We start from the raw sequence: 72,089 nt of genomic DNA, 5'->3' as shown, positions 1-72,089 counted from the left end.
TACTGCTCAGAGTTACAAGTGTACTCTACAGTATCTACCTTAAATGCCTAAAGTTTTAGAGACAAAATAGAATTGAAGATTTTTTTTTAATTGTACTTTAGGTTCTGGGGTACATGTGCAGATCATGCAGGATTGTTGCATAGGTACATACACGGCAAGGTGGTTTGTTGTCACCATCCCCCCATAACCTATATCTGGTATTTCTCCCCTCTTTATCCCTCCCCACCCTCCCCACCCCTCGCTGCCCCCCACATCTCACAACTGACCACAGTGTGTGATGCTCCCCTCCCTGTGTCCATGTGTTCTAATTATTCAATACCGCCTATGAGTGATAACAAGCAGTGTTTGGTTTTCTGTTCTTCTGTCAGTTTGCTGAGAATGATGGTTTCCAGATTCATCCATGTCCCTATGAAGGACACAAACTTATCATTTTTTTATGGCTGTGTAGTATTCCATGGTACATATGTGTCACATTTTCTTTATCCAGTCTATCGTTAATGGACATTTGGGTTGGTTCCAGGTCTTTGCTATTGTAAACAGTGCCATGATGAACATACGTGTGCATGTGTCTTTATAAAAAACAATTCATAATTCTTTGGGTATATACCCAGTAATGGGATTGATGGGTCAAATGGTATTTCTATTTCTAGGTCCTTGAGGAATTGCCACACTGTCTTCCACAATGGTTGCACTAATTTGCACTCCCACCAACAGTGTAAAAGTGTTCCTATTTCTCCACATCCTCTCCAGCATCTGTTGTCTCCAGATTTTTTAATGATTGCCATTCTGACTTGCATGAGATGGTATCTCAATGAGGTTTTGATTTGCATTTCTCTAATGACCAGTGATGATTTTTTAATCCCTGTGCTGTATATTTGATGATAATCTAATTGGAACGGAGACTGAAACAAGGAGCACAAGATATCAGAAGGCAACACTAATTATCCCATCAAATGTGATTTTCTCTAGTGTTTACACCTTAGTTAGTGACCTCTCTATCCAATGACATTGTTTCTTAGGCCAGAAATTTGTGAATATTCTTCAAATAAAATTTAGCAGGTTTACTGACATATCATTTTGATATGTAAAAATCATATGTTTCAGGGCTACATGATGTTTTGATGTACACATACATTGTAAAACTCTATTCCAGCTAGTGAACTTACCTAGCACTTCTACATAATTACTCTGCGTGTGTGTGTTGAAATTTAAGATCTATTCTCTTCGCATATTTCAAGCATAGTATACATTATTTTTAACTACCTTCTCTATACTGTACGTTAGATCTGTAAAACATGTTCATTTTGCATAATTGAAACTTTTAACACTCAACTCTAACATCACAAATTCCTGTCAAATTTTCAACAAAAATATATCAAATTTTAATAAAGTTCTTTTATAAATAAATTTTTATGATGAGTGCTTCTTGTATCCTGTTTAAGGTATATTTGCTTAATTCCTCTGCTTTTCTCTAAAGCTTTATTGTTTAAACTTTGACATTTTCTATTAGGATAGCAACTTGCTATATTTTGCTTATTGAAATGAAAATTTTTTCTACGCTTAATTGAAAGTGGAAAGTTTGTAATAAGCCAGATGACAGTGAAGGTACAGATATGTGTCCAGGCAATCTTCTCTGGATTGACCGATTTGTCTATTTTTGTGTCATACCACACTGTCTTAATTGCTGTAGCTTAATAATGAAATTTTGGTATCTGTTCGTATAAGTTCTCAGCTTTGTTCTTGGTTTGTCTCAGTTATTCTAAATCTTTTGCATGTCTAAATAGAACAGCTGGTCAATTTCCATTAAAATATGAAATTATAACTTGGATTATATCAAATCTATAGATATGTTTGAGGAGAATTGACAACTAAAGAGTATCAGGTTTTCCAATACATCAGTAGAGCATAGTCTTTCATTTCTTTCAATCTTTCTTAGTTTATTTTGTCAAAAGATCCATTTAAGGATTTTTAATACATATACCTGACAATGGATTGTATCCATATTATGTAAATAACTCCTCAAATCAATAAAAGGGGCAAAAGATTTAAAACTAGTGGAATGAATAAATTTGGCATATTGATACAATGATATACTATGCAGCACTGCAAAAGGATGAACCACTGGTGCATTAAAAAATGTGGCTGACTCTCACATACGTAGCAATGAGCATTAAGCTATACACAAGAGAATATACACTGTATGAATTCATTTATATAAAGCTCAAAGACACAAAACACTAACATATGGCAATAGCTATCAAATAGTCATTCATTTTGTGGGATTATGGAGTGGTAGGAAGCATGAAGAGGTGTGCTGCAGTGCTGAAAATGTTATATTTCTTTATTTGGCTTGTAGAAACATTATTAACTGTACTTCACATTTGGAAAATTATCCTGTTATACACTTGTTTTGTTCTCTTTTCAGTATGCTCATTATATTTCATAAAATAACATATAACATATTATATACGTGTGTATGTAGATATGTATATACACAATATCCACTTTTTACCATTCACAATGCCACTTTAATACTGAAAACTGTGCTATAATAGTCTCTTTCTTCCCTCCCCCATTCCAGTAGCCACAGTGATTATTTTAAGATATAAATTCATTACTTTACCTTTTGTTTAAAGGCCGTCAGTCATTCCCATTGAACTTAAAATAAAATCCAACATTTTAACTTGGCCTACGAAACTTCACCTACCTTGCCACCTGGCACATGATAGCAATAACAATTCCTTATAGGAAGGCCTTTAGTGTACGATTCATGATCTATTTTGATCTTCTTGTATAAAACTCATGGAAACTATAAGGTGTGGTAGATTGAATTATTAACTGTGATTCTTTACCCTTCCCTGTATCCCTGCCCTTTGCCATGAGATTTTAGAGTTCCTTCCACAAAGGTATGACTATCTCTTCCTTATCTTTGGCTTCAGGTATGTGAATCCCTTTATTTAATGAGATATTAGCAGACGTGATGGGGTTCAGAATATGCATGAGCAGTGGGGCTTCCCATCTTGCACTTCTGTGGTCACCATCAGCTTGTTAGTCCCAGAATAAAGATGAGAGTTATCTAGAGAAGATCCTTAGCATAAAGTAAAGCTGCCTCAGTTTATTAATAGATTGTGAGACAGAAATAAATGCTTATTGTTGTATGCCACCAAGATTTTTGTTTGTTAAGTAGAATGATTACAGCATTGACATAAAGGCTAAACTTCACCCAAACTACTTTTATTGCTATTGCCCTTGCTTACCTAGCTATCCTCATTTCAGACAAGTCTTTCCTTGGATCTATGGCCTTGCTTTGGGTCATAAAATTTGCAAAGTTCTATTTAGCCCAAAGTCCTTCAAATATGCTATACCTCTTTTTCAATTGCTTAATGCCAAATATTGATAGAGCAGTACAATTTAAATATTGTCAAATTTTAACAATATACATTAAAATATAGAGATAAAACATACAAAGAAAATTCCTCATATAATTAATTAATTATAACAAAGGTGAGAAATAAAAGATACAAAGTAAAAATAAATAATATGAATAAAAGATACAAAGTAAAAATAAATAATCATAATGAGTAGAAAACAAAAATACAGTAATAGTGTATCAAAAATACCAGGAGTGACAATAAATTTGAATGAGTTATAATCTCCCAATTAAACTCAAACTCTCAAATCTTGTCCTTAAAAAAGTCAGGAATATATCCAGGAAAGGCAATAAAACAAACTAAAATGAAGTTTAAAATAAAGAATGGAACAATGATATAAGTAAATGCTAACAAAGAGAAAATGGAACTGGCAACACTAATGTCTCAAAAATATAATCCAACAGGGAAAAATAGATAAAATAAACCAATTATTTTCTTTTTTTTCAATTTCTTTTTTTTTTAATTTTATTTTACTTTGAGTTCTGGGTGCATATGCAGATCTTGCAGGAATGTTACATAGGTATATACATGCCATGGGGTTTGCTACCTCCATCCCCTCATCACCTACATTAGGTATTTCTTCTAATGTCATCCCTCACCAATCTCCCCACCCCCTGCTATCCCTCCCCTAGACCCTCACCCCTCAACAGACCCCAGTGTGTGATGTTCCCCTCCTTGTGTCCGTGTGTTCTCATTGTTCAACACTCACTTGTGAGTGAGAACATGAGGTGTTTAAACCAATTATTTCCTAAAGGTACAAGTGAACAAGAAGTTATTACTTCCTTGGATTACATAATCGTTGTCTTCTGCCATTTGACTTCAGGTTGGGTTTGGCCAAAGGAAGATAGAGCAGTGGATAGAGAATGGCTGGGGAATAAGCAAGGTATCATAACCCTCAATTTCCCTCTACAGGGTCATAATGGGTTCGCCGTTCCCTCTACCAAAGCCATAGCTGCAGTCTGGCCCTTTTTGCTGAGTCTTCTACAGCTACAGCTACAACTATAAAATCTCCAGTTCATGGAAGTGCCCTTTCACTTTACTTCTTTGTGTCTCAGGGTGGTAATAACTTCCTGAGTTTCTGTGGTTACTAACTCCAAAGTGGTTCACTATCTCTTGGTGGGTTCACTTAATTAAGCCCACACCTGGTAAACAGATCTAGTATCAAAATGTTTTCCTTTACTCTGTTTGACTGTGAGGTTTCCTGATGAGAACCTAGCTCTGCACACACACACATATATATTTGCTTAATATAAGCAAATGTTACTTTGACTTTCCACATTATGTGAGATAAGCTTAAATTTCTAAATCGGTTATTCAACTGTCTATAAATAGTTTTTATTTATAACTAAGTCAAATAGTAAATGACTCTGCGGTTAGCCCTCATATCTTGAGATTAAACCCTAGAATACAAAGTGGACATCATTGTGTTAATCAGAAGCATTCTTCTGAACATTAAAAATGCTCAGGTGCTTAAATATTTATTTTATCTTACTATATAACCATGTGCAGAATATAATTCTGATTTATAGAATTTCTATTTTTTATCAAACTTTTTTTCCCATAAATTAAAAAAACAGAGGTATTGTTGAATTGTATTACCATTGAGAGTGTCTGCAGACCTAAAACCTAGCAGAATAACAGGGAAAGAAAATGACAAGAAAGTAAAGTAAATAGTTGTCATATCCAGGTTCAGGTTTGGCTTTCAGCAACGTTGTGATTTTGACAAGGTCTTCTCAGCTCGAACTTAACCACTCTCTATCACTTACCTACCAGTTTTTCTCTATTTTTTATGAAACCCTGTCTTAAAGCATTTCATTTTCATTCAGATTTTATTAATTGATAAAGCTAGAAATTGCAACTTAATTTATTTCAATACTCTAATGTCTTTGAATCCCCTTTTTGCTGATCCATCAAAGACTTTCAAAGCCAAGAATCTTGTCAATTATCACTAAATCTCCAAAACATAGCACTGTTTTACACTAATAATCTTTATCTATTGAGTACCTACTAAATGCCAGGCCCTGCCTTAAATTATTTATGCATGCTGTCACATTTAATCATCACAATCTCTATGATGCAGGTGCTCACTCTTATTTAACATGAGAGATTGTTCACTTAAGTTCTGGGTTGTCTTGTGGTCATTAGAAGGTGTACAATGCATGTTTGTTTAATACTTAAATTGGAATATCAACTACCAGTTCATCCTAATGAGAAATCAGTGGACATGTTTAGCTAGAGAATACTCTGTTCCAATGGGCCTGGTTATCTCTTTGTCATTCCAGTTGTCTTTGAAAGAAAGAACCAAAGCACCTTGTAAGCCAAATAATAAATTGTGAAATTTTTCTTGATCATTATTTTACTGGCAACACAATTCACATCAAGTAGGTTTGAAAAATAGAAGTGGCTGAATTTTAAATTCTCTGTCTTAATCAAATGTTTCTTTTAAGTATATGCTCTTCTCTTGTATTTAAAGAGCACATATTGCTGTGGTTCTTAAGCTTATCCAAAGGTCACACTAAGATAAATTGTAAGTGGAAAAAGGGAGAAATGGCATGGGAATGGAGTAAAGATTTGTAGCAGGGGGAAACAGCAGGCCCAGCAGGAAGATACTTTGATCAGTTGGGTACAGGCAAGGTTGATGAATGTGAGGAAGAAAGTCATCTAATTTCTATAAATGCCCATATTTGTAAGATTGAGAAAAGCAGAACCAAAGCCCAGTCCCTCCAAAGCAGTCTTTCTTAGAGTGGAGGAAAGGGCCTAAGAACAGTCTGAATCCTCCTCACAAGTCCTCTCACATAGTTGACAAGGTCTTATCTGGAGGGAATTGCATCTTTTCAGGGTGAGGGGATTTGAATAAAGACCACTGAGGCTGGGAAGCTGCAGTCTTGGTGTCAAATTCTTTTCTTTATTTTACCTTTTTTGGCTACCTTTTCTTTTATTTATTTGTTTTTCTGAATCTCCTAGCTCAGAGATTTTGACCAGAACCATGTCAGCTTCTGTACTTGTCCAAAACTCTTTTTGTTTAATAAGTAGCAAGCCTAGAACTCATGATGAAAGTCAATGTATTCCAGTTGATCCTATTTATCAATGTACAGCAATAACCTGAAGATTTCTTTCACTCGCTTAGAAGTTTAAAACTTATTAATGCACCATGTGAACGTTTTTATAACAAGGAGGATCATTTTAACACAATAATATACAATAAAATATTGGTAATAAACAGTACAGATTGAATTTCAATTTTTCTTTCTTCATCACTACTGTTAATTCTGGGCCTAACTCTTTCTAATGTTTCCTCTGCCCTAATTGCCCAGGATTCTTCTCTGTATTTTGTGCAATACTAGTTAACACCCAATACGCAGGCTTTCTTTCTTTCTTAAAATGAGAGAATTTTCATAGTATTTATGGTCACCATGTAAAGATTACTCAGCATCCCTTGAGGATATGTACAGCTTTGTTTAGGTCTGGGTTAATGCAAATGAGCAGAGCAATGTGTTTAATTTCTATATTATGCCTCTTTTCATAGACTGGAATGTGGAAGTTGAGGAGAGCCACCTGCAAACATGCAGATGAGGGCAACACACCCAAGATGGAAGAGCAACAAAATGAGCAGGATTTCGTCTTCAGTTCTGCCAAATAATTCTACCAGCCTTGGACTCCCTTCTAGGAGATGAATAAGACAAACTTTGATCCTATTTAAGTCAAGCAAACCATGATGTTTGGAGGCCTTACTCTTAAAACAAGCAAGCCTGCATCCTAAGTACTGTGTTGTATCCTTGTCCACACCACTTTTCACTGGATTGGCTACTCTATATACTAAGATTCTTTACTACTAATCAGACTCTTGATTTGTAAGTGCCCAAAGTTTGTGCTTTAGAGTTGCCATTAACCATATTTAAACAAGATTTTCTTCATTCCAATGCACCTATTGAAATCTCTTTTATATATTGGGAATAATCTTTCTTTGTTGTTATAGATCTACCAGGAGAGCAGCTTGCAGAGATAAAAGTTCCCTGAATGTTCAAATGGAGATTCTTTGGGAAGTATTTGTCTGTGCAATCTCTTTTCAACTTAATTACCCAGCTTACGTTCTGTGCTCTAGATTGCACCCCCAAAATCAAACCAATACAGAACACGAAATTTGAACAAATTCTCAACACCATTCCCATTTAGCTTTTCTTAACATTTTGTTTGCAGCATATTAGTTTATTTTCCTTCTAAAAATTGCTTTAATTCTCAGTCGAAATCATTTTAAATTGCTAGTAAGCCCAGCACCTGGAGTTAACAATTTTTACTGTTTTGATTTGTGTTTTCTTGCTTTATTTTTAAAAATAAACATTACAATACATACTTTTCACTTTTAAAAACTAACTCAACTCTATATTATGTATAATCAAACGGGAATGCTAACTGTTGTAACAACTCCAGCTTCAGTGCTTAACATAACTAAGATGTATTTCTCATTGAAACCATAGTTGAGAAAATTTAATAGGGATTTTTTGTGTGTGTGCTCAGTCATTCAGAGACCTTCAATCCTTCTAAGTGGCTATGCCATCTTCTGGTACTTCTAAGTCAATTATTGGATTCTCTGGATCTGGCTAACAGATAAGACAAGGTTTAGTATGGAGGCATGAAGAATATCATAGAAGATTTCAGAAGTCATGCTCGAAAGGGATACCTATGACCTCGTTTTCGCACTATTGACCAACATTCAGTCATATGGGGACACCTAAATGCAAGAGGTTGGGAAGTGCAATTTAGCTGTGTGCTCAGCAAGTTGAAATGTGACAGTTTTGAGGAGTGTCTATATTATCTTTACGTCTTCTCATGTCAATAGATATCTTTGAAAATGTAATTTTAAATGATTATAGAGATGATTTTTGCCTACTATAATATTCACATCCCTGGCTCTGATTCCTGACTGTATACCCCAGCAACCATGTCTGTTTTTGGAAGGATCTCATTAAATTTCCATTTGTTTTTCCATTCATATTCATTTCTTGCTTCTGTTCTCTCTTGTTCCTTCATCAGCTCACAATAATGTTAGTGAGGAGTTTTCCACTCTAAACTTGAGCCTTAAAAAACCTAATTATTTCCCAAAAGTGATGTGTATGTGGAATAATAGGTGACAAAAATGACACTTGGAAACTGCCAATCATTCACTTTTAGTTGTCTGTTAATAGCTCCCAATTTTGGAGAGGGAGAGGAATTCATCCCCTCCATTGCTCTCAGATCATGAACTTCAAATGGAACTGACTCCACTCTTAATTCCAGGGATAGGAAATAAACCCCTGCCCAGTTGATTAAAATATCAAATTTCCTTTCCAAGGTTATTTCAAGGAAAGTAGAGTCTCCTTGAGAGTGGCTGAAACTTAGAAGAAAGAAAAGTCAATACATACCTAATTTCAACATTTGAGAGATTAGATACATCTTTTCCTGATATCTGTATACCAATTGATTCTTTTTTCAGTTTTATATAAACAATTACATTCTAATTTAGGTTAGAATTCTTTCTCTTTCACCAAATAGTTCTAACTAGTAATAAGCTTGAAAACGTAGGGAGTGATTCAGGTTTCATCACGTCATTGAAATGTCACCCCAGGGGAAAAAAGTGATATCCAAGAAGTAACAGAACATATTTAAAATAAGAAAAAGGACTCTTAAAGAACAAGTCAGTAAAGTAGAGTAGTACAGCAAAAGAAGAATAAAATAACAAACAGAGTGTCAAAATAAGTCCATTGTAGAAAAGATAAAGTTTGAAAGCTGGTTCAGTAATTAGTTCCAAGAATACTGAGTGTTTGTCATGGTTGTCATGGTATCCCTTTTTTCACACTTCACCAAGTAGGTAAGCTTCACCAATAAAAACAGGAGCATAGCCTAAAGTTTCAAGTTAACGTAGCCCATTTTCGTAAGGAATAAATTTCATATCTCACGTTACAAAAAAAAAAAAAATTTAACACAGTGTTTTAGCTCAACTTGAATAGAGATTGGGTGTAAACTTGGCAAAAATGTCAGCAAACAACTACCCAGAGAAAAGGCAGTGATTCTCTAGAGAAAGATTTGGAAAGGCAAAATGGATTCTCCATTGCTGCAATCTCAGAGGCTAGATGCATTCCTGCATCATGAACTCAAGAAAGATTTTCTTTTTATACAGGTTTCTGGATGAATACATGGTAGCTTACACCTAAAATCTAACCAGTACTACCTCTTAGACCCTTTAAATCTTAATGGCACTGTTAAAATCTTGAAAAATTATTATGACAATTAAATATACCTTTGTGGGATATTCTTGTTTCTTGGTAAATCACACAAATCAGGCATTTACTTGTGCAAGTGTTTTGTGGAGATGATTATCAGAAATGAAGTGTCTCAGAAGATGTGAAATTCAGGTGCTCAACTGCTTGATGTGCTAGTCTGAATGTTTGTTGATGCTGGGCAGAGCCACATATCTGAGTAACGTGTTTCTTCCAGAGAAGGTCTAGTCTAATTTCCAAGTATGGATTTAGAGTGATCTGCCTTCAAAATACCAAGTATCTTGTAAAATTATATGTGCTTCCTTTGAACTACTTTGTCACAAGAGAAATGCCATTTGTCAATGTCGTTGACAATATCCATGTTGTAAAATACAAGTGTTAATTTCTTTCCTGTTTAAAATAAATCTCAGCAGCATTTGACACGGTGGCCACCTTTTTCTTCCTGAATTTTGCATCCATGGGAGGGCCTGGATTGCAAATTACTGAACTTTAGAAAATCTGGCTTAAAAAATAAAGGGATTTTATCAGTTAATTGAAAAAACACAAATATGGAAAGATCAGAAGTAAAGTGGAACACCTTCAGATGGAATTTGTTCTGGGCTCTAGCTTCATTTGTATACTGTCCTTTGAGTTCTGTCCTTCCTCCAAGGGTCAGTTTCATCCATGAGTGTGTTCTTTATAATTTCAAGATAGCTTACAGCCAAATCTAGGGCAAATTGCTTTCTCACCTACATCTGGAAGAAAGGATAGCTTTTCTTTAATTGTGGGAAAGTAAAACCCTGAGTTTTATACTGATTTAAACAGCTTAGAAAAGAATAGTACAGTCAAGATTAATGATGTGCATTATATGAATTAAGCCAGGGCTACCAAAACCAACTACTGATTCAAGGGGATAATATTATCCTGACAGATTCACACTAATTGAGACATTTTTTGGAGATGGGATAGGATCGATCCCATACAAATTCCGCAGATACCACACCAGGAAGAAGAAATGAAAATAGAAGATAGTGAAATATAAGGTGTATTGAAATTTTGGTAAAACCACACATCTCTCTCATAGTGTTCACGACTGGCTCTCCTCCATTGAAGCTGTACATACTGGATGTTCCAGAGCTTGAATCTGGGCCCTCTTCTCTTCTCTATACTTTTCCCTTGATTGATATCACTTTTTCAATGACTTTAAATATTATCAATTGGTAAATGACTCTCAAATTTATGACTGTAGCCCTGACCTGACTCTTGAGCTTTAAACTCATTTATCCAACTTTTTACATAACATTTATATTTGAGTTCTAATAAGCATCTCATATGTAGCATGTCCAAAAAGTATTCATTTCCCCACATTAAGTTTTCTCCTTCCCTTACTTACTCTATTAACCCAAGTTAGCTAATAACACTATCACCTAACAATGCCAAAATTTCTGATGATTATTTCTGATTCCCTTTTCCCCTTACTTCATAAATCAGTTCATCAGGAAATCCTGTCTGCTTCATATTCAAAACATTTTGCAACTCTGATACCTTCTCATCTTTTCTGTGGTTACTTTCCTAGTCCAGTCTCTATTGTCTGTCAACTGAACACTGCAGTAACACAACTGGCGTCCTGCCTCTATTCTTACTTCCCCTATAATAGGTCCCCAACAAGGGAACTTCAAAACTGTTTCTAAAATTTCATGTGTCACCACAGTCTGCTTATACTGGCTTCGCATAACACTGATAAGAAAATCCGTACAAGTCTTAGTTTGCTATCTACTCCTCCAGTTAAATTTTATCTCATGTTCCACATTCCCACTGAGACTCATGAGCGTTAGCCAAGATCATTACTGACAGATAGGAACACTTGCCTTCCCTTATTTTTGAAGCACCTTTTCTCCAGATATTTGCATGGCTGACTCTCACTTTCATGTCTCAGATCAAACATCACCCCCCATAGTGGATATGGTTTCCATCCATTTCCCTTTTGCTCTCTGGTGTTCCCATCTCCTGCTGTTGAGTATATTATTATTAACAGCTCACAGCTGCCACCTCTTTCAAAGAGTTGTCCTCATCCCTCTTACCTAAGAAGTAGTGATCCCCCGACCACGGATGGAATGCAGCCAATAACTGATGTGGACATACAAAAGCCAGCCCTCTTGCCACAGGTGACCAACATGTGGTGCAATTCATGTTCTAGATCTCTTGGTGGGAACAGCCTGAAGGGAACCACAACTAGGACCACATACCTGCTTTTCTTTCTTCTCCTACCCTTTTTTCTCCCTGGTTGCCCTTCTCCTGAGTGTATACCTTCAACAAATCACTCATAGGAATCCCCATCTTGGGCTCTGCTTCTCAGAAACTCAAGATTCCTCCTGTATTAGTCAGGGTTCTCTAGAGGGATAGAACTAATAGGATATATGTATATACGAAGGGGAGCTTATTAGAAGTATTGATTCACTTGATTACAAAGTGAGGTCCCACCATAGGCCTCTGCAGGCTGAGGAGCAAGGAAAGCAGTCTGAATTCCAAAACCTCAAAAGCAAGGAGGCCGACAGTGCAGCCTTCAGTCTAGGGCTGAAGGCCTGAGAGCTTCTGGCAAACTACAGTTGTAAGTCCAAGAATCCAAAAGCTGAAGAACTTGGAGTCTGACATTCGAAGGCAGGAAGCATCCAGCAGAGGAGGAAGATGAAGACTGGAAGACTCAGCAAGTCAGCTCCTTCCAGGTTATTCTGCCTGCTTTTTCTAGCCATGTTGGCAGCTGAGGGAAAGGTGCCTACCCAGGTTAGTCCACTGACTCAGATGTTAATCTCCTTTGGCAACACCTTCAGAGACACACCCAGGAACAATATTTTGCATCCTTCAATCCAATCAAGCTGACATTCAATATTAATTATTATACCTCCTTAGAGAGGCATTATTGACAACCCAATCTAACCTCAACTTACTACCATCCTCTCTATCAAATGATCCTTTTATTATTTCTCAAATATATACCATTTGAGACTTTTTGTTATTTATTTACTTTAAAAAATCTGCCTCCAAGACATGCAATAAACTTTGCATGTCTTGACATACATACATAAGTGACACACACGCATATGCTTAGAATAGTGCCTGTTTATGTGTGGTCACACCATCAATGTCTATTGAATGGATGGAATGCAGGTGTTTAAATATGGATGAAGAGGGAAAGGCTTTCTCTCTCTGGACTTCAATTCCTTCTTCCTGGTCTCTGAGGTAGGTAGATGTTTTTAATATAGCTGCAGGTAAAGAAGAAAAAGGTGATCTCTACTACAGGGACATAAACCAAGAAGAAGGCATGACATCAGCCCTGAACCTTGCGAGGAAATCAGCCTGGCGTATTCTATAAGAGATGTCTGAGGAAGGCCCAAATCATGCACCAGCCCAGAGACTGATTTCAAACCTGAGGGCGAAATTGGCCTGGAGGCATTTAAATAAATGCCAACTTTAAAAAAATGTGAAATGGCATGTAAACATCTAGATTTTTAGCCTCTCTTGAAAATAAGTGGTATCATTCCCACATGGGCAGAATCTGCTGGGACTGAGGTGCTACTACCCCCATTCTGTTGGGTGTGTGTTTTCAATGTTATCATAGCCCTAGCCATTTTTCTTCCTCTTCTTCTTCTTCTTCTTCTTCTTCTTCTTCTTCTTCTTCTTCTTCTTCTTCTTCTTCTTCTTCTTCTTCTTCTTCTTCTTCCTCTTCCTCCTCTTCCTCTTCCTCTTCCTCTTCCTCTTCCTCTTCCTCTTCCTCTTCCTCTTCTTCTTCTTCTTCTTCTTCTTCTTCTTCTTCTTCTTCTTCTTCTTCTTCTTCTTCTTCTTCTTTTCTTCTTCTTCTTTTTCTTCTTCTTCTTCTTTTTTTTTTCTGAGACAGAGTTTTGCTCTTATTGCCCAGGCTGGAGTGCAAGCCATTCTTCTTGTTTTATTGCATAATATACTTGGTCCCTGTAGGCCTCTGAGTTTGTAATCCTCATAGTGACAGTTAAAAATCACTGTATTTAAATCTTCTTCAATCCCATATTCTTTTGGGGAATAACCTATGTTTAAAGCTTAAACTGTACTGTGAGTAACAAAAGGGAAAATTTGAGTGCTAAACAGGAGATTATAGAAGTATGCCATATCTTGGTGTAAGGTGTACCCTGCACAAAGGGACTAGGAGAAGAGGTCTGTTGAGAGTGTCAACTCAGCTGGAATTCCACATGACAAGAAATGTACCCCAACATGAGACAGCCTCAACCAGAAGGAGTTTCATTTCCAAAAATCATCTGCCTCTTTGTAATTCATTGGCCAATCATGAGTCCCGTGTAGCAGGAAAGGACCAAGGACCCCTTAGGACACATAAGGGTAGCAAGAAGTATCCCTGCTGAACTCTTAGTAGTAGTACAAAAAGTGGCCTGTGGCTGGGGATCAGCTCTCAAGCACCTAGCGCAGCAAAGGCCCAGGCAGTGGCTCAGATAAACATGAAAGCCCAAGGGAAGCTTCCCGAGAGGAAAACTGGACATTGAATAGGAGTAGACTTCAGGTTGAACTGTGAAGTAACCACATGAGAAACCAGAAGCAGAATGATTCACGGGGATTCTGTTTTTGCTTTTCAGGAAACTTTTCAGTTTCATATACTCTGTAGATCTCACATTGAGGTATATACAGTGGTTGGTCTTCAAATAAATACATTACCCCCAAATAATAGCTCTGCCTTCCGCATGACTGATGTTGCTATTATACTGAATAGTTTTACTGAATTTTCTGAGTGAAGTAAGTGTAGACTATGATACAAACTGCCAAGTGGAAGAAAGCAGGTTCTCAAGGCATTTGAGATGCCAGTCACACAGCCAAGTACACTTGTTTTATGCCCTTGTCTCCAGTGCTGATTTTATTTATTGCCCTTTGACATAGCACTTCTGCCATTTGATCCTTAGGGAACCAACTGTGTCTTGTCAGACAGACTTCTTGTCAGAAGAGTGGCAGTACAGCGTCTCTATGATGTCTTCCTTACCATCAGGCATTCATGTTAGCTTTTCCATTGCTGACTAGCATTCCACATTCTGCATTCCAGATGGAATTAATGGTGAAATCAGAATGCTCCCACTCATGCATATCTTGGAGACAATGCTGGAAAACCAATGCCCATACTATGCCAACTATAACAGTATTGGTCAAGAATCTTATTACCCATAGTAGAGGACAGAGAAATGGAGAGATTATAAAGAGTAGCTGTTTGTGATCACTAATTGAACAAGATCTTAAAAACTGAGAGTGTGATAGATTCTCCTAAGACCCGGAGGAGGTTTCTATGTGTTGGACTGCATCCCTAAAACCTCATATATTAAGTCTTTACTCTCAGACCTCAGAATGTTACCTTATCTGGAATAAGGTCATTGCAGATGTAATTAGTTAAGATGGGGTCATACTGAAGTAGAGTGGTAACTAATTCAATATGACTGGTATCCTTATGAAAAGAAATTCATGTGAACGAGCAGTCATACACACAGGCAGAACACCACGTCAAGATTAGAGTTATGTTTTCATAAGCCAAGGGACTACCAGAAGCTAGGAGTCAAGTCTGGAACAGATCCTTCCTGCAGCACCTTCAGCAGGAGCACAACCCTGTTGGCATCTTCATTCCAGACTTCTGGCCTCCAGAGCTTTAAGACAGTAAATTTCTGTTGTTCTAGGACATCTAGGCTCTGGTATTTTGTTAAAATAGCTCTAGGAAACTAATAGAGAGGTATTCTGAGTTTGAGGATTTTTGGATTGGACACTATTTTCTTTTACACAATTGTGTATTAATTAAATAGGAGTTACAGTTTTGGGAACCATGGGAAAATTATGAGAAACATAAGACATCGTTCCTACCTTCAATAATTTTTCTGGGGAGCAAAAATCATAAAGCAATAATAAATAAGAGCTATATGGAAATAAAAATAAGAACTTGCTGTCAGTGAATTTAAAAAAAAAAAGCGTGACAGACTAGCCCTCCAGACCCATTCCCCACCTTCTTAGTGTTGCCTTTCTCCCTACCCTACCCAGGGTTTCCATGCAGTCATGTGACTGCTCCTGCCCTCCACAAAGGGTGTTCCTAGGACACCTACTGAGTACTGTGTTGTATTTGAATTAGCACTAGTATTGTTTTCTAGTCCAAAATTGTACAAATCATAGAATCTCCCTGCATCTCGATTTCTTTTTTCATTTGGAAAAGGGAAAATAATGACACTTCTCCATTATATGTCAAGGCATTGGAACAAGGATCAAATAAAAAAGAAAGTCCGAAGGTATTCTGAAAACCTGAAGTCTATTATAGAATATTCATAGTTGCAGTTAGCTTAATATGTTAACATACAATTAAATATTTCTCTCTTTCTGAAAGTCTCTCGGAGACCTATCACCTTCAACAAAATGGAAGAATTTGAAATTTCTGCATTTGTTTGGTTCCTTAAAAAGATTTACAAAGCTTGAAAATCAAATAATCTTATTTAATTTTTACCAGAATTCAGTGAGTTATGCATTGTTACACCTGTTTTGCAGATGAGTGTACTGGATCTCAGAGGTATTATGTAGTTTGTTCATAAGTGCCCAGAGGTTGTGATGTGAAGTCAAATTCAATGCTCTTCATATTGCATTTGGAACTTCTAGTGAGAGGGTATTTTGTATTATCCAATCCTTTCTATGTTTTTTAGAATAAATCCATAATAAAGGCAAGAGTAATGTTCATTATTACAGATGAAGAATAAGATTTTGACTTTGAAAGCCCTCCAATGACATAAAGTTTTTATAGATGTTTTTAGGCACATCATAAAGAACTATGCTGTCAGGAGTAAAGAAAGAAGGAAATTGTTTTGAAAGCACAAAAATAATGGGGATATTGTCAGAAGCTTAAGTTGAATCTAGTATTAAGATGAGTTTATTGTTCCCTGGGTTGAGACATTGTTTTTTATTTTTTTGTGGTTTGTTTTTGGAAAGAGACTAAGCTGGAGATACCACTAGCATAAATATGTCTCTAGGTATGAGACGGAAAACAAAGATGATATTGATACACTTTCTCTTCTCCTTGTGTATAGTTTTAATGTATGAGACCCGATTTCAGAGACGGAGAAAGAGAAAGACAGAGTATTTTCATAACAAATATTGTGTGTGGTTCTCTTTGTCCAGAGTTATGGAAGTCAGGAACAAGTGGATCACTCTGCCTTTGAATCATGATGCAAGATGCAGAAAGCATGAATTATGCCTTTGTCAGTCTATTTCAGTTATCTACATCCTGCTCTGGGATTTTAGTCATAAGTGGGTGGATAAGGAAGGAATAAATATGTCAAGTTTTGTCCTGACATCTGGAAACATGCCAGCATCCCCAGGATACACCATCTTCCCCTTCCATGTCTTCCTTGGCACTGTAATACAGAAGCCACCTCCAGTCTCTCTTCACTTCTGTGTAATGTTCTACGACACATCTGAGCATCTTAGTCCCCACCTAAAATCCCTTCAATTATAAGGTAAAATTTGAACAACTTAGTCTGGCATCTAAAGCACTGTACAAGCAACTTAATAGTCCTATCCAGCCTCGCTTTTGCTCCTAATCATACTTGATTTTCCAACCACACCATCTTCTCACTTATCTCCAAACAGTATGGTTGACACATCTCCACAATTTGTTAATGATGTGGTCTCTAACTTTACGGCTTTCCTCCACTTATAAGATGGACAAACATCTATTTCACTTTCAAAGTCCAATTTAATGTTTCTTTTTTCATAAAAAAAATAATTTAATGAGGAAGATATTATCATTCTCTCTACCTCTATAATTTCCTGGCCAGATGAAATATAACCATGTATTATTTCATTCATAAAGTTTTTGTTGAGCTTCTAATCTATGTTAGGCCCTGTATACATCATTGAGAATAAAAGCTCTGCCATATGAGTTTTACGGGTTAGTAGGAGAAAGATGTTAAATTCCTAAGCAAATACCTAGTTGCAGATTATGATAAAAAGTGTATTAAAATACTCTGAAAACTGTACAGTCATACAGTCATGTAAGAAATTATTTATCTGTTGATGTGAAATTTGCTGCCCTAACAGGAGATGCTGTACAAAAAGTTCTCTTACATTTGTGCTGATGACATTCAATTCCTACCTCTATTTACATTCTTCTTCCCTAAATTATGAGCTTTTCAAGAACAAAAACCATGTTTCATTCATTTTTGTATCCCTGTAGGACAGTAACAGGCCAGCATATAGCTCAATAGATGTTGAATAAAGTAATGAATAGGCAGAGTGTAGCTCTAGAAATAATGTTTTAAGTTCGGTTGTTCGGCATTTCTACCTATTAAATAAATGCTGCTTGCTCTATACACACACTCGCTATCATTTGAGTAGTGCTAACACTAAAATACCAAATACATACCAAACTCTTGACACCTTTGGGTGTTTTTCATATGCCATTTTTTGATTCTGAAGCTCTCTTCCTGTCATGCTATGCCAGGCTAACTTGTATCTGTCTTTGAGGTCTCATGGTAGATGTCACATCCCTGAGGAGATTTTTCTGATAGACTGGATCACGTGTCCTGTTTAACCTTCTTAAAGCATCTAACTTCTCTTTTACAGGATCTACCAGAATTATAATAGATTTTTCTGGTTATTTCTTTATTATCTGTAACCTTCACTGCATCAAGAGTTCTGTGGAGGCAGGGTCCACTTAGTCTTTTCCCTCAAGCATATTACTGGTACCTGTCACATAATACATTCTCAACAAGTATTTGTTGTTTGGCAAACTGATGGACTTACTGAATAAAAAATTGGATTTTAGTTATATCAGAACCACTGTTGTGAATCCTACAATGTAGGTTTGAATTAACCTTCTGTCACTAACTAGCTGGGTGATTTGAACAGTCACTTCACCTTTCTGACTTCAGCCTTTCCATTTATAAAACAAAGGATTTTCATCTTTTTTTTTTTTTTTCTTTGAGAAGAAGTCTCACTGTGCCACCAGGCTGCAGTGCAGTGGCATGATCTCAGCTCACTGCAATCTCAGCTTCCAAGGTTCAAGTGATTCTCCTACCTCAGCCTCCCGAGTAGCTGGGACTACAGGCATGCGCTACCATGCCCAGCTAATTTTTGTATTTTTAGTAGAGACGATGTTTCACCATGTTGGCCAGGATAGTCTCAATATCTTAACCTCTTGATCCATCCACCTCAGCCTCCCGAGGTTCTGGGATTACTGGAATGAGCCACCATGCCCAGCCATTTTTTTTCATTCTTTCCAGCAAGCTAGTGTGCTATATTATATAACACTAAACTAGTAAAAGTTGCGTGTGACCAGTTATTAGAACTTAAGACTCATGATTTTTGCACAAACATTCCAACTCCTGGGAACAGATTTAATTAGTAAAGAGTTTACTGAAATTCTAAAATTCAAAATTCTGTAAAAACATATATGCTATCCCCAGACAAGTCAGGGCATAAGGAGATCACACAAAGAAGCCTGTCAGGTGGAACAAAGCCTCTCCCTCCCATAATGTCTGTCTTATTTGTTATCAAAATGAGTGGCTAATTTTTTTAAGACAGTTAGTAGAAATATAAGCAGAAAGTAAACATTCAGTTTCAGATTTGATGGAATTCTGGGAACAATTTATTATATTTCTTCAAGTTGACCTGAGGAGCTCAGTAATTTGTCAGAGAGATTAAAATCAGAAAATTTTGGAACTGAGATTTTATGAACCATTGAAGCAGATCAATTCCTTATTTTTCGGATGGAGAAGCTGAGGCTCAGAGATCTGGTATGACATGCTTTGTATTTACAGAAGGGAAATGGCAGCTTCAGGTTCAAACCCAAACAGTTCTGTTTCTTCTGCTCTCCCCACTGCAACTGGAATTGAGACAATTAATGCACCTTTAGCCTAACGGTGACGTACTAATTTCCACCTTCCATTCACGGAGAGAAACACATTCTCCCCACCCCCTACTCACAATATGCCTTTTTTAATTTACTCCTCAAGAAGCAGTCCAGTAGACTCTGATGAGATCTGTGAGAAAGATGGCTTTTATCAGTGACATTTATTCTTATGCAGACTTTTGTTGGCCTTGTGCAAAAGAACTTCATGTGGATTCATAAACCTGTTCATAAATGTGTATAATTCCTTTTTTTAACCTTTTGTAAAAAATAAAATGAAAACATTCTGCCAACGCTTTAAAATGTGTGACTTCAGAAAACTGTCAAATATCTTTAAAGATCATGGTAATGTCTTCATTGACAACATAGAGTTAAAAAAAAAAAGACTCAAGAGCAATAAGATTATATCTGGTTAGCTGATTTTTGTATTTTAAATACATAAAAGTAGTATAAAATATAATAAAAATAGATATGTGGATTCCCAGAATGAAGAAATATTGATATTTTATTCTTCAGATTCTCTTTCAAATTGAAAAAAGGCCAAATTTGAAATTTCTTTCATGCTTTCTTTTTTCAGCCACACAAACACAAAATTAATGTAACATTTTATAGTGTTAGTGTAAAATCAGTGTAGTGTTTTATAGTGTCTATTGTTCTATATTTGTTTTATGTCATATAATATTTATAAAATATAAATAGAAAAGCAATTTAGGTAACCAATCTGAGTAACTTCGTAGTGTTAAAAATAAAAATACCTCAAGATAATTTCCAAAATGGTCTGATATTGCAGTCGTACTTAAAGAGTTAATACCTATATTTACTTAGCATCATAAGAAAAGGGTGCAGAGAAATAAATGACATTGGTTAAACATTTACATGTTTATATACATTAAACATTCATTACACTGTATTAATACATAGGGTACTGTGTTAAGCATTTCATTCCTTTTGCTTTAATCACAAGCTGACTACTAATTAGGTATTAAAGTACCATATAATAGCTGAAAAAGCAAGGCTCAGATAAATTAAGGAATTTCTAAAAGGCACACAACTATTCAGAGGCAATGGACTGTAGTGATAAAGAGTTTGGGATATGAGTTAGATGGCTTGGGTTCACATTCCAATTTTACATTTTAGCTCTGTGACTTTGAACAAGTACCTTAACTTCTCTGTGTCTAAGTTCCCTTATTTATAAAATGAAGTTTACACTAATACCTACCACAAAGGGTTTTCGTAAAGAGTAAGGGAGTATATATATGAGTGTGTGTGTGTGTGTGTGTGTGTGTGTGTGTGTGTGTGTGTAACTGAGAACAGTGGCTAGCATTTCAAAAGCCCTATAAAATTATTTCTATTATTATTATTATAATCATTCTTGAATCCCTCATTCACATGGTCTTTTAAAATTAAACCAAAGGTAAATACCACCTAAACAAGCAAACTGTAAAAGACAGAAACCGAATGTAAATGAGGAAGGGCCATAACAAATAATGGCTGAGTCAAAAAGTGTATCTTGGAGCTCCCTAGAGGAGTCAAAGAAGGAAACATGATGGGCTTCATGTCTTTTATGTCTAATTGTTGACAGCACACGAGTGCATCACAGAAAGCATCCCTCAAACTCTTAGAAAAGCAAGGATCTTTATCTAATGCATATTGACCAAAATAATAAAACATGTCCTCAAATGTAGTTTAACAAAACTAGAGAGGTTTCTTTATTTTGCTAGTTCTTGGTGAAAGCTGAGGATTTCATTCAATAATGATGCTGAATATGGGCAGAGGTCAGGATGACATATCCAGATAATGCAATTTGTAGTTGCCTGGCTGTATTTAGGGAAAATTTTGGAGAGGCCTGAACACTTTAAGGGACTGAACAGTGTTAGACAAACCTTTACAAATAAAGTGTTTTTGACAGTAGCTGAATGAAAATTTAGGTTGGAGTTCTGTATGAAGATAGAAAGAGAAAAAAATTAAACCTTACTAATCATATCACTACCAAAAGAATTGAATCTCAGTAATTTCTATTTGTGGTTAAAACTGAGAGCAGATGAAGGAAAAAATGGAAAGGGAAAATTTACAGCTCATGAGGAGCCCAGAAAAGGAACACAACAGAAATAAATTTGAAGGTGAACTGGGAAACGCACTTAAAAGTTTAGGCCATCTCTTCTACAGAGATTCAGGTATTAGAGACATTAGATGCTAATATTTCCCAGGACCTAGACTCCCTGCAGCATGAGGCTTTCTGAGGCTGCGAGAAGCTTCCTCACCTGAAACGACAATCAATCAATCAGTCAGTCAGTTTGATATGGGGAGCAACTTGAAGGCATTTCATCTTCAGGTGTTTGGAAGTTTAAGAAAATTCCTTTATTCAGAGTTGTTACTTAGGAACCTGTGTGCGGAAGCTTCTCTCAGTCTCATTTGTGTGGTCTTGCTGGGCAACTGGGGGCCATGTAAATAAATACCTCAAGGACTGGGTCTATCTTCTCACCTGTGAATCCTCAGAGCCTCACATACTATGAGTGATTAATAAACATTTATTGAGTTGAACAAATGAATTAGTAAATGGACCCCAGAAAATACAATTTGCCAGTAGTATTTCCTGTAGATAAATAAGGAAATAATAAACCATGGTTGGTAACTTGATTATCCATCATAGTTATAGAGGTTGAAGATGTGTATATGTCACTTGCATTTGCCAAAAAGGTTCACCTATTATAAAGATAAAGGGAAAGGGTGCAAAGATGAAAACACAAAGATATTCATAGCATCAATGATTATAGCAGCCAAATATTGGAAAGAACTAAAATGTTCATAAATAAGGTGTGGGATACATAGATGAAATATAGTTCATATTATATAATAGAATATTAGATTATAGAACTTTATTATTCAGGAAAATACACATGCTCTACTGTTAAAGAAGCATTAGGTAGCAATAGTAAATCAAGTATAATTTTGAACCTGTAAATTATTTAATTTATACATAATTAGTTTATACATAATTTATAAATAATTATATATTATTTAATTAATAGAATGTAAGTTTTTGTGGGGTTTTCATAGAAAGGACTCATTTCAAGAGTTGAAATGTTAACCGTGCTTATCCCTGGGTAGAATAATTATTGATTACCTTTATTTTCATTGTTTTCAATTCTGTCCAATACCTAATGAAGCTCCCCTAGTCACCAAGTACTACATTTATAATCAGAAAGATAATAAAATGGTTTAAAAGTGAAAATAAAATGCTCTCTTGCTGTGGCCAGACAGTCTGTATTCTAGTTCTACCTTTGCCTGGGGAATCTTTAGGAAGTTTACTGCAGTCTCGTAGATCTGCTCTCCATACCTGGAAAACAGAAATACCAATAATGATACTTGGCCTTTTAATTTTACAAGGCAGATGTAAAAAAAAAAATGTGGCAATGCATGGGAAAGCATTTTGCAAACTGCAAAAAAGCACACATATGATAATGAGGAGGAAAATGAGAAAAAAAAAAAGGGCAGAGGAAGAGGAGAAGGGGACAATGACTTTTTAGGGTTGAGAGATGAGAAAATGCATGTGGCTAGTGGTAATATTTGGAGACATCATTAGAGCAAGTTATTTTAGAGATGGCAGTCACTCTGATATACAGACTGGAGTGCAGTGGCTGTTCACAGACACAGTGAACTAAAGTCTCCAATTCCTGGGCTCCAGTGATTCTTCTATCTCAGCCTCAGGAGTAGCTGGAACTACAGATATGTTACATCTCTGATAACAGGTAAGAATCGTTTTCTAATGAGAAATGTAAACTTTTTGTTATGGAATTCAAGAAATTATATGCTAAATAATTAAATTCAAGTCACTTTATTCCTGCCATCAAGTTCTGGAGAGAATGACCTGTGAGTCTCCTTTAAAATTAGGCTGGGTCTCTGCCCACTGTTTCTTTATGCAAAAGATTGGAAGATGTGAGTGGTGGACATGAGAGTAGTGGTGGAAGCAATAAATAAATAGTCATTTAATTAACTTGAATAGATACCTGCCTTAAAGAGAAAAATAAAAATAAATGCACAACTAATGATCACAATTTCTCTCCAATTTCATAACAATCTCTGTGTCTCCTTGAACAAGTCTGTTTCCTTTACTGGCCTTCAGTGTTCTCATTCATTAAGCTACAGGTAGCAACTAAATCATCTCCTAAGTCTTCTGAGCAGTAAAGTTCTATGAGTCTTAGACTTTATGGATTTCATACATATATTCTATACATATTTACCCCTATCATCTTCTACTTATCTATAAGATAGAGAAACTGAGCTAAATTATTGTCATTCTAGTGAAAAAGACATTCTTTTGGCTTCCTTGATTAACTTTGCTTACTACTAATTGGTTTGGCTGAAACATTATAATATAATCTCATTATACCATTTTTGCTTGATAAAACTATCCAAACCTGCATTTCTGCTTCTTCATTTGCAAGCTGGGAATAAAAAGAGTACCTACTTTGAATGGTCACTGTGTAGTTACATGAGATACAATACCAAAAAATGACTAAGAAAGTTTCCTAGCACAGGATAAGTATGCAATTAAAATTATGCTGTAATATTGAGGCGACGTGTTTTGAGTTTTTCCTAAATACTTCTTTTAACTTAGCAGCAGGTATGAGAAGACTGGAGGTTGACTTGGAGACCATTTCTTGGTTTAAAACTCTATGGAACCAAATCCTGCGTAATCTAAAGAATATCATGTTCTAACTGGCTCCTGAATGTTGACTGGATAAACAATTAAATGAAGGTAGAAATAAAGATGTTCTTTGAAACAAATGAGAATGAGGACACAACATACCAGGATCTCTTGGACACATTTAAAGCAGTGGTTAGAGGAAAATTTATAGCAATAAATGCCCACATGAGAAAGGAGGAAAGATATAAAATCGACACCCTGTTGTCAAAATTGAAAGAGCTAGAGAAGCAAGATTAAAAAACAAACAAACAAACAAAAACCTCAAAAGCTAGCAGAAGACAAGAAATTACTAAGATCAGAGCAGAACTGAAGGAGAAAGAGACAAAACATCCTTCAAAAAATCAGTAAGACCAGGAGCTGGTTTTTCGAAAAGATCAACAAAATAGACAGACCATTAGCCAGATTAATAAAAAAGAAAAGAGAGAAGAATCAAATAGATGCAATAAAAAGCAATAAACAGAAAAACACCAACAATCCAACAGAAACACAAACTACCATCAGAGATTACTGCAAACAACTCTATGTACAGAAACCAGTATACCTGGAAGAATTGGGTAAATTCACAGACACTTGCACCCTCCCAAAACTAAACCAAGAAGTTGAAACCCTGAATAGACCAATAACAAGGGCTGAAGTTGAAGCAGCAATTAACAGCCTACCAACGAAAAAATGTCCAGGTCCAGAAGGATTCACAGCTGAATTCTATCAGACATACAAAGAGGAGCTGGTACAGATCATTCTGAAACTATTTCAAGCAATACAAAAAGAGAGAATCCTCCCCAACTCATTTTATGAGACCAACATCATCCTGATACCAAAACCCAGAAGATATGCAACAAAAAAAGAAAACTTCAGGCCAATCTCCATGATGAACATAGACACAAAAATCTTCAATAAAATAGTGGCAAATGGTTGCAACAGCACATCAAAAAGCTTATCTATCATGATCAAGTAGGCTTCATCCAGGGGATGCAAGGCAGGTTCAACATTTGCAAGTCCATAAACGTAATCCACCATATAAATAGAAACAAAGACAAAAACCACATGACTTTCTCAATAGATGCAGAGAGGGCCTTTGACAAAATTCAACAGTGCTTTATGCTAAAAACTCTCAATAAACTAGGTATTGATGGAATCTATCACAAAATAATAAAAGCTGTTTATGGCAAACCCACTGCCAATACCATAATGAATAGGCAAAAACTGGAAAGATTCCCTTTGAAATCTGGCACTAGACAAGGATGCACTCTCTCTCCACTCTTACTCAATATAGTATGGGAAGTTTTAGCCAGGGCAATCAGGCAAGAAAAAGAAAGAAAGGGTATTCAATTAGGAAAGGAGGAAGTCAAATTTTGCCTATTTGCAGACGACGTGATTGTATATTTAGAAGACCCATTCGCCTCAGCCCAAACTCTCCTTAAGCTGATAGGCAATTTCAGCAAAGTCTCAGGATACAAAATCAATGTGCAGAAACCACAAGCATTCCTATACACCAAGAACAGACTAACAGAGAGCCAAATCAAGAGTGAACTCCCACTCACAATTGCTACAAGAAGAATAAAATACCTAGAAATACAACTAACAAAGGAGGTAAAGGACCTCTTCAAGGAGAACTAAAAACCACTACTCAAAGAAATAAGAAGACATAAACAGATGGAAAAACATTCCATGCTTATGGTTAGGAAGAATCAATATTGTGAAAATGGCCATACTGCCCAAAGTAATTTATAGATTTAACACTAGCCACATCAAACTACCAATGACCTTTTTCACAGAACTGGAAAAAAATAGTTTAAACTCCATATGGAACCAAAAAAGAGCCTTCATAGCTGAGACAATCCTAAGCAAAAAGAACAAAGCTGGCAGCATCACACTGCCAAACTTCAAGCTATGCTATGAGGCAACAGTAATCAAAACAGCATGGTACTGGTATCAAAACAGAGACATAGACCAATGGAACAGAACAGAGGCCTCCGGAGCAACACCACACATCTACAACCATCTGATCTTCGACAAACCTGACAAAAACAAGCAACGGGGAAAGGATCCCCTGTTTAATAAATGGTGTTGGGAAAACTGGCTAGCAATGTGCAGAAAGCAGAAACTGGACCCCTTCCTGATGCCTTACAATAAAATTAACTCCAGATGGATTAAGGACTTAAACATAAGACCTAACATCATAAAAACTCTAGAAGAAAACCTAGGCAAGACCATTCAGGACATAGGCATAGGCAAGGACTTCATGACTAAGACACCAAAAGCAATGGCAGCAAAAGCCAAAATAGACAAATATGATCTAATTAAACTCCAGAGCTTCTGTACAGCAAAGGAAACAATCATTAGAGCAAACCAGCAACCAACAGAATGGGAAAAAATTTTTGCAATCTACCCATCTGACAAAGGGCTAATATCCGAATCTAAAAAGAACTAAGATAGATTTACAAGAAAAAAAAAAAAAAAACCATCCAAAAGTGGGCCAAGGATCTGAACAGACACTTTTCAAAGAAGACATATATGAAGCCAACAAACATTTGAAAAAATGCTCATCATCACTGGTCATTAGAGAAATGCAAATCAAAACCACATTGAGATACCATCTCACACCAGTTAGAATGGTGATTATTAAAAAATCTGGAGACAACAGATACTAGAGAGGATGTGGAGAAATAGGAACACTTTTACACTGTTGGTGGGAGTGTAAATTAGTGCAACTGTTGTGGAAGACAGTGTGGCGATTCCTCAAAGATCTAGAAACAGAAATTCCATTTGACCCAGCAATCCCATTGCTGTGTATATACCCAAAGGACTATAAATCATTCTATTATAAAGACACATGCACAGGCATGTTCACTGTGGCACTGTTTACAATAGCAAAGACCTGGAACCAACTCAAGTGCCCATCAATAATAGACTGGATAGGGAAAATGTGGTACATATACACCATGGAATACTATGCAGCCATAAACAATGATGAGTTGGTATCCTTTGTAGGGACATGGATGAACCTGGAAACCATCATTCTCAGCAAACTGACACAAGAACAGAAAATCAAACACTGCATGTTCTCACTCATAGGTGGGTGTTGAACAATGAAAACATTTGGATGCAAAGAGGGGAGCATCACACACTGGGCTCCCTTGGGGGTTGCTATGGGAGGGATCATGGGAGGGAGGGTGAGGGAGGGATAATGTGGGGAGAAATATCAGGTATAGGTGATGGGGGGATGGTGGCAACAAACCATCTTGCCATGAATGTACCTATACAACAGTCTTCCATGATCTGCACATGTACCCCAGAATCTAAAGTACAATTAAAAAAATAAAACAATGCCATGTTCTTTCATTAAGTCTCCAGTGGCTAAAAAGTTTGTTGTTCTTGAGCCTAGGTTTGGCTTCATTGGAACCTCCACCAACTAAATTCACATTAAAGCTAAAAATTAAATAAAACAAATCCAAATTAATACATGATTAATGCACTGCTTTTTAGAAAAGGATAAATAGAGCATTTTATTAACACTTTTTTTGCCGCAACAAAATGACAGTCCACAGATTTTCATTCAACACAACAAAAGCTGTGATCACATTACATCACTTTGAGGCACAAAGCAAAGGGTATTTTTATTTTCTTAAGGTAAAGAATAATTTGCATTTTTTAAACAACCTTTATGTTTTATATTCGCAGTAGCAGGGCCTCCAGTCACTAGCACAATACAATGAACAGATCAAGTATCCAGAATAGACAAAATACACCAAGAATATTTTGAGTTGAATTGGGAAATGCATTGTCAAAATTTTAGGACATCATAAAGAGGTCTGATGTTAGCTTTTTAAGAGAAAAAAAAAATCATTCCAACCACCCAAACAGCTACTACAAGCAAAATGAAGGTAATATACAGATAGGAAATTTTATGCATTGCACTTATTGCTTGGTACACAAATGTTGCAATTCTTGTTGAATTATATTAAGAAACAACAAGCAAAATGCCTCTTCCCCATCTAAAATTCTATGACTCTATGAAAGTAGAAATTGCAATTCCCTAACCCAACATTAGGTGTATGCTATTTTTGGTTTTGTATGATTTTTTAATTATGTTTCTGTGTATGGATATGTATAAGATATACAGATATATAGAGAAAGACAATTTTAATATAATTTATTGTCCTATATATTTAAGACAAATATTTCTTAATAGGACTTTAAATAATAAAATTTTCTACTTACAATATCTCTATGAAGTTTATCTTTCCATATTATATATAGCTCTGTGGCACAAGTTTCATATAGTATTTAATTATGAAGGAAGAAGGATATCTAAACCATTTTCTATCTCTTTGTTGTTAATATTGCATTTTAAGGGCTACATCTCCATAGTAAATTTCTTATTAGATTCTTTATGGTGTATATATCTCATTTTTTTCTAAGTTACAACCAGTACAAAGTTGTAATAAAAAATACATTGAAGTTTATTTCTTTTTATATTTTTTGCAAAATAGTTATGTGATACGCTACATGAAAAGTTTGATTTTATTGAAATGCGAAGTTTTTCATACTGTTAGGTAAATGGATGGAAGAACATGAAGCATACCCCTCAATTTACATGTTCTCTTTCACAGAAATAAGTGTTCATGCCCAAGCATTTCATAGAAAACATTGTAAGATATTCCTTTTGAGGGCTAACAAAATATCCCACATTATGCAATTCTAACAATTATTCAGTACAACTGTAGCTGATGGTTCACAATGTACTTCTTTAATTGAGAGATATCCCAACTCCATGATTTTCCTTAATAAATGTTGCTACAACCTGATGCAGCCAACTTGACAGTTTCCCTTTTTTTTTTTTTTAAAAAAAAAAAAAAAAAGCAGGACTTCTTTGTGATATCTTGCAATGCAGTGTAACAAATATATAAGTGCATTTTGCATGATCAAGTAGCTTTGGCTTCCTAACTTTTGTAGGATGAGATGTGCCAACTGTTTTAGTTGTGCTTTATTAAATAGTGATGAGTTTTAGCTCATATGAACCCAATGGGTAACTACTTGTTTCTACAGTTTTGACCAATTAACCTTTAAGTCACAAACGCAAGAATGAATGACTTGAATGGAAATGATGGAACTTCACAATTTTACAGATTGCACTTGATGGTAACCTCATGAGTTTGTTTTCATTTCATTTTTACAGCAAGACTTGCCTGGTTGTTATGTTTACATGTTTACATCATGTGGGTTTTGTGTGTGTGTGTGTGTGTGTGTGCAATCACAATGAATTTAATCACAAACACTAAAAATAAATCCAGTAATTGGCTTTGTTATGAATAATCATCTTGGTCCTTATAGCTATATGAGTCTTGTACTTCTCCTTGTACAAATTCCTCTTTCTTTTCCCAACCATTGGGCCAACCTCCATTGGCCTGTGTTGTGGCACCATAAGACTTGGTGGTACCATAATTTATATAATTTTGAGTAATGTCCCCTGTTTCTTCATCAAGTTCATCTTCATGAATAAATCCACATTTTTCTTCACTTGTTTCCTCAGGGTCTGCCCAGGGTTGTTTCTCTCCTGAGGCAAATATTGCATAAAATATAACTCCACCATAGTGGACTAGGGCAGCGATCAGGAAGACATACTGCCACTCTTCACGTGACTGCAGTGACAAAAAGCAGCACTGTGAGAAGAGACTCTCCACGATTTAAGCACCTAACATCTTTTCTGAATGCACCACTACTTAGTCTTCATAAAACACTATCTTTGGTCCATGTCCTGATGATGTAAAGCAAACACTCGCTATAACACTTCTGTAATACTATTACTTTTATTATTTAATTTTTTACATCTAAAAGTTTAGAAATAAAAGTCCAAATGTATCTACAGCCTGATGATTTTAAAAATATTCATAATCTCTTTTCATGTCCATTGATTTACTTATGTTATTATTTCATTTCTTTTGTTTCTTTACTTCTATTAACCAGATTTTTGAAGCTCTGCATACACATATAAGTACAAACAGCTGATGATAATATTCTTCCTTGGACAACTGCAGGGGAGTCTGAATTGAGGTTTACAAACAAAGCTAAGAAGACATCTGCTTGACTACTTTAAAAAGCCAGAGACAAAAGGGGTTTTTGTCACATCAGGGATATTAGAACTATCAAAAAGTGTTGAGAAACATATTGCTTATAGTTTGGAAAATGGACTTTCTCGGAATTCCCAAAAAGGTATTTTATTCTGAGCCTCATTTATCTTTCCCACTCAGAGATGTGGTGACTGGTCCAGAAAGAGAATGCCAAGGATAATATTTTAACTCTTTTTCCAAAAAAAAAAATTATCATTTGGAGAAACTGTCTTCTGTGACAAAACACCTGTTTTGATCATCTTACCTTATTCTTTGTCATTGCACCAACAATGATAGGACAAACCATTCCTGACAATGTGCCGACACCATTCGAAATGCCCATTAAGATACTGGCATATCTTGGAGCAATATCCAAGTGGTTAACATTGAAACCTGAAATACACACATAAGTTTTGAATCAGGGAATTCTAAACTTCTTAGAAGTAAGAACCTACAGAACCACTGATCATAGCTTCTTTAAAATGTATTGGGTACAGAGGATGTCCTTAATTACTTTGTGATATTTTCTCTTGGGGATATAATGAGAATGGAATGATGTATAAATTCTTATCCAATCCTTAATATGTGATACTAAGTCCACAGAGAGGAGGTAATGTTCTCTTAACAACAACAACAAAAAAGGCAGGTCAGGAGGAAATTGAGTATTAACAAATCTAAATGTTTTCTAAATATTTTATTGTCTTCATTTTCTAGCATAAATATTTGACTATTATTCAGTGTATCAAAGATGAATATGAAGATGTCTATAAAAAGATACATGTATGTATCTGTTATCAGCAGTCAAGATCAGAATGTCACAAGAACAAAGAAAAAAAATTATATCTTACCAGATATAGCAAATCCACTGAACCCCACTGCAAGTACTAAGAATGAGATTGCTACCCCTCTAGTATGAGAATAGCCAACGACCAGAAGCAGTGTGGCTTCCATGCCAAAACCTTCAGAAGCAAACACATAGAAATTATTCAGAAATTTTTGAAATTTTACCAATGAGCCAAAATTGCTAAAAATGTTCCAACTTATTGACCTAGAAATTCCACTTCAGAGAACCTATCTTCAAAAATAATAATAGTAATCATTTATCCTAGAGATTTGTGAAGCTTTCCTCACATTTCAGTTAAAACATCCAAAACAGCTTATAGTTTCAATGATGGGAAGAGGTAAGTTAGTTAGAAAAAATACAAATGGCATTATTAAGCAATTACTTAAAACTAGAAGTTACAAAAAGTTTGAAGATGAAAAAGTTGTTTTAAATGAACAACGAAGGAACAAATGTAACTGCCTCTGAGTAATTTGATATGTGTAGAAAAAGTTATTCACTCACGTAGGTTAAACTGATTGAACTAAAAACGTCCTTAGGGCCACTTACGTACTTACCACCACAATTCATGATCTTTCTCACTGTGGTAGTTGAAAGAATCTGCTTGCTTCTTAGAAAATCTGCAATTTGTCCTCCAATAGGCACAATAATTGTCATTACTAAGTGTGGCACAGCAGATAGCATGCCAACCTGACGAAAAGCAAGAAGGGGGAGAAATAGACATAACCATGAATAATGGGAGCAGTTTAATGGCTTTGGTTTTCTGAATCTGTCATCAAATCTTTACGAAAAAAGGAAGAAAAATACTGTTTCCAAATGACCACTTACTCATTCCTAGAATAAGTAATGCCTTCCACAGAATAAATGAGAAAATCTAAGAGAATTTACTTTGACCCCTTTCAACCTTCTATGAGAAGGTAATTTTTTTTTTTTGCTATGTTATGAGTCAGTAAATTTTGAGTATGAATCAACTCTTCTGATGTCATTGAAAGTGTTGGCACAAATACATCCTTAATGAAAGAAGGAAAGTGGCAATAGCGAGAGAGACAGAGTGAGGAAAAATACATTTGACACATCTCAAAGAGGCTGTATTTAAAATTCATTTTTAATTCATAGGGGACAAATGCATATTTGCATTTTAAATATATATCTCTTATGAGTTTATAGCACAGACATAATTTCTATAGAGTAAGATCCCAGATAATACAAATAAGTTCCTCAGATTTAAGTATTTTCTACATCAAATATCAATACTTGATCACATTTTTATATGAAATTAATGAAAAAAAAGTTTGACCATAAAAAATTGTGATCAAGTATTGATAGTATCACACTCAGTAATTGAATATAGTTTTTTCATTAATTTCATGCTAAATAGCCTAATTTAAAACTTCACCCACCAGGATCAGTTAAACACGTATTTTTAACTATTAATTACACACAAAGCACTGTGTTCTAAGAATTTTGGGGACCAGAAGTATAAATAAAATGCATTTAAATTATGTATTACCACATATGTGGACTTAATAAACTTTGAATGTAAACATATAAGGAACATTTTCTGTTTTTTTGTTTTGTTTATTTTCTTACTAAGTATATATTGAAGAACAATTCCTGGCAGAAAGTGTTTATTATTTATGTTTAAGTATGCCTTTGCAGTTACATTATTGAAGGTTTGAGACAAAGATTCTATTTTATTTTACTGGTGTATAGTATGGTATCACAATCATGGATTTGAGTTGTCATAATAATTACTTGTGAGAGTAAATGATTCCATGATAACTTAACCATTCAGGCTATTTAATGATCTCGTCCATCCCATATGGATGATTTTAATATTCTTCTTCTTAAATAAAGAAATTGAGACTCAGAAGTCTTAAGTGATTGTGAGAGCTAAATATTAAATCAGTTCTGAGTCCAAACACTGGGATCTTAGCCAGTATGTTTAGCACCACTACCGCTAGAAGGAAAAATCAAATACAATCAGACAATATATGTTAATGCACTTAGTCTAGTACAAAACTTGGTATGTAGCAGGGGTTCAACAGTGAGCTAAATAAAGCTGCCAGATAAACTGACATTAGAAAAAAAAATTATTGCTTTGAGACCAGCATCTTGAGAAAAGTACAGGGCTTTTTATTCTTCAGAGGGAGTAGATATATTTCAAGCGGTCAATGTATAGAAAGAAAACTTTGAACAAAAAAAATTCTGGAACACTCTATGTTAGGATTTGTATAGAATTACATGGCATGGTTTGGCATTTATAAAGGCAGGCTAAAAGCTTCGGTGTAACCACATTGCCTAAGTCCACAAAAACAACTTGCATTTTGACACAGTATTTGATACATCTGAAAAGTTTTTTAATTGAAAATCCCCTGTTATTTGCTATCTATTCAAACAATCATTTTGATTACTTTGGATAAGGAAAGAACAAAGCTATGGTTATTTTTTAACACTTTCAGCAAAGGGTGTGCAAAGGTCTATGGAAAATGCAAGGTGTTAACAATCTAGAGGGTTAATGAGACAGAAGTTTTAGACTATTTTGGCATATTATTTAACAGTTGAGGGTATTGAATATCCTAGCTTCTTAAAGAATACGTATATTCTCTGTATTTGATCTCAAAAGGGCCAAAGAGGTTTCAGAAGTTTATGAGTTATTCAGTGATCTTCTTGGCTTTTGGTGACTTATCATGAGTAATAACTTGCCACATGATCAAAATGATCAGAACCTTCCTAAGGATCATTTATGTCAATCACATAAAAGTTTGCTTATTATTTTAAGGTTTTGCAATGTTTTTGAGATTATTACTGCTTTAATCTTCATAGAAACTCCAGGTAACTAGATTTTTGCCCATCTTTCTTTTTGCTTTTCTGGGTCACAGTCTAGATTGTACCTCTTCCTATCTGATTCATGTTCTGTTCAGAAATAGCAGCAAAGCACAGCCAGCCAACAGTATTATTCTTCTCCCCTAAGTAGGAAGCTCAAAAGGAGTGGATATCTATTCTCATTTGGCTTGTCCCCGTAATTTCACCTTTCAAAGTGCTGGTTAAGCCTAGCACTGACCTACTGATATGCCATTTTCGAGGTCCTGAAAATGTTACATATAAGCATAGACTAATATATTAAATTATATATATATATATATATATATATACACACACACTTGACTAAAAATAAATAATATATATATATTTGACATATATTGTATTAGCCTATGCTAATATAAATATATATTACTATATATATATCAGTTAACTAATATAATTAACATATATAGTTAGCTGATATAAAATATACGTTATAATTTTATTTATATATATGGTACTATCATAACTAAGTCAGTATACTCAGAATGAAGATGAAGCCATTGCACTTTTTTTTTTTCTATAGGATACCCAATTTAACTAAAGGTGCAGAGAATGACCTTCCATGTAAATATTTTATTTATTTTACCTAAATTTGGCTGCACTTCTTAACGATGGTATTAATACCATTATTTAGAGATAAGATAATTGAAGCTGATAATTATTCAAAAGTCTGGTCAAGATTATATACCAATACTTTGCTGTAGAGCTTGGATTTGAAACCATGTCAGCCTAGACCCAAAGCAATTTCTCTCTGTTCTCCAGCATCTCCTATGCAAATTTTTCAGCTATGTCAGAATTTTTTAAACCAATCTAATTAGTATCTGAGGACCAATCTGTGGTGTGTGAACTTATCCACAATTTTAGTTAAAAATATAACTAATAAAGAAAATAAATCAATCCATCTGGTTAATTTATAATTAGTTTTTGCAAAATACCATTGCTTTTGCTCAAGCATTCTCAATCATCGGACATACAGGAGCAAAATGATCACAGTTTCATTAACATCAGTTGGTTTCCTCACTATCCCCTCTGAGACCTGGCTTTATTAATAGCCTCTCAGTGTCATATTTGTCCTAGATTATGAAAATGGACTAACACCTCCAGCAGTCTTTGTTGAGATGTATAACACCTCTCAGAGTTCCCAAAGGCTACCCTGGAATATTTGATCAGCTCCAGAGACAAGAGCTCTGTCTAAAGCAGCCATTCTTCTCAGGGATAGAGGAAACAGTTTCCTTAGAAACAGGAATTACAAAAGAGCTCTTAGAATAGCTATTCCTAAACTGAGGTTTTCTTAAGTCCCAGGTCTCAGATAGTCTTTCAAGTAGAGACAGAATATGAATAGCGAGCCCAGCTGGACTTATGTAATGACATGAAGAGAGATAGCAAGACCATTGCCAGCACAGACAATGTATTCAGGACTCAGCAAAGGGCTTGGCATAGAGATGGCATTGAGCAGATACTCACTAAATGCTTGAATGGATACATGATTTACCTGAATTTGAATGGCATAGTAAAGATAATTGAATGGAAATCAAAGAGTCTTTGTCTGAATTTGATTTTGTTATGTATTACCAGCATGGCTTTAAGCAGTTTAAATGTTTTCCCTAGTTTCTGTTTTCCCATCATTTTTAAATTTTATTTTATTTTATTATTTTTTTTTTAGGTGGAGTCTCACCTCTGTCACCTAGGCTGGAGTGCCATGGTATGATTTTGGCTCACTGCAACCTCAGCCTCCCAGGTTCAAGTAATTCTCCTGTCTCAGCCTCCTGAGTAGCTAATTTTTGTATTTTTAGTAGAGATGGGGTTTCACCATTTTGGCCAAGCTGTTCTCAAACTCCTGACCTCAAGTGATCCACCCATCTTGGCTTCCCAAAGTGCTGAGATTACAGGCGTGAGCCACCGTGCCTGGCCTTCCCATTGTTTCAACAGAAATGACAGTTGTTGTTTAAAAGGTCAACCAGCAAAGGTTGTTGATGAATATGAGAGTATTTTCTAAATTTTGAGTTTCTATATAAATATAGTGTAGTATTTTTGTGTTCATTTTGCCCTTATAGAAAATCTCAAAATGATTATATTTCCATAGCTATGAACAAATGTCTGTGGAATTTAGCATACTGTGTTGTAATTGGTAACTTACTTCCATGTTTATACCACTAAGCTGTGAACACTTTGAGGCTCAAAACCGTATTTTTATTTCTGCATCTAACATAAAGTTCTGCACATTGTGTTCAATAAATAGTTGTTAAATTAATAAACTGTATGGACAAAATACAAAGGTGTTTGCAGATTTTCTTTTTACAATTCTCATATATTTTAGCTGTTCAAGAGTTCTAGGATCATTGAAGAATAATTAGATTGGCAATTAGTAAGTAGAATTCTATTTGGATGGAATACTTTTTTTTTCACATTTACATTGTAACCTGAGGCTTACAGCAAGTTATGCATATTTACCGGGAAAAGATTACACTGCTGCTCACCCCAATTGGGCTGTAAGTTCCATGAAGGCAGATACTAGGTTTGTTTTGCTTGTATTCTCAGTACCAGAGAGCAATTCTAGCTGGCAATAGAATAGAAACATTTTACTTTGCTTCTAATTCCTAGCAGTTATTTGTTTAATGAATAAATGAATAACCTCTGGAAATTCAAAGATAAAAATTTTTGAAAATGAATTTAATATTTCCTTAAATACATAGGTAATCCACAATTTATATAAGAATAAATTTTACATACCTTGCTAATTTCAAATCCAAAGACTTCCTCAAAATATGCTGGCTGACTAATGAGCAGTAAATAAAAAGTCCAGCTTCTGCAGAAGTTTGCAACAATTATTGCATAGACCGGCATGGATGTAAAAAATTTCCTCCATGGAGTCTTGAATTTCTGAAATTCCAAAACCAGAGATATTATGACCATTTTAAATATTTTCAAACTTAAATGGGAATAACCAGTGCTTTGCATTTCAAGGATGTATATAACAGGTCATAAGTTGGATGTAGGAAGATGTAGTTAAGCATTAATTATAACCACAGAGTTAACCTTAGCTACATAAATAATCATTGAAAGAGAAAACAAAAAATCTCAATCACTGCTACTGATTTAATTATTCTAACTTTAGGAATATACAGGATTATATAATTATAGAAAATTGATTCAAAAAGCATAGATCCTAGTTTTTAAGGATTTTTTCTTTTCTTTTCCTTTTTAGTGTTGATAGATCATACCTCAGCTAAAACTCTCTACCACATTAGTGGGCTTGTGATAGCCAAAATATTTTACTTACAACACTGAAAATCCAATGTATTCATGAAGAGAAAGATACAAAAACGGAAGAGTACAGTATTCTAGACCCTACCTGATGTCAATTATTCTACTATTAATCAATCTAAGTCAGTTATTCTGCTACCAATCAATCAATAAATTCTCTTGAGACATAGTAGTTGTAACCATTAATTCTGTGACACTGGAGTTCAAGGTTCTATAAAACTCAGAACAGTTGGGTGAATGCATTTGTTCATTTCCCTAGCATACCTTAGGTATACAACTAGTTACAATATTTAAAGCATTCAAAATTAACAACCTAAATATGATCAGCTTTGTATATGACTCCTTTAAAAAATTAAACCTAATTGTACTTAAAGTTTCTGTATATGCCCAAATGTAACCAAGTATGTATTCACCCTCAAGACTAATATTTTTAGACCTTAAAATAGCCCTCATATTCTCCAATTATTTCTCAATTACTTTGTTTGGAACACCAAAATACTGCTTGGTGAGGAAACAGTGGCCTAAAATAACTTTGTTAAAAGCTAACTTGGGATCCTTGACCTAACTAAATTACTGAAAGAGAAGGCAAACATATTTCACATGGATTTAACAGTTATTCCTGAGTATAAAACCTCATAATTGCTAGTATTAGTTGTGGCTGTAATTAAGCCTTTTAAAGATCACTTTAAATGCAACACAGTAGGAAGTTATGATGTGGTGATCACAAATATATGAAAGACAAAAAAGAAATAAAATGAAAATGAAAATCTGTCCTAAGATGTAATGAATACTGTGGCTCTGGACAAAAAAATTAGTGGCAGCATCAGAAATGGGTTTAAAAATGCAGTTTTTAAAAAGTAATCAATATGTTCTAAGAAAATGATTCTAGATGAGTACACTTATTTCACAGATAATAAAAATGTCAGAAGACAGACATTTCTGCATTATTGTATTATGTTAGCATAAGAAATGACTCCAGAATATTATTAGAAGTAAAAAAAAAAAACAACTTTCCCCTGCTGGGCAAAGATCCTTTCATTCATACCGGGATCATCTTCCACTAAGAACTTTATTCTTTATTCTGATGCTAAAACACTTCATCAAATGCAAGAGAAAAATATCTCATTTTTTGTCTTAAGAGGTATTAAAGGGGAGTTTATGGTGTTCTGATAATGTTCTATTTATTGAACTGGCTGTTTATGTTTAGTTTATACAAATTAAAGAAGCAGATTGTTTATTATTTGCAAATTTTTCTGTACATACACTATATTTAAATATATATATATTTTAAAAAGACATTTAAAAGACATTGCAATCAGTTGCAATGTGTGCTTCTTTATCAGATTCAGATTCAAAACAAATAGTTAGAAATAAATTTGAATATAGGTTAGATATTAGAATATAGATGGTAACAGAAATTTGAATATGATGTGGGTGTTAAATGATAATAGAGAATTGTTTGTAATTATGTTAGGTGTAATAGTAGCCCTGAGAATGTGAAGGAGAATATTAGTTTTCTAGAGATACATATGAAGGATTCATGGATAAATTGTTTTGAGGTTTCATTTACCTTGAAATAGTTCATCAAGATAAAAATGAAATAAATATGGCAAGACGATAATTGTTACACTTATTTGGTGGGTATATGATATTCCCGATTCTTCCTCTTTTGCTGTATATTAAATTTCTCTCACAATAAAAAAGTTCAGATTAACTAAAATACAGATTCTATTCCCACATAATCTCATTTTTAAATTTACTTTGAAGCTACAGGAACATACGAAACATCACTAAAAAGTAAAATACTGTGTTTAGAAAAGCGGTGAGGTATAGGAAGTGGGGAGCTGAAAATTATGCTGTTTTTTTCATCCTCCTGCTGTTCTTTCTGTGGTCATTTGTTGGAATTAGTTTTTACTTAGACATAATTTCTGATTTTGTTTTGAATTTATTTCTAATCTCGACATATGACCTCTCAAGAACTGGCAAATAATAGACCATAATGAATGAATAGGATATAGGCTGATCAGATTATGTTGGAGCTAGAAATCCAGGCTAACCTCAGAATTTGCCATAAATCAGCCTCTATTACCTTCTGCTCAAAATAACTGCAGCTAATGGGCACCAGTGCATACTACCAATCTCCCACCCACTTCCATATCACCTCTCATTTCTCAGCAGCCACCATAAGAAATTATTCGTCTATTTACAGAAGGAAACACGAACGGGAAGGTTCTAATATCAAGCTAACTCATGGAACCACTACAATGTAAAGACTTTTTTAAAGTTTGAAAGTTTAACTTCTGAAATTATACATGATATGGGATTTTTCTTATTCATTAAGAGCCAATATAGCTCAGTAATAATGGGTGATAGAATTTTTTCTTTTTAACTTAGGAGGAAATGTCAAAGAAAGGCATTCTTTAACAAATAAAGCAGAGAATCTAAGCTAGAATCAAACACACCTCGAATAAGGAGAGGGAGGTGTTTGTTTTAAAAGAACACATGCATAATATGCAAGGGGCATTGATTCTGCAACTAGTGTCTGACACCTTCAAACTCTTAGCATAAGGAAAATGCATTCATAGATCAGATTGCCAAATGACTGAATCTGTCTAAATACACTACTTTTACTAACCAGTGTTTTCCTTTTTTTTTTTTTTTTTAGATGGAATCTCACTCGGTCTCCCAGGCTGCAGTGCAATCTCGGCTCACTGTAACCTCCATCTCCCTGGTTTAAGCAATTTCCCTGCCTCAGCCTCCGGAGTAGCTAGGATTATTGGCATAGACCACCAAGCCTGGTCAATATTATTTTGTTTTCTTAGTAGAGAAGGGGTTTCACCATGTTGGCCAGACTGATCTCAAACTCCTAACCTCAGACAATCCACCCACCTTGGCCTCCCAAAGTGCTGAGATTACAGGTGTGAGCCACCGCGCCTGGCCTGCTTTTTTAAACATAATGTAAGGTGGCTTTTGTATTAATTAATATGTACAACACATCAATGTTACATGGAATAAAATATTTGAATTATTGGAACAGAACTATATTTTCTCTCTCTTTAGATAAACCCTAAGAAATCAAATCATCAGAAAAAAAGGCTTCACAACATTGTCTTTATAATATTTGATATTCATAATAATAATCCTGAAAGATAATGACATTTAATGAATAAAATAAATGTTGTTAATAATTATTTTATGTCAGCTACTATTGGTGTTCTAATGCTTCAGTATCTCCTAAACCATATATAACATAAATACACATGTATTAAACCTACGTTTAGAATATAGTAGATCCCCCTTAACCACGGTTTCATTTTCTGAGCTTTTGGTTACTCCTTGAAGAGTATAATAAGATATTTTGCAGGGAAGGGCATATTCACTTAAGTTTCCTTACAGTATACTGTTATAATTCTTCCATTTTTATATTAGTCACTGTGGTTAATCATTACTATATCTAGTTTATTAAATTTTATCATAGGTATGTGTGTATAGGATGTGTATGTATATGTATGTATGTATGCATTACATTTTATCATAGGTATGTGTGTATAGGAAAAGCATTATATGTAGGGTTCAGTACTAGTCACAGTTTTAAGCAACCCTGGGGGTATTGGAATAGATCTGTTGAAGATGAGGGGGTACTACAGTATTCAATAAACCAAAAATTGCCCTTTTCATGGACTGATTTGGATTTTTTTAAAATTTAAAGTTGACAACTATTTATTGTATGTTTAAATTACAGACGATATTGAACTGTTTAAAAATCTTGTTTAAGTTTACAGTAATGGTTATAATCCAGTGTACATTTTAAAAGGCTTAAGAAAGGATAAAGGAAAAATTAAATGACAGATGGAGGAAATAGCTATTATTCCTAAGTCAGAGACTATGGATGGACAAAAAAAAAGTTAATGATTGATATAAAATTAGTTTTGTTGAGGAAGAAGTTGTAAGATAGTTCGGTTGGTCAAGGGGGAGTGAGGTGGGAATAAGGTAGGAATATACACCATAATAAAGTTCTTACTTCCATTGCACCTAAAAGATTTGCACTCTCTCCAATGCTTTCTTCTATGTACCTACGTTCTTCATCTGTAATAGTAGGATGCTTTGCAGGACTTTCGTAAGACACCAAAAGCCAAAACATGTACCAGACCATTCCAAAGCTTCCTGCAAGCAACAGTTCAGAAGGAGAAAGTCAAATCTACCACAAATACTTCAACTGAACAGTGATGTGCTGGAATAAAACTGCAATCAGCTCATGATAAACATATTCTATTAGAAGAATTCAAGCTTATGCTTCTCTAACTGACATTAGCCATCTTTTCTTCTCTTTTGTCATTAAGCTTCAAACTTCTTAAAGGCTAGTCCTGTGGTTTTATCTCCTTGTCTATATTAAATAGCACTGATATACAATAAGCCATAAATAATTATTGAATGGTGTAGTTTGGAAGGTATTCATTCATCCACCAATACTGAGCAGTTAGTATTCTAGGTACTCTAGTTAAGGGAGAGAAATGTAATGAACAAAACAAAATTCCTGTTCTCAAAGAATTTTTCTGGAGTTGAATCCTTTTCCTTCTTCCCTGCCTGGAATATATAAAATTGGTTGCATTTCCAGAGAAAATAATTGCTCATTTCCCTCTCCTGTTAACACTTCCAGATCTAGTAAACAGACTATTAAACAAAACCTAGTTATTTTAGCTTCAGTGGCTATATTACACTAAAAGTGGGTGTCTGTACTTAATGTTTACGTGACTGTTTATGATATTATTTTCAGCACATACTATTGCCTATTGATCCTTCTTTGGGAAGACAAAAATGATAAATTCCAAGGCCATAAACTAAATTCTTTTTTATCCTCTTCTTCATTTAACACTCAAACCATTAAAACATGTCCTTTTTGTGCAATATAAATCTGTAAGCATTAATAATAGCAAGAATTTCAAGTGATTTATTCTGGTTTCCCAGCAGTTGGCCGTTTCATTTTTCCCTCACACTGTTCTCTGTCCCTTGGGTAACAATCTAAATGCTCCTGATCCCTACAACACTTTCTCTTTTGCCTATTCAATCTCTAAGAAGTGATCCTTAAAACCATGCAGAGCTTCTGATGAGCTGTGTTCCTTTTAATTACCGAATATTGCAGCAAACATGATTTAGGTTCCGATAGTGCTTAAAAATTCAGTATAATAGTGGTGACAGAATATAACTCCTAGATTCAAATCCTGACTGTGTAACTCATTTGCAATGTGATCCAATCAGAAACTGAATATCTCTAAACCTCCACTATAAAATGAGATAATAATTCATTATTATGGAATTGTGGAAAAGTTAAAGGAGGCAATGTATAACCCGACCAACAGAGTGGATGGTGCAAAATAAGCACTCAAAAATGAGAAATCTTGTAATTTTGTAATAATTATCATTACTGCTAACTGAATTTGCCCAAAGTACCAGACACACTGCTAATTACTTCATGTGTATTATCTTTTTAAATTTACTCCAATATACAGATCTTATCTCTTTAATCTTTAAAATATGAAAACTGAATATGTGACTCCAGACCAAATTATTGTTTCACACAGCAAGTAAGCAAGTACTATGATACGATATTTTCAGATTATCTGTTTACACTTTGTATCATTCAATGATAAATATCAAATGAGATGTAACTTGAAATAATGATACTAGTTGTTTATGAGTGCCTTGTTTAAATTTGTATTCTTACTTTAAGGTCACACATATTCAATGAAGTAATGGACTAAGGCACAAATTAAAGTATTTAATGGATAGTTATATCAGCTTGAACGATACACCCTATAAAACAAGTGCTGTTAAACTTCATTGAATTATGCATTCTTTTGAAAATCTAATGAAGGGTATAAATTAAAATCTGATTTCAAAAAATCTCCCTAAGAAGAAAAATATTCACAAATATATACATGGCTTGCAATTTAGGACATCCATGGGTCCAAAACCCATTCATGACTTTTGAACCACAAAAAGAATCCCTATGATAAGTGACATTTAGTAACATTCTACAAGCTGAATAATTTGTTCTGATGAGAACATTTCAAAATGGGAATGAATCAGTGCAAATTTAGAAGCAGCCAGATACTGTTCTACCACATGACTTCATTAATATTTCAGATTCTCATGGCAATGTTCAAAGATGATATTAATCAGTGACAATATCACTTGGAATCCAGCTCTCTTATATTTTTCCTTTCCTCATTATTAAAAAGTGCAACTTAGAAAGAAAGACTGCAGGGATATTTTGAAATGGTTAGAAAGTGAATATCAAGAGTGTTTTAGATTTAGGATTACATATTTTGTTTCAACGTGGGGGCTTACTTGCCATTATTTCAGGGGAAACGAGCACTCAGATGTGCTGCTATAGTTGATATTTCATCAAAGAATTGAATCGTTGCATTAGCACCACCACCGCCTTTCAGCTTTACACCCCCATTCAGTCTTGAAGAGGCAGAATCAGCAAAATGACCAAGAAGGTAATAGCAAAGAAAGGTGGGTGCAGCCTACTCTTTCCTATTCATTAGCTTTTAATCACGAGCTAATTTAATATTTTTTTCATAATCAAGGACATAGATTTACTACATGACAAAGTTCCTGTCAGCAATGTGTTTGCTTTTTAAAACCAGAAATAGCAATCTAAGAAAAATAACAGAGATTAAATATTTTCCTGATTTTCAGAATACAATGAAATGATTCTTAAGAGAAGAAAATAAGTAAACACAGAAATATATTTAGTGATTGACCCCATTGTTTTCAACCACTTTTATTTTAGCCTATGCACATTTCATTTAACTCTATTGTCTAGAAATGTAACATACCATAGACATAAAATACTGAAGACCAGCCAGTATACTGTACAAGAATGCCAGCTAAAGGCATTGCAATCACAGCTCCAGCATAAGAACCTAAAGTGCAAGGAAGAATTGGAGAAAGGTGAGTGAAATCAGTAGAAATTCTTGATTTCATCTCATGTTCCTTGGTTGATTCACACCAACAGACACTTGCACATTCAGGTACATGTGCCCCACACCCATACACATACCCACCACCACCAAACACATATATGCCTACATACATACACAGGAACACAGGATTAATTGCACAAGTAGATACCACCTACTTCCAACCCAAGACACAATAGAGATTGAAAAATAACAATGGAACCATGCTGACTAACATGTGTCATGCAGGTCTATGTGCTGGACTTGGGACAGAGGTGCCAACACTAAACAGACACCTGAAATCTATTCTTGCTACCTCAAGCATGTTCAGATTCATGCGGTTTCAAGTTTGTGTAGTTTCTTTCTGACTTCATTTTATTTTATTTTTCTGCCAAAGGTCTCTTTATTAGTATCCATGATTGAGGGCATATTGCTTCAGTTCTCAATGCATGGCCAGAAGATGAAATCATGGTAAGTTATCATGTTTTTCCACTATGGCAAATTTGCTCTTTTTTCTGTCCCATAAAACAGTTTAAAACATACTGGCAATTTTCATGATAATAGGTAGCATTCATAAGCTTTTCTAGTGAGTATCACCTAATTTATATCCCTTTGATTTTTTCATAGTGGATTATTAAAGGCAATTGTAAAAAAATAATCTTAGACATATAGACAGAAATGGAAATATTTATGCCCTGTGATTTAGACCCAAATGCATGTAAATTCAACCTCTATAAGTAATAATACTGTTAATCTTATGGCTTAAGTATACAGCGAAAACACAGCAGGCTTAATTTCCTATTATTAGGATTATTCACAGCAGTTCTAATAGCTGATTTGGAAAAGGAATTGCTTTCTTGCCTTACTGCTTTGGTAGAAAGAGAATAACATGAGCATCATGCAGGCATTAAATGATCTTAAATCACGGTGATTGTCTTAAAATGTTTTAAAAGTTAGCAGTGAACAAAATTAGCTTTAGATTAGCAGAAATAGCTCTACACTTTAAAAGTTGGGACTGAAGCTTTAATACATGTTCATTAATTCTATTTCCCAAAATAGCAGTAAGGTCAGTTATGATCCCTAAAATAAAAATTCTAATGAATGAGAAATTATAACAATAGTACCTAGGAGAATACTTAAAGATCCTGTTAATTTAAATTATAATAGTTATTTTCTATAGGCATTTTATTCACTGTAATTCAAACATATAGCGGTATCAAATACAAGTTCTGAGAAACTGTTAGATTTTAACACCAGACAGATTTCAAAGTAAATGTAATATTTATTTGTAAACATAATTACATAGTCTTTTAAAAAATCTCTGTAAATGTGTTTAAAATTTGTATTTTTGTATATTTTTGTCTAGGTAGAATAAAAAGAAAACATTTAGGTTCTCAAAAATATGTATTGCAGTATAAGAGTATTATAAAAAATACCACCACCCATGAATATATTTGAAATTCTAGATGAAATGGATCAATTCCTAGAAAAATACAAACATAATAATAAATAGAAGATTTAAGCAAAACAATAAAACAAAAGAAATGGAAATGGTGGTCAAAAACCTTACCACTCATAGATGCACTACAAAACCTAGATGGTTTTACAGGTGAGTTGACCAAACTTTCACTTCTTATTCAAGTTGTTCCTAAACTTTTACCCACCATAACTGCATCTGCACACAGTACTCACCACAAAAGGAAGTAGTTGCCAGTCTACTCCTTTCTAGAGGTGGGGCCCATTTGCTCCATATCCCATGACATGCTGGGTAGGTAACACCCTGTGATGGGGGAAGATATGCATCACCCTCATGATTTAGGATCAAGAGTCTTTTTAGTATCCTGTTCAAATCCTCCCCGCCCTTCAGATGTCTTTCCATCTCAATTTTTTTTTTTTTCTGATTAAGGTAAAAGAAAAGACTGTATATTAATCAATTTATCTGTAATTCTGAACAGTTTGAAAAATTAAGGAGATCTTTTTGTAGGCCATTAAATTCAGTAAATCCCCAATATAAATATCTATACAGAGAAAAGTCAAGTTTAGATCCTTGGAGCCCACACTTCCTTAAAGCAGTGTGTAGAATTTAAGACCTTTAGTCTTTTTCTATTATTTTGAACCTCTACATATTTTTTTATTTTTGGAGGGAGAGAAGGATTTTTGTTTTTGTTTTTTATTATTTTATTTTTTAAGTTCTGGGGAACATGTGCAGGATGTGCAGGTTTGTTACATAGGTAGACGTGTGCCATGGTGGTTAACTGGACCTATCAACTCATCACCCAGGTATTAAGCCCAGCATTCATTAGCTCTTTTCCTTCGTGCTTTCCCCACCTCACCCTTCCCCACTGGGCTCCAGTGTGTGTTGTTCCACTCCCTGTGTCCACGTGTTCTCATTGTTTAGCTCCCACTCATAACTGAGAACATGCAGTGTTTGATTTTCTGTTTTCACATTAGTTTGTTGAGAATGATGACTTCCAGCTCCATCCATGTCCCTGCAAAGGACATGATCTTATTCCTTTTTATAGCTGCATAGTATGAGAAAGGGGATTTTTTTTTAAGTGCCTTAATTTTTTATGTTATTTGTCTACTTCCATTGTACCCCATGGAAAGAGAAGGGGAAATGGGTAAGCCAAACTCAAGTTTTTAAGTGGAATTCTTTCAGAGTCTGCAGGCTGATGGAGCAAGAGTTGATCATTAGGATTAGATGCCCCCAAAATGTATTCAATCAAATATTTCAGTGAAAACTCATATCATGTTTCAAAGCCAAAAGGAACTTACTTCGTATAAAACTTTCAAGATATTAATTCATGGTATTACCAGCAAAGGACAGATTCTAAAATACTTATCATGGCACATTAACAAATATCCTTGTTTTTCTTCTTTTTAAAAGTCAAATAGGCATTAAAATATTTCTTTAATTCTGCTCAATTCTAGAGAGAAGGAGGTAAGCAGTGACATTTATAGTTTCATATCGTTTATAGACAAAATATATGATTGCCTAACATTTCCAGTGTTTCATTTTTTATTTTAACTCTATTGAGATACAACGTAATACAGTATGTTTATTTATAGATAAAGACAAAGATAAACTGGGGTTCTCAACTGCATACCAATCTTAAAATGACATCAACCTGAAGTTCCATACCTCAACAAGTCCCTGCAGTATTCTAACAAAGATGACACATCCATAGTGCACTCTGGCTGCTGACGGAATTAGCATATTTAGGGTAGAGGTAAGAAGTATGGCAGCTCCAAACACCCTGAAATAGAAAAGATGGGAACACTGTTTAAATGATTCAGCATCTTACATACATACATTTAAATTTCTCAGGTGAAGTTAAACATTTAAAATAATAAAAAATTACCAGTGATTTTAAGATAGATTGTTTTTTCTAAAACGTGTTCTGGACTTAACTGGCTACCCATTGTAAATACATACATGAGCCATCTAGAAATTCTACATTTGATACACAGAAAATAAAAGGAGCCAATATATTTTGTTATACTATTATTTTCTTTATAGAATTAATTATAAATCATAAATATTTAATAAATCAATATATGTTTTGGACTCTATTTCAGTCTACAATGTAAACTGCTTAAGGGTAAGTGTTGTTTTTCACATCCATTGTATCGTTGACACTTTAGAACAGTGCCTGGCACATGGTTGGCAATAACTGAAGAGTTGCTAAAAATAATGAATGCATAAATGAACTTGTTCCTCACATTGTGCGGCTATTTGTAACTTCCCTAGAAGCTGCACATACATAGAAATTTTATAAACAAACTTGTGTTTTAAATGTCCCCAAAAACTTCATGATTAGATCACCTAGCACATGTTCTTGAAATAATGCAAATAACTATACTTAATATATCTCTCTCAAGTTTTTCATTTTTTTACTTTCTTTTCAGTGGGTAAATGGGCAGATTCTGTTTGAGACACATCTCTAGCAGCACACCTACACACAACAGTTCAAGAAAAAAATTGCTGGAAATACAATGCTAAAGCTTTTATCCATCTACAAGTAAAAATTCCATTCCATTCCATTCCATTCCATAATTTAAAAAAAAGAAAAAAAACAAACTTCTATAATGTTTATACGAAGGAAGAAAAATATTCCTTTAACTGGGTTACTTTATAACTACTCTCTTGCAAAGATGTTTTGGAACATGCTATCTCCAAGGAGCTAATGTATGTGTTTTAGGCAAATTTTATCAAGTCAAACCTGAGCCTTGAATTCAGTCAATATTGGTTGCCTCATAGAAGCTCTGATCTTTCTTGGGGGCACTTTTAAATGTTACTGTTTAAGACCTGGATTTCTGCAAAGGACCATCTATGATCATTATTAATCTGCTACAGAAAGGTGAGAAATGATATCACAATGGGCAGTTAATTAAAACAACTCTTTTTCTATAGATCATATACTGGTCAAATAATTCTGTGCAAAAGTATATGTAGCCTGTACCTGCCCTCCCTTAGTGACTTCTCTCCACCGAGGTAAGCTGTCACTCATGAAGTGAATATTCTGCTCCATTCTTCCTCTGTGCTATTTGCTCAAAATAGATGTCCTTCTGTTGTGAGCCAAAGATAATTTTGCATGCTAAGGTTTGAGGAAAAACTTTTAAATCCAGGTTTATGTAATATGTATGTCTTATTTTCTTATAATTATTTTAGAGGTATGATGCATAAATTTTATTTTCTATTAATGTAACATTCTATCATCACTTTCTCTTCCTTTTTAAAGGGTTTGTAAATACGATTGTCTTTTTTTTTTTTTGTGGGGGTGGGGGACGGAGTTTCACTCTTGTTACCCAGGCTGGAGTGCAATGGCGCGATCTCGGCTCACCGCAACCTCCGCCTCCTGGGCTCAAGCAATTCTCCTGCCTCAGCCTCCTGAGTAGCTGGGATTACAGGCACGTGCCACCATGCCCAGCTAATTTTTTGTATTTTTAGTAGAGACGGGGTTTCACCATGTTGACCAGGATGGTCTGGATCTCTCGACCTCGTGATCCACCCACCTCGGCCTCCCAAAAATACGATTGTCTTTTGATAAGCTGGTGAAAGATGAATATTACCCACTCTTTAGCTTAGAGTTTCTCAGCCTCTTTATTATTGAGATTTGGGGCTAGATAACCCTTTGTTGTGGGGTGCTGTCCTGTGTACTACTGTGATGATTAGCACCATCTCTGGCGTTTATTCGCTAGATGCCAGTAGCACACACCCCTCCTCTAAGTTACGACAACCAAAAATGTCTCCGCAATTGCTAAATGTTCCCTGTGAGAAAAATCACTCCCTTAGTAAAGCTGAATCAAGTATGAACTATTTGTTGAGTACACACTATAGTCAGAACTAAATTTAATGAGTGTTTCGACTTGCTAGATACGATATTAAATTTCCCATGCCATAAACTCCACAAGCACCTAACAACCCAGAGACATGGGTATTATTCATATATCGATGTTGTAGATGAAGAAACTAAACCTAAGATAAGAAAAATCACAAGTTCAGATTGTTTAGTTTTAAATAGAGGATACCTGTTTCAGATACAGTTCTGTTTTATTTAAAACCCATTGAGTTTTGCCACAAGGATTTATACCTGATTATACACATGTTAGGTAGTTAGTAATATGCTTCAGCATTCTAACTGTAAATTTAAATAATAATCTTTACAAAGCCACTTGAAATCACACTATGATTTCTGAAACAAAATGCTAATAGATCACTTCAATGTTTACTTTTCATTCTTGCCCTGAATAATGTTTCTAATTATACAATATCATGGCATAATTGAAATGGTTTTAATTTTAAGTTCCTTAATTTCTAGAGTCTCACTCTGTCACCCAGGCTGCAGTGCAGTGGCACTATCTTTGCTCACTTCTGCCTCTTGGGTTCAAGCAATTCTCATGCCTCAGCCTATGGAGTAGCTGGGGCTACAGGCTTGCGTCACCATGCATGGCTAATTTTTTTGTATTTTTAGTAGAGATGGGGTTTTGTCATGTTGACCAGGCTGGTCTTGAACTCCTGCCCTCAAGTAATCTGCCTGTTTCAGCCTCCGAAAGTACTGGGATTAGAGATGTAAGCCACCACGCCTGGCCTCTTAATTTCTTTATCTATCCCTTTTATTATTATTATTAGTGACCACTGCACCTCAAAATCACTGATTTTTCTTGTATCTAGTTCAGAATAGAATCCATCAAACTTTACGAATCTCATCTTCTTATTTTATTTTATAGAATTGTTATCCTAATTAATATCTAAATAATTAAAATTCTGATTATCAAAATTCTTGCCCTAAATGGAAAGCCAAAACTGAAGCAGACTCCACATTCAGTATCCATTCATGCATTCACACTTTGAACCTCTGTTAGATTATATTCAGAGAAGAGTCTTGTGTGGAGGAGAAGGTAAGAGCTAGAGATCACTTACTGTAGTTTCTCCATTTATATTGACTCATTTAATCCTCACAGCAACTCTCTGAGTTGTTAGACTTTCCTCTCATTTTATAAATAAGAAAACTGAAATAAAGTGGTGTGGCCAAGAAAAAATCAAGTAGTAAAGCTCAGATTTAAATCCAGGGCTCTCTGACCTAAAAATCTGTGCTCTTTCATTCACATGATGTCAGCAGGCACTTAGAAAAAGAAGAGGATGGGCCTCAGTTTTGTAATAGGAGAGGAAAAGAGAGACAAGTAGTCCAGGGACAATGTATGCCAAAGGCCACAACAGAAGCACAAATTGAAAACAGCAGAGGAAAACCCTCATTTCAGCTGAGTTGACCAAGTCACAAACCTTTGGTAGGGAAACTTTGAACGATTAATAAAAAAGAAGAAAGACTTTCCAAAAAGAAGGAATGACTCAGCAAAGCTTCACAAATGGTAGAGGTTACCTTATGTACCAGAAACTAAGGCAGTATTGAAAATGGCTGAACATAGTGGCTCAGGTGCGTAGGAGAAGGAAGAACATCAAAGCCTCTTTGAGGAAGTGTAGATAATCCAAAAAGCTGAAGGGTGAAATTTATCAGTTTGTGATATCTTGGTGACAATTGAGTCTGGGGTGAACACAGAGGGTAAGTGACAATTATGCACCTAAAGTGAGGGAAATATAAAGCTCACTGGGATTGAGGAGAAAGGGATCTAAAAGGCAGGAAGCAGGAGGTGGTTAAAATGCACGTAAGTTCAGGCAGGATGATGGCTTGCAGAGGAGCAAGGGATCAAAGTCATTGACAGTAGGAGAGGGGGAAAAGGCTGACGTAAATATGCTACAGTAATTTTTGTAGGACCCCAGCTTTGTCACTTAATAATTATGTAACTCGTAAGTTGTTTAACTTCCCTAAACTTCTACTTCCTTGTCTGTAAAAAGGACATCAGTAGGTAATGGTTCAGAGCATGGATTCTTGAGCCAAACTGTCTGGATTCACAGTTCATCTGTCACTTATTACTTGAGTGACCTTGAGCATTTTATGTAACTTTCTGTGCCTCATTTCTCATCTAAGCAATGGGAGTATTAATGGGAACCCATGAGTTATTACAAGTAAAAAACCCGGAAGAATGACTGTAACACTTCAAGCATTTAAAGAATGTTAGAACTTGCACGATAATAGTACTAATGTATTTTCTCTCTTAAGACTGCTATAAGGCTAAACAAAATAATGTACCTAAAAGACTTAGTCTGATGCTTGACACATGAAAATAAATTCATAACTGTGAGCCAGTCAGGTAGCGACAGTAATGGTCAATGGTTATTGAATTGTTAGTGTGGAGATTAATTCCAGATTCTCACGTTTAAAGAACAACAATATTAGAAAGCTCTTGCTATCCTTACTTCACAGATGATGTAACCATGTCCGAGTGAATTAAAATAACCTGTCAAGGTCATATAGATAGTAAGTAGAGAACTATGGTTTATATTACTTATCTGGCGTAGATCCTGGATGTGTAGCCACTAAGATCTACTTACTACAATAGCAGCAACACTAGTATTGGCATTAACAATACCAACAGCAATAGATAAAATAACATAAACTTTGAAAGATGAAAATGTTATAGAAAGATGGATGCTAGTAGCAGTGGGAAGTGAAACCAGAATTCTACCCTATCTCTCCTATGTTTTGAAGTAAGTAGTTAAAAGGAGAGGTTCACTTATGAAAGTTTTGTATTTTCTTAAAGTCTAGGTTTCTATAAAGAAATGAAAGAAGTAGTGGAACTAAATATGAAAAAGAAATTTAAGAATATAAAATCATTTAGCACAGTAGTTTGTTGACTTTCACATGCATAATGTAAACCAGGGGCTTTTTGAAATACAGATTGCTAGGTGTCAGAGTTTCTCACTCAGTAGATGTGTTTGGGGCCTGAGAATTTGTATTTCTAACCAGTTCCCAGGTGATGCTGGTATTGCTTGTCCTGCTTTGAGAATCATTGGCTTAGCAGTACCATGCCAGGTATTTCCCCAGGACATCACAAAAGGGACAGATATGGGGTAAAGACCAGACCTAGAATTAGCTGGGCATAGTGGAAACAAAGGGTTTACCTTTTATTACAGAGGGGAGAGGAAAGGATAGAATATAAACACTGCTAAAAGGGAAGATGTCCTTTAAAAAACACAAATTGGTATTAGATTGTTAGTTCAAAAATGAAACTGAAGTTCTCCGTCCTTCTTTTGACCATTCTTATTGACCAGATTGACTGAGCAGCTGACATATTTTTCTTCAGGACATTTAAATAGCATGATATAGTATTAGTTAAGAATATGAGAATACTTTTAATTACACTGTGAAAATCCAAATTTCAACTCCAATTTCTTGCTAAGTGTGACTTTGAGCAAGGTGTCATTACTAAAATTCTTTTAGCCTCATTTCTTTGTCTGTTTCTTGTAGACATTTAAATAGTATGATATATCATTAGTTAAGAATAAGAGGGTTTTTTTTTTAATTACACTGTGAAAGTCCAAATTCCAATTTCTTGCAAAGTATAACTTTGGGAAAGTTGTCATTTCCTAAATTCTCTTAGCCTCATTTCTTCGTCTGTATAATGGAAATAATCTTTCCATACTTCAAAAAAAAGTATCATGAAGATTAAGTCAATTATAAAAGGGGACACTGTCTAGTTCATAATAAACGGCTTGTCAAGATTAGCTATTATTATACAGAAATTTCCTAATCTTTAATAGACTTTCTAAAGAATGATTATTCCTCATCTTTTTGTCCAGAATGATTTTGTACTGATTAAATAGTGTTAATTCTGTTCCCATTAACACATGGGTGTTCCATATCAGGCTGAAATTCTAGCAGCTTTCATGAAATGCATGAATACATGTAATGGGAATTTTCTCTCCCACTCTGAATTCATACAGAATTAATTGAAATGCATCAGTCTCTTAGCCTGTGTCTCAATAGTCCATCTAAAATATCTGATGGGAAACAACCAGAAAAGAAAATTCACAGTCTTCTTTAAATCAATAACTGTCTCAGTATCCTTCCACATTGTCTTTCAATACTCACTCACATCTCCACCCTCAAAAACACACCTCTTTTTCGACTAGTCTCCTCTCTCGGATATTGCTGAATTACTGTAGATCACTTTTATAAGACTTAAAACATGAGGTTATATGTTCTCCAAGCCCTCCCAGTGTTTTTTCTCTTGGAGAACTGGGTCCAGGTCTCTACTTCTTTAAACCTCATGGCACTAACAGAATGCTTTTCATATGGCATGTTCTTAGGAATGAGCATCCAATTCTTTTGTGTAAAGACTCTCAATTGAGGGTAATCATAACTTCCTTTTCTGACGTATATGTAGGTGACAACAGATATTTCTTCTTTTAATATTTATTTCAACTGACAATTTATTTGTTATTGAGCTTTTAATAGGGATACACTGCTGTTCTGGGTATCCTATCAATTCTAGGAAGCTGAGTTATTTTCATAGAATAACTAGGTTGACAGCTATGGACTATAACTTAGAGTACTCCTGTAGATAAATCCTCACTTGAGATACTTGCTGAGTTCAGTACGTGGCCCAGTCTGACCTCCTTCTTATGCCTTACATAGAACACTGGAATCCCCTGAAACTAATAGTCATCACAATACCTGTTCATGACTGCTTCCTTATCAGCCTCTGAAACTACTGTCTCTGAAGTTCTGCTTTTAAAATTAAATTAGGAAATAATGCTTCAGAGGTGATACAGTGTTATCTTAAAGAACCTCACCATTTATTAATATTTAATGTAGTCATATATATTATATTATGCTTGACAGTCATCATTTTTGTTTGGTCTGATGCTATAAGTCAGAAGCATTAAATATATTTTCAGCATATTAACAGACAGAAGGAAATAGAGTATATAACAAAAAACATTTGATGTTCAAGTGAGTTTTATTATCCCTAGGATTGCTCTTAACTTTGACACTTATAATTGAGTTTCACAGCACTGCTGCCCTGAAAATGATTGTTCATCATTAAAACTTTTTAAAGTTATTCTCTGATTGAAAGACTTGTCTAGCAATGAAAACCACACAAGTAAATCAATTCTTAAAATTGTTCCACAGGCGAGTTCTTTTTGTATTGACCTAGCCCAGCAGTAAATAATATAGTGATTTTTTTACGAAGCTGTAAAATACAATTTTAAACAAGTAAAGATACTTAAGAGAAGAAATGTGTTTAGTAAAGAATGATATAATTTGAAATCAGACATCCTGGGGTCTATAACCCAGCGCTGCCTAATACCATCTAGTGGTATTTGGAAAAACGATTCTGTATTCTGTTTTCTCATGAGTAAAAGAAGCATCAGTCTGCTTGCCTTCCTGGATATAAAGACAAAAATAATAGACACTGGGGACTCCAAAGAGAGGAGTGTGAAAGTGCTGGGTGGGGGAAGTGAGGCTGAAAAATTATCTCTTAGGTATAATTATCTATTTAGGTGATGGGTACAGTAGAAACCTAAACCTCAATATATCTACATGACAAGCCTGTACATGTCAAAGTGTCTCTGTTTGCAGATAACATGATTGTATATTTAGAAAACCCCATCGTTTCAGCCCCAAATCTCCTTAAGCTGATAAGCAACTTCAGCAAAGTCTCCAGATAAAAAAATCAATGTGTCAAAATCACAAGCATTCCTATACACCAATAACAGGCAGAGAGCCAAATTATGAGTGAATTACTATTCACAATTGCTACAAAGAGAATAAAATATCTAAAAGTACACCTTATAAGGGATGTGAAGGACCTCTTCAAGGAGAACTACAAACCACTGCTCCAGAAAATAAGAAAGGACACAAACAAACGGAGAAACATTCCATGCTCATGGATAGGAAGAATCAACATAATGAAAATGGCCATATTGCCCAAAGTAATTTATACATTCAATGCTATCCCCATTAAGCTACCATTGACTGTCTTCACAGAATTAGAAAAACTATTCTAAATTTCATATGGAACCAAAAAGAAGCCTGCATAGCCAAGACAATCCTAAGAAACACACACACACACACACACACACACACACACACACACACACACAAAACTGGAGGCATCACGATACCTGACTTCAAACTATACTACAAACTATGCTACAGTAACCAAAACAGCACAGTACTGGTACCAAAACAGATATATAGACCAATGGAACAGAACAGAGGTCTCAGAAATAATGCCACACATCTGCAACAATCTAGTCTTTGACAAACCTGTCAAAAACAAGCAATGGGGAAAGGATTCCCTACTTAATAAAAGGAATTGGGAAAACTGGCTATCCATATACAGAAAACTGAAACTGGACCCCTTCTTTACATATTATACAAAAAATAGCTCAAGATGGAAGAAGAATTAAATGTAAGACTTAAAACATAAAAACCTTAGAGGAAAACCGATGCAATTTCATTCAGTACACAGTCATGGGCAAAGACTTCCTGACTAAAACACCAAAAGCAATGGCAACCAAAGCCAACATTGACAAATGGCATGTAATTAAACTAAAGAGCTTTTTTCACAGCAAAAGAAACTATCGTCAGAGTGAAAAGGCAACATACAGAATGGGAGAAAAATTTTTGCAATCTATCCATCTGACAAAAGGCTAATATCCAGAATCTACAAATAACTTAAATAGGTTTACAAGAAAAAAACCACCTCATCAAAAAGTGGGAGAAGAATATGAACAGACACTTCTCAAAAGAAGACATTTATGCAGCCAACAAACATATGAACAAAAGCTCATCATCACTGTTCACTAGAGAAATGCAAATCAAAACCACAGTGAGATACCATCTCACGCCAGTTAGAATGGTGATCATTAAAAAGTCAGGAAACAACAAATGCTGGAAAGTATGTGGAGAAATAGGAACGCTTTTACACTGTTGGTGGGAGTGTAAATTAGTTCAACCATTGTGGAAGACAATGTGGCAATTATTCAAGGGTCTAGAACCAGAAATACCATTTGACCCAGCAATCCCATTACTGGGTATATACCCTAAGAATTATAATTCATTCTACTATAAAGACACACACACACACACACACACACACACACACACACACACACACACACACATTTATAGTGGCACTGTTCATAATAGCAAAGATTTGAAACCAACTCAAATGCCCATCAATGATAGAATGGATAAAGAAAATGTGGCACCTATATACCAAGGAATACTATGCAGCCATAAATATGATGAGTTCATGTCCTTTGCAGGGACATGGATGAAGCTGGAAACCATCATTTTCAGCAAACTAACACAGGAACAGAAAACCAAATACCACATGCTCTCACTTATAAATGTGAGTTGAACAAAGACCACGTGGACACAGGGAGGAGACACACACTGGGAAAAGCATAGAAGAGGAAAAGCATTAGGAGAAATGCCAAATGTAGATGATGGGTTGGTGGGTGCAGCAAACCACCATGGCAAGTGTATACCTATGTAACAAACCTACACGTTCTACACATGTACCCCAGAACTTAATGTATAATAAAGAAAATTTTAAAAAAGAATGCCTGCCTTATAGAGTCACTGTGAGGGATAAAGATAATGCACATTATAAATTTTGTGATATATATGTATGTATATATATATATATATATATATATATATGCATATTATTCAATTCTAATTTCACCTCCCTCCCAAAATGGAAAACTAAGGCAATTATGAAGACAATTTTATAGTATAATTCATATCTTCTCTCTTTCCACTCTAGAAAAAGGATTTTCTAGAAATATATTTCTTCAAACTAAGTACTTGTTTATATTTTGAATTTTTTGATTTTTTTAAATTGTAAAAGTTAGTTTTGTATAATATCAGGCAGCATATTTACGTCATTACTATATATTAAAACTATCAGTGAAATACTCTAGCAAATTACACAATTTTTAGCAATGAACTCAATAAAGCATGGCTTTCTAAGAAGAAATAATCATGTTGCATAGATACTAATAAACATATATATATATCAATTTTAGCTATATACATATCTATAGTTCTAAATATATGCAAAGTGCTAAATAGTAAGCTGAATCTCAAGCAATCTGGTATTTCATTTCATTTAATGTCTTCCTTCTTATAATTGGCACCTAAGGTGCTAATTTTAAAACTCACTCGTGGTGTGACTATAAGTCAGAGATAAGCCATTAATAATTGGGGTGGGGAAAAATGAAAGAAATGTGCGAATTACTGTGTAAAATAATAATTTTATAATTTCTTAAGACATAGAAATTGATAGGTGTTTCTAATTTTTCAAAGAACAGTGTTACAGTCTCTGAAATAAAATAAGGCCCATTTGCTTATTAAAGTTGTTTTCAAAATAATAAACCGTTTGAAAACCAGTTAAAATTGTTTTATTCATGAATTCCTCTGAAGCAAATAACATTCTTAAATAAATTTACTGATTATTTTCAGATTAAAGTCTAATTTCTATTTTTCTTCTACTTGTCACACATGTATCCTTTCCTCTTTTACAGTATGAAATGATTGTGTATCATTATTTTATAAACACTGATGTTCTTAAATGGCAGACATCTCTATACCACTATAGAGATTGCCAGAATCAAGAGGTATAATAGTAATCATGACACAGAAATGTCTGGAAAGGCAAATGCAGCTGCTGAAAACCTACAAACTGCCTGATGATTAGCATTCAATAGGGCCCATAATGAGTTAGCTTTGATATTCCTAGTCATATTTTCTATGGCCCACAGCCACAAACACCCTCAAATATCAAGTCCACCCCAAAATGATTTGCCCAGAAGAGGTAACAGGAACACTGGTGACTTGTCACTTCTATAGATGATGTTCATTGTCCCTGAATCAATCAATCCACTTCCATTTGGGCAGTAGATTGTCACCTAACAGGAAACTAGTGTTCCTCACTCCAGGTGTGGGACTAATTCTTTCCTGGAGGGTCTGCAGGAGTAGACTGACTCAGGCTGTTTAATCTATTTAATCTAATCAAATCAGGGCTTGGATGCTTCCCTTTGTCACATCTGATGCCCCCACTCCCATATTAAAAAGGGAATACACAAGCACGAGCCAACCCTCCGGGTCCCTTGATACATCATTAAGTTGTAAAAATGACTTCATCACTCACGACAGAGAGATTACACAGCCCCAGTGGTAGCATATGGCAGTGGGAGCATCACTCTACCAGCTGCCCACCTCTCTCCTTTCTCAAATCATGTCCCTCCCCTCCAGAAGCTGCCTCTGCACTGCAGTAGCAGAATACTGTAGCAGCAGGAAAAGCCAGAGCTAGTGAGGGGTAAGGGGATTGGAGAATGAAAAAGGAGAGAAAGAGAAACTCCTATAATGAAAACACCTGCAAGCCCTTGGAGACCCCTCCCTCCTCAATCTATCTATACATCTTATCGTAAAGGGTATTTCTTTTGTCAGAAGAGTGCAGGCTTCTCCTGCATTACCCCAGATACCTAACATATAGGACACACAATAGGAAGGCGGCTAGATGTTTGATTGGCAGCTAGATGCATGAGCTAGAAAAAGTCACCTCTGGTCCCAAAAGACTGGATGTTTATAAACCATTTCCACCGGAAAAGGATGGTGGTCCCTTTCATCAGGATTTACTTTCATAGTCTGAATTATTTTCCCACACGTAAGGAAGTCACAAATTATTTCTCACTGGAAGGGTTGAGGAACTCCTCCTTGCAATGGATGTTGCAATGGATAGGTAAGTAGAGATGAAAAAAAAATTATATAGACAGACCAACAGTGTGTTTGTGTGTATCTGTGTATATGTGTTTGTGTGTATATGTGTGTGTGTGTGTGTGATTGTGCTTAGAAATTCATTTCCAATGCTTATTCCAACAAATAAAGAACATCCTTATTGTTTTATCTTTCTGAAGAAAAAACAAAGGCACCAGTAAAATTGCTCCTTTCTGGGCTTAACACATGAAGATATTATGTTTAAAATGTCTCTCTTCTTCTCTTTTAGAAAATTACTCTAACAAGAGATTTTTTTTGTAATTATGCCAGCCAGAATATCTACCTAAAGTTTACAAAATTTTATTTTTATAAATATAAATGCACACTAGAAAATTTTAAAATCAAGCTTTTGGACTTGCTCACTTTTAAGTATAAATTACTTTCTATTTTATACAGCATATAAATTGAGTTGCATCAGTCAAAACCCCAAGGATAAATCCCTTAGTTTTTGCAGACCAAAGTCTAACCTACACCCAGTCATGTTTAAATCTCTGGAATCTTAGTTCTAAGAGCCCAAACTGCCAAAGTGTCTGAGTGGCAGAAAAAGTTATAAATGCCATGTTTTCTGGTGTAGAATATCACATTCTTTGTTTTAGTCATTAACAAGTGTGGAGCTTGCCTTTTGCAGAGAAAAGGGCGGGATCATCTATGTTGCAGCCAAACAGCTTGGGAGCCATTGCACACACACAAAATATATAATATGTTTCTCCTGCCAAAATAAAATCTAAGGATCCCTTGGGCCAGCTAAAGTCTTCTCTCACTAATTCGTGGAATTTTTCCCTGGATTTGGGGCATGATAGATTGTAATCTTTCATTCTGAGAGCAGAAGGCTCAACCTACTGCTGAAAGCTAACTTTGCAAGGAAGCGCATAGCATCAGACAGAGATGTTCAATTTCATTGTAGAGGTACCTTGCCATCGTGTATTACCAGACACCTGAGTTCTAGTCACAATCCCTTCGTGACCTCAGATAAATCACTGTTTCCTCATTCTCTATTTCATTTCCTGCTCTGTAAAATGAGAGGGCTGGATTAGATGAGCTCTGTCCAGCAATAACATGGGTTCTTTCTGTTATAGGGGGTTCACTATATGCTACAACCAAATGTCATCCTAAGTGTCTTATTCAAATAAAGAAGTATTTTTCCTTAGAAAAAGCCAACTTAGAAATTAAAGAAATACCTGAAAAGACAAAAATACAGGATTACTGTAGGGGAAGATAAACTATAACTTTGAATAGAGAAAGCTAAACTCAAGCTTAAATAGATTTATCTAAGTGTATTTATGCTCGGCTAGAATTCAAAGACTGCATGCACTGAATTACTAGCACTCTATACACTTGGCTAAAAATATTTTTTAGGACACCTCTTTAAAAGCCTTCAAGTAATATTTATGGAATTTTTACTGAACAATAATTTCAATTTGAATAATGTACATGGGAAAACAATTTTAAATGTAGAAAGGTGACTCATGAAAAGAGGCATTTTTATCACATTGGAAATAAACCATTTGCATTACTAGTGTTTAAGGTAAATTTAGACAAAAATAAACTGAATAGTCACAGAAGTTTTTAATAAATATCATTTATTATTTATTTAATAATAAATGATAACAGCCAGCAATTACCTGGTTCCAGGCACTTCAAAAACCTTTACATATATTTAGCTGTTATGACCCATATGAAGTAGGTACTTTAATTAGCCCTCTTTAACAGAAGTACTACGGTGGGTTATATAACAATGTATATCATTCAGTTACCAAGTAACACATTCAAGAGCCTGAACCTGCAGTTTGGCTTTATAGCTTAAATCTTACTGCTGGCTATTTTTGTTTTGTTTTGTTTTGTTTTTCCCAAACACCTTGTTGTGATATTTATATCATTTATTCAACAAATATGTATCATGAGTCAGGTACTCTCTGAGATGCTGGTAATACAACAGCAAAAAAAAAAAAAAAAAAAAGGACAAAACTACCATCACTCGGGGAGCTTGCATTTTGTGGTAGTAAAGAAGATGTTAGACAAACAGATAAATAAATAAAATATTGGTATGACAGGTGGTGATAAGTCCTATGTAAAAAATTAAAGCAGCGTTGAGAAATCAAGAGGAAAGAATCAGGGTATTAAAAATATTAAATAGAGTTTAAATAATATCACCACTGAAATAAAGACAAAAACAATTTTTGTGATACAGTGCTATACATTACAGATATAAGGTTCATCAAACTCCCTTTGCTGTATCTGATCTTCCATGGTAACGTCTTTTGCAAAAAAAACCCCATATTTATATATTTCATATTTATCATTTTATATATTTCATATGCATACTTTTATATATATTTCATATATATACTTTTATATATTTCACATATGTATGTTATTTATGCTATTAAACATTGCAGGTTCCTCACAGCAATTTAAATGCAGGGTAAAACCAGTCCTTAGATATTTCATATTTGTAAATACATGGATTACTATAAGTCCATGTCCTGTATTATTTAAAGACAAAAATAATTTGTCCCCACATCTTTTTATTACTAAATTAATATGTTCTCTTTTTATTACTAAATTAATAAATTAAATATTTTGTAAGAAATCCTCTTTTGACACCCCCTGCCCCTCCCTACACAAAAGCCTTTCCTGGAGGAGACTAAATTCTCCCACCCATAATGTGCAATAGCTCTTTAAGGGAAGACAAAGGAAAAAGTGATTCAAGAGCCCTCCCTCCTCTGAGACTGGATATACTCCTCCACTGACTCTTCCAACTCCTCCTCTCAGTGATCAGGAAAGTACATGTACTTAGAATCTGACTAGTGTAAGACCCAAGAGTGCATTGTGACCAAGAGTGGGGTTCCCTTTGCTTAATCAATAAAATGAAGAAGCCAAGTAATTGTTCTTTGTTTTTCATTGAGAAATTTGCCAGGAGGTGTAGCCAGAAGCCTTTCTCTCCTGAGGCTCTGTCTCCACACACCTCAGTTTTTCTTCCTCAGTTCCACCCACAACAGTGATGGCAAACACTTTCCAAAATAAGCCTCTTTTGCACCTAGAGGGAAAGGAATCTGTCCCCAATATCCCATCCAAGGGAACTCTCATTCTACTATTAAGTGATCAATATAGAGAAGCTGATTTGAATGGATACATGATGCTTATAAGCAGAAGATTGGTCTTGCTGCTTTGTTTTTACTGTTTTTGAAAAAGAGATCGTAATAGGAAACACATATCTTTCAAACAACTTATAAAAATCTCTCATTTTATATTTATTAAAAGACTTCTAAGGTAAAATTTTATGTGGCATTTGTATTACAAGTTGGACATTTACCATGTTAATAGGGATATCAAGATGATTAAATTATCATTTTTATGATTTTTAAATAAATATGCAATATTATTATAACACCAAAAGAAAATGTTATACATGTTTAAAAACCATTTTCACACAAGGCTTCAATTACATTTTGCAATGTTTTGTTATATTTTAAAAATGAAGCAAATATGTCAGAATCTTCAGGCACGAGGAAGTTGATCTATATAATTTTCTATAGGTCCATGATATTTTACAGTACGTTTTTAATTTTCTCAGTCTCATAGGACATAACATATATATGAAAACATTAAGCCCTCTCTCTCGAATACTCATTTAATGATAAGATTAATTTGGATCCAAATAAGAATTCTAGAATTTAATTTTTTTTTCTCTGTGAAACTTAGCTGGGCATGATGGCGCATGCCTGTAGTACCAGCTACTGGGGAGGCTGAGGCAGCAGAATCACTTGAACCCAGAGGCCAAGGTTGCAGTGAGCCAAGATGGAGCCACTGCACTCCAGCCTGGGAGAAGAAGGGAGACTCTGTCTCGAAAAAAAAAAAAAAAAAAAAAAAAAAAAAAAAAAAAAAAGTTTTCCTTTGAGGAAAATCTGCCAAATAAATTAGAACCTGAGTCAGCATCACTGTTTTCATTGCTAAACACCTCACAGATATTCATGAGTTTGCATTTTTTTAAATCAGAAAAACTGGTTACTGACCTCCAAAGAGGAAAAGCTGGAGCATCCCTGGTGGTTTTTCCTCGCAGACAAATGTTAGCATTTTAATATTTGGCAAGATGAATATTTTGACTCCGAAAATAACCTAAAAGTCACCACCATTATATTTTCATTTGACATCATATTGAGTTCTTGTATCATTTTTGTTTTTTGGTGAATTGTTGAATTTTCCCCCCTGTAGTGCAAACATTTCATGAATGTATGTTTAGAGTATCTTTTTGAAGACTTTGCTTTATTTTAGGAAATACTTCTTAGGAAAAAAAAAAAGGAGTGAGGACTGTATATATTGGGGATTTGAAAATCAAAAAGTGTAACAAGTTTATTATCAATAATATTTAACAGAATTTTTTTAATGTTTTGTCTAATATCAATGTTTTCTTTATCACAACTATAAAAGAGTTCTCTACATAGTGAGTTTCATCAAGTGTCCATTAGCAGATGAATGGATAAAGAAAATGTGCCACATATAAGCAATAAACGGATTTTTTAAAGGAACTATTTGCCTACTACTTGGTCTTAGCGTCGACCATCCGTGTTGTCAAGTAAAGACAATACCCGAAAGGCATTATTCCTAATGTATGGCATTCTCCTCTTGACATTTTAAAACACTGTCCCAAAATCCTCACCCTAGAGATCCTTAAGCCAAAAATACCTTTCCAAGAATTCCTCCACAGGCCCTGAGGACACCCAGAAGCTTTGGGCAGAAAAGACACCGCTAGTGAAAGGGATTGTAATTGACAAAAGCCACCGGATGGGGCCTGAGAGATGAGCTGTGCCCAAATTACAAAGGGCTAAGTTGCATATGACCATGATTATAGAGGTGACAAGTTCTAGTCTTCTTCCGTTAAAATGTGATGAGTGTAGGAAGAGAAGCGAAGTTTTAGATCTGAATAAAGAGTGGAAATCTTTATTCGCGGTATCTAAGCAGAAAGAACAGGAAGAGATTGTGCTTGTGTTCTACGTCGGTTCAACAATTCAGACGTAAAGAACATTTAGTTTTGTTTCTCAGTATACACACAATGCAGCAAAGGAAACTGCCCCTCACCCTCTGGTGGCCAGGCTGTCACCCTGGACACTCTCAGCCCATCAGTCCTTACTCTTGCTTTAGGAGTGTCTCTGCAGGTGCCGCTGGTGGCGCTTCTGGGAACTGGCGCTAGGACCTTGATTGTGGACTCCGTAGCTAGGCCGGAGGCCACTGAAAGCAGCTGAGGGCTCCCCAACCCCCGCCCCTGCGCAGCTCATTAACAGGTGGAATTGCCCCCCTGGTGCCCGCCCCGCTAGAAGTAAATCCTTCAGACCTAGAGCACCATCTGGGCGGGGTCCGGGGCAGACCCTCGGGGAGCCTGGGCGCCCGCGGGGAGTGCAGGGGAGAGCGCAGCATCTGCCGTTGCCCACCCCTTTGTGCACACTGCCGCACTTTCCCTGCTCTGCCTGCTCCCCGCCTGCCCTCAGCTCCCGTCCGGCCAAAAGGCACGTCGATCATTTCTCCGAAAGCCGGTTCAGCCACCGCAGAGGGAAAGAGGCCGCGTGCGCCAGTCCCAGAGAGCCTACATCCATTTAGGCTACTAATTCTGGAAGGAGTCACCAGCAGCTCCAGCCCTGAGACGGGGTGTCAAGGGACTAGAAGACCTCTCCCGGGAATCCTCTAACCCCATGGGGCTGTTGTCTCTGCTCCCAGCTTCTGCTGCCCCTTCGGAGGGAACCAACATCACGCCCAGAGCCCCAGCCCCGCCTGGCGCTTTACCTGTTGGCTGCCAGCCGAGATGCGATGTAGCCTCCCGGAATCTGGGTGATGATGTAGCCCCAAAAGAAGGAACCGTGGATCATCCCCACGGTTTCCGGGTCCCAGTTGAATTTGGCTTTCTATGGGGCATAGGAAAAAAAGGGTGAAGGGAAAGAGTAGAGTCAGTGCCAAAGGTTCACTTTCAGTGGTTCACAAGCCAAACAGCCACCAGTGCTTGGACACTTCACGCATTCTGGGGACAAGGGTGGCTTCATTTTCGTTTCCTAACAAAATTGCCTCTTGCAACGGAAAAACCTTGCTCATTAACGAAATATATTGTGATTAACAGTGAGAACGGGAGCACTGGCTTTCCTCCCCGACTGCTGGTAGGCGTATCAGATCCTCTGAATGAACTAGGAATCTAGAGGGCCCCAGTCTTGGAAATTCGGACTCCCCATGAAGAGATTTGTTAGCCAGATGGAGACTCCTGGCAGGGTTCCACTTAACGGATCCGGCCAACGCGATGCAGTAGTGTAGTGACTTTAAGAAGGGAATTCAACTCTGGAGACTTAAATAGGGACGTTCTAGGAAAGGAAGGTCGGGGACGAAGGACGAAAGGTGCAGGGCTCTGAGTGGCCAGGAGAAAGTGTTTCCTCACAAATGGGGACGGATATGGGCCTGAAGGGTTTGGAGTCATCCGTGAATTGGGGGGAGTAAAGGGAGTGGGAGGCATTGTTCAGGGGATTCAATAAAAACGGGGCAGGGTTATTTCTGAAGGTGGAGGTCTAATTCCGCCCTGGTCAGCCTGGGCGACTCCCCAAGGGAACCTCAAAGTAAACTGGGGCGCAAATATTAAGTTCCGAAAGATAGGAGTGTGCTTTTCCTGCCAGGTAACTGGGAATTCTTTTTCTTCTTCGAATAATATTTTGACACCCAGAAGATTTTTTCAGGGTGTCCCGGATTCCAAGATTCTTCCCCAGTTTCTCCTCTCAGCTCCTGCTTAGTCTGGTCTACCGCAGCTGGAGTTTCTAAGCAGAAAGTAGGGACCCAGGTGTTCTGTGACCTTGACGTGACCCTTTCCTCTCTGGACTCGATTCCCTGCCACTCTGGGACCCTCCAGCGTTGCAGCTCCTCCTGCGGAGACGTAAACCTTCCGAAAGACCCCTCAGCCAAACCTGCTAATATGAACACAGATGATTTTATTTGTTCTGGTTTGTTTCATTTTGATTATTAAGAATGTTTCAGAGGGGCCGACTGAAGTCCCGGGAAAACTACAATTAATATGCTACACTATTCATTCAAATAAAACAAATACATTTCTATTTAGATTTAGTGGACATTGCTAGTCACCAATGTCTCGTATTAGGTCACAGTTCACAAAGCCTAGTGAGCTAGACGCTCTTTTCCACTTTGCAGATGAGAAAGGGAAGGCCCAGACCGCAGAGCGAAAAAGGAAGTGATAACACTATTGGGGTCCATTCTAGAACGGCAGAGCTAGAGAGAAACTTAGGGAGCACCCAAGCCTTCCTTTCCATTGAGGGGGGAAATGGGGCTCAAACAGGAGATGCAGCTTTGCGAGGCTGCATGGCCGAAGGGCGGGAGCCAGGGCGGCCATCCGTTGCCCACCTCCTTGATGACCTTGCCCCCGCGGTGGATGGTGCTGTTGTTGACCATGTCCACAATGGCCACGCCCAGGTTGCAGCGGATGCCGAAGGAGATGCAGAAGCCCAGGCCGCTCATGATGGCGATGATGTAGCGGCGCGGCAGGCCAAAGCACGTGCAGTCGCACAGCGGCGCCTTCCTCTCCGGCACCTCTAGGGGCTTCCCATCCTCTGTCAGCTCGATAGTCTCCCCGGTGTCTTGCTTCTTCTCCAGCACCCTGCGCGGCAGAGCAGGGGCGAGTCAAGGACCTGCGTGGCGGCTTAGGCACCCCTGACGCCGACCCATTCCCATATTTCAGGATCCGTAGGGGTTGGGTGGAGGGCCTGTCGACCTCAGTCCTCCCTCAGGGATTAGGGTGGTGAGGTGACACAAAACTGCAAGACCTCCCACGCTCTCACGCATTCTGCCCTTGCCCCTCCCCTCGGCGGCGTCCCTTCAACTTTAACACCTTTAGGCCTAAGGCAGCGAGTCTCCATCTCGGGATACACCCTGGAAGCTTTGAGTCAGAAACACGGGCTGCTTGGGTCTAACTTTCTTGCGGGGTCTGCATTTTGTGAGGACAGGGGTTACCAGAGCCTCCTCCGCCCCTGTGCAGGCGCCTCCCCTGCCGACCTGCCCTCCCCAGGGCTTTCCCTGGCTACCTCTGTGTCCTCCTGCAACCCAGCGCCCGAGGGCTGCTCCGCTGCAGGCGGGCGCAACCAGAGAGCCTTTTCCACCCGCGCTGCCTTTTCCGTTTTTGGCAAGCCGAAGCTTTGTAGGTTGAGGATGCTAGTATTCTAAACCCCCTGCCCACCCTACCCCCAGCTGAGCCTGGGGCACCCCTGGGACTAAGGCCTCTCTAGGCCCTGCTTCTGCGTGAAGAGAAGGCCTGAGAACCCTCGCTGAGGGTGTCAAACACTCTCCTTCCCCTCATCCGGCCCCAGGGCTCTGGTTCAATGCTTACCCTCCTGTTACACCTCGTACTATTTTTTTTTTTTCTTTTTACACGAGTTGGAGACAAAGACCTCCACAGCATATGGGCGACACCTAAGCTTCCTACTGACAGAACATGAATAATTAATTATTCACAATCTTGCGTCATTACTATCTCTCTTACAAACACCGAAAAAATGTCAAAAGTCCATTTCCCAAGACACAAAATGCGACTCCCAGATATACAAAAGAGCCCCCAAGTTAACTTTTGTAAGATATTCCACATCAAAGTGGAAGATCTCACGTAAAAATGTGTTTTTGCATAGTGTTTCGTTAAGATTTCACCCATTTGAATCAATTCATTCCCGGCTTTAGTCCTTGGGAGAGGGCCAAACGAACAGGGGAACGCGGAGAAAAGAAATGGTTTTACTAAAAGGTGGTGGTGTTCTAGTCTACAACATGTTCATGAAATTTCTATTAACAACAAACAAACAAACAAACAAAAGGAATGCATATGGTAACATCTCTGTATGTAGCCCCTTGGGATTGATACTTTTGATATTTAAACAAAGAGCCTCTCCGTTTACAATTTGCAAATACTTTTCCAAACTACCATGTAATTTTGACCTGTACCGTTTTGAATGCTATGTGCACACCCAATTGTTTTGCCACACAAGGGTGAAGCAAGCGAAAATTTTAATTTAATTTTAAATATGCATAGCTTGGTATATTGCTGTCAAGCAGTTTGAGGCTACCAGAAAAAAAGTCAGACTTCCGAATTCTATAAAATAGCACCTGGAGAATAGGTCATAAAGGCATTTGTGGCTAGGTTACTGTTTATTCTTAAAGTCTGATCATAATGTTAGAAAACATTGCAGTTTAGTTTTACTGGGAGAAAAAAAATCAGCCGCTGTGTTTTTTCTTTCTCTCTTTCTTTTTTCTTCTTTCTTTGTTTTCTTTTCTTTTCTTTTCTTTCTTTCTTTTCTTTTCTTTTCTTTTTTTGGCATTGGCTTTGTGTGCCCAAATAGACAACGTTGAACTCTGCACAGGATGGCAGTTGTACTGGGAAAGAACAGCCCTTTACAAGGTAGCTGTGGGACTGCAGGGCCCTTGCGGTATCTAATGCCGCATAGGTGCATAATAGTGCCTACATAAAGCCCGCCAAACCTAAAAAGATTTGGAAAATTTGGGAGTGGTTTGGTCATATTCTTTATATTTCTCATGCATTTACAGAGACCTCAATTTTCCAAATATTAAAATTAATGCTCCTTTGGAATTGTTTTTTCTTTTATGTCTTCCCTGTCTTCTTGATTTTGCTCGAATTATTTTTTAAAAAGCTGTATCCATGTAGCACACTTGAAATGATTTAAAGTTTTGCAGATTGCAGCATAATTGGTATAGTGACTACAGAAGGATTAAAAAATTAAATCATTTCTAGGACTTTCAAAGCAATATTGCTTGTTATTTTTATGGTTGTTCTTCCAGGCATTGTGACATTTCCTATGCAAGAAATAGACTCTAGGAGACTGAAAATAATTAAAAATGCATATACATTGTTTCAGGCTCAGAGAAAGGAATTGTTTCAACTATCAATTATTGATATATTTTGATTCTTCTTTATTCAATAGAGAAGAAAAATTCCACTGGGGGATTCTCTGCTATGCTTTTGAAGCTAAGATCTCTCTCTCTCTCTCTCTTACATATATGCATATATATAAAAACCATTACTCTTTGGAATTTCTTGGCTAATTTTTAGAGGGTTGTGCTTTATATTCATTTGTCTGCATCAAAGGAGTTTAATTCGGGGTATCTATAAGCACTGAAAGAATGGCTATTTGAGCAGGTGCTGGCCATTTCTAAATTGTAAAGAAGATAAATCCTATGTAGTAAAGAATAAAACTCTGCAGATACCAAAACAAAAATCACACACACACACACACACACACACACACACACACACACACACCAGGCAGGTTCATTTAGTGCAACATTCCTGCATTAATAAGCAGGTTTCCAGAGCACCCCTGCTCCAAGCAATGGGCAACAAAAAGACTTTCCGATCATATTACAATGTTTCTGAGCCACCAGGGTTTGCGGAAATGGCCCTGCAGGTTTTTTCATGCTGAGCCCCAGGTAAGCAAGGGTTTGCTTTGTCTTACCTGTAGATCTGGCCGAGGGATTTTCCAGCAAAATTCTTTAGCCCCTCTTTTCCTGGGGCCAAAATCCTTTGTTTTACCGATTCCATTCTTGCAAAGACTGTTGTCAGCTCTTGCCAGATTTAAACAGTGATTGCTACGAAAATTGAGGATTGCGCATACTGTCTTAATCTCTTAAGGCAGTTGTAGGCTTTTCCTTCTTAGCAGAATGGTAGTGGCTTGCCTCCAGCAAGAGTGAGAGTGAGAGAAGGGAGGGAGAGTGAGAATGAGAATACAACAGAATAGCTGCATGCAACCCACGGGTTTCCTAATAGGAGAGTTGGTAGACACAATCAGAAAGTCTCATTGGAAGGGGAGGATCCGGTGGCAAAGGGCGCAAGCAGTGCCATGGTATTTGGGTAGATGCGGTTGAGTCCTTGTCCTGGAAGTCGGTCAGCTGAAAAACAATGTAAATTCCCGGTTTTGAAGACTTATTGCTCTCAAGTCTGCTGGCTTTTAAACGGAGGGGCCGGTATATCACAGAACCCTTAAGTAACAGCAAAGTCAAAATAATGGTACTTTTAAAAATGGTGTATTTGCTGTAAGGAGCAGAGCATAATCAAAACTCATGGGAGCATCTCAGGTCTCAGGTGAGCAGCGCTGCTATTAGTTTTTCCTCTCTGCCCATGATCTCCTCCCATCACGCCAGCGTAACTGTGCTCTGCGGTAGAGTCAAATTAAGATGGAGAAGGCTTGCTGCTCTTTGAGGACGTGAATAAATAAAAGATACACAGTTCTGATTTGGGCAGCGTCAGGGAAGATTTTTTTTCAGCGGCTGTCAGCACCCGTCTGGGCGGGTCTCGATAGAATGGTTCAGCACCACGGACAGAGTAAGTTTCAGGAAAAGGAGACGCTTCTCTTGGCTAGCTAGGTTGCCAACTTTCTAGGGGGGCTGGGCGGATCGCCCTGACCAAGGACCATACTGGGGCTCTTCAGGAACGGATGCTATGGAAACCATGTGGAAGATGTCATCATCTCCAGAGTTTGCAGGGAGAATGGTGCCTTTAGCTCTGCTAGGGAAGACAACCTTATTAAAAATTGACAGGTTACTTCTAGTTTGCTACGTTTTGTCCAGCACACTGATGCCAATATTGCAGGGAAGAAAGATTTCAACATATTTCACTTATGCTTGTGGTGTTCCAAGACACCTAGGCTCCCTTGAATGTAAAATATATGCACACAAAATGCATAATTACATTACTCATATGTTTGTTTTAACCCCTGACAGGAAAAAGATGAATGAAAGAAATAAAAAAAAAAAAGAAAAGAAAGAGAGGGAAGGAAAGAAGAATGGAGGAAGGGAAAAATAAAGAAAAAGAGGTGCGAGGTAGGGAGAGGAGAAATAAAAGAATAGCTGTAAACTCAATGAACGAGATTAAATAAAAGACAGGTAGTTTAAGATAAATTCCTTGGAATTTTAAGCATCTTTGTTTAAAGAATTTACAGTACACTACTCAAATGCCAGTAAACTGATGAAATATGAGGCTATATCTTTTGCTTGCCGACAAATTATAATGATGATGATTTAAAGATTTATTTTAATTTACATATATTCCATCCAAATCTTATATATTTTTTTCTTTGTATCATCTTCTCCTAAAGCATACGTTTTGAAAGACATTCATGTAATACATTTGGTTTTATGTATATAAGTACAGCATCAATGAATTTATTTCATTAAGCAAAGCAAGAAAACTATGCTAGATTAAGGTAAATTATTAATCTCTTTTACATGAATCACAAACTTCTTATGTATGATTCAGGCCAACACTTATAAAACAGATTGGCCTTGAACCACATTTTCAAGGTCAAAACCTTGGATATCATATAAGTCAACAGGGGGAGTCGATTTTAATTAAGATGCTGGAAAAAAAATCTCAAAAGTATGGATCTAAATTCAGAATCAAGTAAGAATATTCCTTGACTACTTCAAATGGTATAATAGCTCTGTATTCACTGAATGGATACCTGGAAAAAAAATTCAAAAGTATCTAAAACCACCTACCATTATTAAGTTTGATAGTTGTCAAATTACATTCCATTTTGAAATA

At 36.0% G+C, this 72,089-nt stretch overlaps 1 protein-coding gene across 1 annotated transcript; it reads right to left on the bottom strand.

The window, feature by feature from the left end:
* Window positions 1–27,534: 27,534 nt before the first annotated feature.
* SLC17A6 (solute carrier family 17 member 6) lies at window positions 27,535–70,905 on the bottom strand. Its single transcript, XM_003919923.4, has 12 exons — window positions 70,003–70,905; window positions 66,896–67,148; window positions 65,291–65,409; window positions 47,461–47,575; window positions 46,011–46,098; window positions 44,196–44,282; window positions 41,372–41,514; window positions 36,817–36,966; window positions 31,776–31,908; window positions 31,226–31,336; window positions 30,643–30,770; window positions 27,535–29,909 (listed from the first exon to the last, which is right to left on the bottom strand). The coding sequence occupies exons 1-12, from the start codon at window positions 70,086–70,088 to the stop codon at window positions 29,574–29,576; spliced, it is 1,749 nt and encodes a 582-aa protein (XP_003919972.1). The 5' UTR covers window positions 70,089–70,905; the 3' UTR covers window positions 27,535–29,573.
* Window positions 70,906–72,089: the final 1,184 nt, after the last annotated feature.

Source organism: Saimiri boliviensis, chromosome 6 (genome assembly GCF_048565385.1).
Source record: "Saimiri boliviensis isolate mSaiBol1 chromosome 6, mSaiBol1.pri, whole genome shotgun sequence".
In the NCBI taxonomy this organism is placed as follows: domain Eukaryota; kingdom Metazoa; phylum Chordata; class Mammalia; order Primates; family Cebidae; genus Saimiri; species Saimiri boliviensis.
This window is presented reverse-complemented; position numbering and strand designations above follow the sequence as displayed.

Bases quoted from the DNA above. Each gene is read 5' to 3' on its own strand.
- SLC17A6 (XM_003919923.4), bottom strand. From the start codon at position 70,088: ATGGAATCGGTAAAACAAAGGATTTTGGCCCCAGGAAAAGAGGGGCTA. The intron at 31,909-36,816 runs GTATGTAAAATT...GCTTTTCGTCAG, and splicing joins TTGGATTTGAAATTAGCAAG to GTTGGCATGCTATCTGCTGT. The intron at 30,771-31,225 runs GTAAGATATAAT...TGTGTATTTCAG, and splicing joins CAGTGGATTTGCTATATCTG to GTTTCAATGTTAACCACTTG.